The 72,089-nt window shown below is 43.9% G+C and overlaps 3 protein-coding genes across 7 annotated transcripts; all 3 read right to left on the bottom strand.

Annotated features, from left to right (window-relative positions):
- Positions 1-24,241: 24,241 nt before the first annotated feature.
- On the bottom strand, positions 24,242-27,997 carry LOC109943503 (zinc finger BED domain-containing protein RICESLEEPER 2). 5 transcript variants are annotated; one of them, XR_002266395.2, is made up of 5 exons: positions 27,635-27,997; positions 25,055-26,967; positions 24,886-24,951; positions 24,579-24,693; positions 24,242-24,499 (listed from the first exon to the last, which is right to left on the bottom strand). XR_002266395.2 is itself a non-coding variant. In XM_020546711.2 (4 exons), the coding sequence occupies exons 2-3, from the start codon at positions 26,958-26,960 to the stop codon at positions 24,887-24,889; spliced, it is 1,971 nt and encodes a 656-aa protein (XP_020402300.1). In that variant the 5' UTR covers positions 26,961-26,967; positions 27,635-27,997; the 3' UTR covers positions 24,242-24,693; positions 24,882-24,886. The 5 variants fall into 5 exon arrangements, 4 of the variants coding, with proteins under 4 accessions (XP_020402300.1, XP_020402299.1, XP_020402302.1 ...); XM_020546711.2 differs by having other exon boundaries at positions 24,242-24,693; positions 24,882-24,951; XM_020546710.2 differs by having other exon boundaries at positions 24,242-24,693.
- Positions 27,998-38,154: 10,157 nt separating this feature from the next.
- Positions 38,155-39,848, bottom strand: LOC100193031 (DNAJ heat shock family protein). The gene is made up of 3 exons (NM_001138199.1): positions 39,390-39,848; positions 38,926-39,293; positions 38,155-38,846 (listed from the first exon to the last, which is right to left on the bottom strand). Exons 1-3 carry the CDS (start codon positions 39,555-39,557, stop codon positions 38,357-38,359), a joined length of 1,026 nt encoding a protein of 341 aa, NP_001131671.1. The 5' UTR covers positions 39,558-39,848; the 3' UTR covers positions 38,155-38,356.
- A 16,221-nt stretch (positions 39,849-56,069) lies between these two features.
- LOC100284107 (uncharacterized) lies at positions 56,070-63,217 on the bottom strand. The gene is made up of 9 exons (NM_001157004.2): positions 62,797-63,217; positions 60,327-60,376; positions 59,904-60,039; positions 58,822-58,923; positions 58,511-58,738; positions 57,667-57,748; positions 57,058-57,140; positions 56,826-56,917; positions 56,070-56,741 (listed from the first exon to the last, which is right to left on the bottom strand). Exons 1-9 carry the CDS (start codon positions 63,010-63,012, stop codon positions 56,459-56,461), a joined length of 1,272 nt encoding a protein of 423 aa, NP_001150476.2. The 5' UTR covers positions 63,013-63,217; the 3' UTR covers positions 56,070-56,458.
- Positions 63,218-72,089: the final 8,872 nt, after the last annotated feature.

Here is a 72,089-nt window from a genome sequence, read left to right as displayed (position 1 = left end):
CCTCCCACTAATCCTCTCATCCCTCCCCCTAATCCCCCCACCATGGCTATAAATAGAGGGGCAAGCGCCTCCTCTCATCCCACCCCAAGCCATTTCATGGCAACTCCCTCCCCCCCCCCACACGCCCACTCCCACTCCACCTCCCACACAAGCACCCACTAGCACAAGGATCGTTCGGTCGTTCTTCGATCGTTCGTCCCCCTGTTCTTAGTTTGTTTGTTCGTTCGTTCGTCCGATCGTTCGTTCGTTCGTCCGATCGTTCGATCGTTCGTCCGATCGTTCATGGTTCGTTCGTTCGATCGTTCGTCCGTTCGTTCGTCCAAATAATCTTTTTCCTGCCGTCATGCTGCCGAAATTCCGATCGTTCGTTCGTTCGATCATTCGATCGGACATCGTTCGTTCATAGTTCCTATTCATCGTTCATCGTTCGTTCATAGTCCCTATTCATCGTTCTTCCAGATAATCTTTGTCCTGCCGTTATGCTGCCGAAATTCCGATCGTTTGTTCGTTCGATCATTCGATCGTTCATCGTTCGTTCATAGTTCCTATTCATCGTTCATCGTTCGTTCGTACGAACTATTCACCATTACTATTCACCGTTACTATTCACCATTACTATTCATCGATCATCCGATCACCCCAAATTTCAACTACTCCTCCATCATGCTGTCCAGTCCACCCAAGACCAGCCAGACCCACATTCCAGTCATACGAACTCCGGTGTATGTGATTTTCATTCCAGTAGGGAACTTCCCATCTGGTCACCCATCCTAGATTTCTCCAAGTTGAGCACGCTTAACTTTGGAATTCTTTCAAGCCAGACTTCCAAAAAGAAAGGCAAACCAAGTTTGTATGGATACGTCTTCAATCCTATAAAACCTGGCCCAAGATACCACAACCCACTCGGACCAGAATACCACAGCATTCCAGCTATTTGGGTCCCACCTCACTGCTGTATGATGTGACAAGTAGGTAGGAACAGTTTCCACCAACATAAACCTCTGCCCAAGAAAAGCCCAAAAATAATTCCTCGCACCCCGCTCAAAAATACATTTGTATTTTTGATTTTCCAAATATCTCTAAATATTCAAATTCTAGAATATTCCAAGAATATTCCTTTCCTTTTTCTCCCTGTGATTATAAAATCCAAAACTCCTCCATCCAAACTCAGATTTCAGTCATTCTTGTTTATAAATTCTTATCAAACTATTCCCTATCCAACCATGTCATCCCTTAAGCATGGTTCATATTCCAGAAAACTCCCAAAATACTCTTGTCCCATATTCTGCCTATAACTCTCCTGTTCATATTAAGCCAGACGATTCATTCGTCACTATTCTCACCAACAGTGAACTTCATTGTGCTACACCACATACACCCAGCTATAAATACACCCAGCTACCCTCTCCCACTCCACACACTCAACACCCTCAGCCAAGGCAAACACCCCACCCACTCAATTACTCCGCTCTGCTGGCTACACGCATAGTGTCGCTTCGTCTCCAGTCCACCCTCCTGGTAAGCACCTTCGCTCCACCACCAACAGTATCTCAACACCACATGACACAGATTCTACTCACGACTCTACCCATCCATATATCGCTATTCTGACCACTGTACTAAATATTTGTTGATATACTTGTTGGTTTGTATGTTTGCTTGTTCATGTTGCATAGTTATCGGAGCGTTCGTGCCGTCTCGTGGAGGCCAGATCTGCAAGTCTACGCCAGGCAGTGGAGCTAGAAGCCAGTTCCGCGAGCTCCCCTCCCCCCTTCGCCGGATAAGCACGGCAAGCTCACTGGATCCCTTTGATGCATAAATTACCTATGTTTTTCAACCACAACCCTCAGCCTGTTATTTTATGCATGATATGATTTTGAGACAAGTTATTATGACCACCCAGTCGCTTGCCGCAATCAATCTCTGATATATTTGTTACAAATGATTTGAGGAAAGGTTTGAGTTTTCAAAAGAAAATGCTTTTCAAAATGTGTATGATGAAGGGTTTTCACCCTTATCACCTTTGAGTAGGGATGATCAGGGACTCCCTGGTTTAGGGGAGGGCCTAAGGTGATGGCTCAGCTGGTTTAGGTGTGAGCAGAAGGATTGTCCCCTCACATAAGGACCGGTTTGTCATCCTTCACTACATGTACTCATGATAAGTACAACCACTCGAGATTGTGTGGGCAGTCACTCAATCTGAACTCGTACGGTCCAACCCAAGGGTTATGAAGGCTGGGGAGCACCGGGAGGATAAGGAGGGGAATGTTTTGTCCGGTTTGGACATGGCGCTGGCCTGACTCCTTCCGGTATAACCGTTAAGGTTAGGACGTGCGAGGAAAGAAAGAGATTCGGCATTCGGGTCTCACGACGGTGAGATCGCAGAAACCGGACTAGTGGGTAAAGTGTAGACCTCTGCGCAGAGTTTGAAAACCTATTCGAATAGTCCGTGTCCACAGGAATGGACGAGTCTGTTATGGTATGGCAATTAATGTTTTGTTTTCAAAAAAGGGTGCGTTTGAGAAAAATGGTTTTTAAAAGGTCCGACGGTTGAGCCGTGAGCTATGGTGGACGAGAAGTCCAGTAGCTGTTTTTGAAAATGAAAACCAGTGGGAAACTGCTGAGATACCTGGATGGTTTAGTCCAGGGGATTTTGTTCTATATTGAAAAACTTTCTGCTCCTTTGGGAGAGGATGCGCTTTGCAAAATACAAAATGTTTTACAAAACAACCCTGCATAAAATATTGTTGTTTCTGCAAAATATCCTGAGCTCCAGATATTCCATGCATTATATCTGATTTCCCCATTCCGCGGGTGAAGGTGGGCTGCTGAGTACGTTTGTACTCAACCTTGCTTATTTGTTGTTTTTCAGAAAAAGGAGATCGGGTAAGAGTTACGACTGTTCCCAACCTTGTGTGTGGCTGTTGGACCGCTGAATTGCTTCGCTGCGTATATTGGGCTGCTTCAGCCCCACTCTGATGATATGTCCCGAGTTGTGGATCAACTCTTAAAGTTGTTCGCCACCTTTATAGGTTTGTATCGTTTAAGTAGATCTATAATCATCTGATGTATAAATGTGTTTACTAGCCTCCTAGGACTAGTAATTGTATCACATTTGAGTCCTAGAGGATTGGGGCACTTCAGGTTGTATCAGAGCTGTTAGGTTGGCCGCAGGACGTAACCCTTAGCCTGATCAAAAGTTTTTGAGTCAAAACTATTTTCTTAAAAAAATCTTGCTCTCGTCCCTTCATTTCAAAAATGTTTTCCCCCTTTCCTTCTCTCAGAAGTCAGATGGAGGTCCGCTGCCAAACCAGCTTTTGCCAGAATGAAGATGGTTTCCCCAAGTTGCTGAAAGCATGCACAGTTCGCCTCGGAATCAGGAGCCTGCCAGAGTATGATGGTCGTGAATTCGTCGAGCATGGCACAGAGAAGTGTGTCGTGACTGTATACATTAGATCCAGTCCGCACCATGTGGAATGGAGTGTCACTGCTGTTGGGCACAGATTCAAAGACACCTGCCAAGTCGTCGCCCGTAAGGCATTGAGGGCCCTGTGTCAGATCTATGAAGAAGAAGTGGTCGACACACCGCTCAGATTCTTTCCGCCCTTTCAGAGAGACCGTCCAGTTTGGATGGCCAGGATGCGTGCATTGGAAGGTCAGCAGCTGCTTGAGGATGACCCCTCAGTCATGTACCTCACTGCATACCTGCTCACCCTGGATGCATAGTATGATTTCTTGGCTCGGCACCACCGTCAGATGATTGCCCAAGCAGAAGATGCAGAGAAGCGCAACCGTAAGCTCCATGTGGATCTCACCTCAGCTCAAGCCCGTGTAGCTGCCTTGGAAAGTCGTGAAGCCATTGCTGTTGAAGCCCTAAAGAAAGCCAAGGATGAGCACGTCCATAAGTTGATGGAGGCCTACTTGGTAACCCATAACCAATGTAGAGCCCTGCGGATCCAAGACCCCGCTTCATCCAACCCTGTTCAACCCATCAGAGCTAAAGACCCCCAGATTCTCGAAGGTCACCTGGTCTCTATCAGAGGAGAGAAAAAGGCTTGGGAACTACCGGAAGGAGCCATAGTCTTGGAAGGAATTCCAGTCTTCCCTCCGGCTATGAATAAGAAAGAGCACCCTAGGTTCGCCCAAGATCCCCCGCCAGAGTTGTTTGAGCCCCTCACCATGAAGAAGATTACAGCACCGTCCCGTGAGGTCAAAGAAGAAGCCGCAAGCACCCCACCAGCACCGCCGCCCTCTGAGGAGCTACAAGAGCCAGTCCAGCTTGAAGAAGAGTTTGACCCCGTCTTGCCATCTCAGTCTCCGCCAGAAGAAGTCATCAACATCAGCTCCCTCTTGGCCCATCCAGGAGATGTCTCAGATTGAAGTTGTGCGCCAGCCTTGCCAGAAGAGAAGCTGCCTGGTCTGAAGTTAGTTATGCCCAGTCCTCTACATGCATTGGGTAGTGAAGTTTTTCTTCACTTTGGCTAGAGCCCTGCATGTATGAGAGGTAATCGTGTAGACTCGTGTTTTGCAAAACTCTATTTGTGTGGCCCCCTAGGGCATTTCAAAATGAATTTCGCTTGATGTTTTCCTCCCTTTTGAGTGCATATGTGATGATTTAACGTTAGTGCTCATAAGTTGCATTTAGCATAGTTCTCAATTGAGGAGCCAAGCAATAGTAGTTATGCTTAGCCCCCGAATCTGAGTAGTCTGTGCTTTCGAAAAACTCTATTCTTTCCTTATTCAAAACATTTGATTGTGCTTATCATTGCTGAGCTTGTATGTTTTCTTTCTTTTTAAGAAAGGTTTTCTCTAAAAACATAGATCACAAATTAGAGCTAATCCTCACCTTATGCTTCCATTCTCATCTTAACCCATCTCAAGAGAAAAGCACCTTACCCAGGAAGATACCGAGAAGCTTACCCTTGAAGCCTGGAATAAGCTACAGAAGAAACATGTCCAGCTGCTCAGTCAAAAGGACCGACCGTGAGAATCAAAGCACTGCCCCTGAGTCAAAGTAAACAGGAAAAGAGGACAAAAGGAGTTATTACCATATAGAGAGGCAAAGGTTCTTGGAAACAGAGACCACAAACATCAGGGTCATTGACCCCACCACTCACCCGTGCCCCCCCGCATGCGTGCCTGCCTCCATGCGCACTACCACCGCCCCATGCCTCCTTTGCAGCGCACCCACCATTGCCATCACTGCCAGCAACACCGCCCCCTCCCCTTGTCGTGTTTGCTGCCGCGTAGCACCTGCTCCATCATCGCCACTCCGCACCCGAGCACCACCTAGCATACTGCTCTCCTATAAATCCCCCCACCAGCTCCCTCAACTCCCATCTCACTCAAAGCAAAGCACACTCCAGATAAAACCCCCTCTGCCAAATCGCAAGCAACCCCATTTCCCACTCCCTCGCCCCTAAGATCACAATGCTTGGTGATTCTTGGGTTGAAGACTGTTGTACATGGTTCAACATCTTCGGTTTCCTCCTCTGTATGATGGTAATACTCTTTGATAGAATCCTCCAGTGGGAAGAGCAAAGAGAAAGAAAGGGTCAGTGAAAAGAAGATAGTGAAGAGAAGATAAGAAGAAGGTTCTCCCAGAATCAACCCTGTGTCAGTCATATCTACGCAGCCTGCTCAAGCAGCAATAGCAGAAGAAGGCCCGTAACACCCTTGTTATGAGGTACTTCAAGGAGTTCAAATCCCCAAGATTCAAGAGTTCTACCCTCATTCTTTTTAAGTGGGGTAGTGTTCCAGTAAGGTTCCTGCTATGGAGAAAAAGAAGAAGGCTTGTAACAAGCTTTTGGAGGACCAGATCATCAAAGCATATAAGTTTCTAGATGAGAAGTGGTCACCCAAGTTCCGTTGATGAAGCACCAGAAGACCAATCAAGAAAGTGATCCATGTGGGAGTTCGCAAGAGAAAGGTTTGCGTGTTGGCATCAATGCTTCCTCAAAAAGCTAGCTGCCAAGCAAAACCTAAAAGCCTAAAGATGATCTTGAGTAGCCAGAATCAGCGTTTGCAATCAGCAGCCGGATGCTCCTCAAGGCCAGATCTTGTTGAAGCTCTATCTCCTCGAAGAGTTTGCAAAGTGAAGATATGTAGCTGAAGTAAAGCTATACCCATAACCCTTCTAAGCCGAATCTCGAGGACGAGATTCCTTTTAAGTGGGGTAGATTTGTAGCATCCCAAAAATTCAAATCCTGAAATTTCCTCAAACTTGCTCTAAATTCAAAATGAATTTCAAATTTCATTTCAAAATGTTTGTTTGCGAGTTGATATCAACAAATAAATTATAGTGGTCTATATTTTCTCCAAAATCCTCCTCAAAATATCCTACAAATATTTCCTCAGTGACCCCCCTCAAATTCTTTTCAGAAATACTGCCCAGATATTTTCCCAGTAATCCCCCTCAAGTTCTTTCCAGAAATATTGCCCAGATATTCCACCGATATATCTCCAAGTATTTTCCTCTTGAGAAATACCTTCAGAATCATTTTTCAAGTCCCTATAAATATTTTCTTCATAACTTTCTTCATGCTCATACGTATACGTATGCCTCCTGTGTCATACGGTGAGCTCTACAAGCTAATTACACTCATATAAGACAAATCCATGCTAATCTCCCACTAATCCTCTCATCCTCCCACTAATCCTCTCATCCCTCCCCCTAATCCCCCCCACCATCGCTATAAATAGAGGGGCAAGGGCCTCCTCTCATCCCACCCCAAGCCATTTCATGGCAACTCCCTCCCCCCCCCCCCACACGCCCACTCCCACTCCACCTCCCACACAAGCACCCACTAGCACAAGGATCGTTCGGTCGTTCTTCGATCGTTTGTCCCCCAGTTCTTAGTTTGTTCGTTCGTTCGTCCGATCGTTCAATCGTTCGTCCGATCGTTCATGGTTCGTTCGTCCGTTCGTCCGATCGTTCGATCGTTCGTCCGTTCGTTCGTCCAAATAATCTTTTTCCTGCCATTATGCTGCAGAAATTCCGATCGTTCGTTCGTTCGATCATTCGATCGGACATCGTTCGTTCATAGTTCCTATTCATCGTCCATCGTTCGTTCATAGTCCCTATTCATCGTTCTTCCAGATAATCTTTGTCCTGTCGTTATGCTGCCGAAATTCCGATCGTTCGTTCGTTCGATCATTCGATCGTTCATCGTTCGTTCATAGTTCCTATTCATCGTTCGTTCATATTCCTATTCATTGTTCATCGTTCGTTCATCGTCACTATTCATCGTTCGTCGTTCGTTCATACGGACTATTCACCATCACTATTCACCGTTACTATTCACCGTTACTATTCATCGATCATCCGATCACCCCAAATTTCAACTACTCATCCATCATGTTGTCCAGTCCACCCAAGACCAGCCAGACCCATATTCCAGTCATACGAACTCCGGTGTATGTGATTTTCATTCCAGTAGGGAACTTCCCATCTGGTCACCCATCCTAGATTTCTCCAAGTTGAGCACGCTTAACTTTGGAATTCTTTCAAGCCAGACTTTCAAAAAGAAAGGCAAACCAAGTTTGTATGGATACGTCTTCAATCCTATAAAACCTGGCCCAAGATACCACAGCCCACTCGGACCAGAATACCACAGCATTCTAGCTATTTGGGTCCCACCTCACTGCTGTATGATGTGACACAGTAGGTAGGAACAGTTTCCACCAACATAAACCTCTGCCCAAGAAAAGCCCAAAAATAATTCCTCGCACCCCGCTCAAAAATACATTTGTATTTTTGATTTTCCAAATATCTCTAAATATTCAAATTCTAGAATATTCCAAGAATATTCCTTTCCTTTCCTTTTTCTCCCTATGATTATAAAATCCAAAACTTCTCCATCCAAACTCAGATTTCAGTCATTCTTGTTTATAAATTCTTATCAAACTATTCCCTATCCAACCATGTCATCCCTTAAGCATGGTTCATATTCTAGGAAACTCCCAAAATACTCTTGTCCCATATTCTGCCTATAACTCTCCTGTTCATATTAAGCCAGACGATTCATTCGTCACTATTCTCACCAACAGTGAACTTCACTGTGCTACACCACATACACCCAGCTATAAATACAACCAGCTACCCTCTCCCACTCCACACACTCAACACCCTCAGCCAAGGCAAACACCCCACCCACTCAGTTACTCCGCTCTGCCGGCTACACGCATAGTGTCGCTTCGTCTCCAGTCCACCCTCCTGGTAAGCACCTTCGCTCCACCACCAGCAGTATCTCAACACCACATGACATAGATTCTACTCACGACTCTACCCATCCATATATCGCTATTCTGACCACTATACTAAATATTTGTTGATATACTTGTTGGTTTGTATGTTTGCTTGTTCATGTTGCATAGTTATCGGAGCGTTCGTGCCGTCTCGTGGAGGCCAGATCTGCAAGTCTACGCAAGGTAGTGGAGCTAGAAGCCAGTTCCGCGAGCTCCCCTCCCCCTTCGCCGGATAAGCATGGCAAGCTCACTGGATCCCTTTGATGCATAAATTACCTATGTTTTTCAACCACAACCCTCAGCCTGTTATTTTATGCATGATATGATTTTGAGACAAGTTATTATGACCACCCAGTCGCTTGCCGCAATCAATCCCTGATATATTTGTTACAAATGATTTGAGGAAAGGTGTGAGTTTTCAAAAGAAAATGCTTTTCAAAATGTGTATGATGAAGGGTTTTCACCCTTATCACCTTTGAGTAAGGATGATCAAGGACTCCCTGGTTTAGGGGAGGGCCTAAGGTGATGGCTCAGCTGGTTTAGGTGTGAGCAGAAGGATTGTCCCCTCACATAAGGACCGGTTTGTCATCCTTCACTACCTGTACTCATGATAAGTACAACCACTCGAGGCTGTGTGGGCAGTCACTCAATCTGAACTCGTACGGTCCAACCCCAGGGTTATGAAGGCCGGGGAGCACCTGGAGGATAAGGAGGGGGAATGTTTTGTCCGGTTTGGACATGGCGGTGGCCTGACTCCTTCCGGTATAACCGTTAAGGTTAGGACGTGCAAGGAAAGAAAGAGATTCGGCATTCGGGTCTCACGACGGTGAGATCGCAGAAACCAGACTAGTGGGTAAAGTGTAGACCTCTGCGCAGAGTTTGAAAACCTATTCGAATAGTCTGTGTCCACAGGAATGGACGAGTCTGGTATGGTATGGCAATTAATGTTTTGTTTTCAAAAAAGGGTGCGTTTGAGAAAAATGGTTTTTAAAAGGTCCGGCGGTTGAGCCGTGAGCTATGGTGGACGGGAAGTCCAGTAGCTGTTTTTGAAAATGAAAACCAGTGGGAAACTGATGAGATACCTGGATGGTTTAGTCCAGGGGATTTTGTTCTATATTGAAAAACTTTCTGCTCCTTTGGGAGAGGATGCGCTTTTCATAATACAAAATGTTTTACAAAACAACCCTGCATAAAATATTGTTGTTTCTGCAAAATATCCTGAGCTCCAGATATTCCATGCATTATATCTGATTTCCCCATTCCGCGGGTGAAGGTGGGCTGCTGAGTACGTTTGTACTCACCCTTGCTTATTTGTTGTTTTTCAGAAAAAGGAGATCGGGTAAGAGTTACGACTGTTCCCAACCTTGCCTGTGGCTGTTGGACCGCTGAATTGCTTCGCTGCGTATATTGGGCTGCTTCAGCCCCACTCTGATGATATGTCCCGGGTTGTGGACCAACTCTTAAAGTTGTTCGCCACCTTTATAGGTTTGTATCGTTTAAGCAGATCTATAATCATCTGATGTATAAATGTGTTTACTAGCCTCCTGGGACTAGTAATTGTATCACATTTGAGTCCTAGAGGATTGGGGCGCTTCAGAAGCTCCTGCGAAGTTGTACCTTCGAAAACCGCACCGATAGCACTGGAGAAAGAAAGTGTTCCTGAGAAATTTAAATCTCCTGCTCCTAAAGTACCCCTTAAAGAGCTGGAATTCATTGTTCGTCATGCTTCGAGAAAGCAGCTATCAAAAGAGCAGGTTGCCGAAGTGCAACACTATGCCAAGGATCTGAAAGACCCCTGAGGGTCCTTGATATATGGTGCCAATGACGAAGAATACATGTCTGCCAGGAAATAATGGACAATATAGGATATCTGAAGCTTGAACTTGGCATATCTGCAATGTCGAAAGATCAACTTGCAGAAAGTCTTGCTTACAATAGCCTGAAGGTGTGTGCACTTTGACTTGTTTACTTTTATGATTTTTCTTGTCGCTGTTACGTGATCACTCTTCATTTTTCAGGGCTTAATTATAAGCAAGGCTCTGAAGGCCCAGAAAGATGCGGAGGATGAGAGCTGCCGAATAGGTCTTGGGAATCTTCGCTCAGAAGTTATCACACTAAGGAACGAAGCTTTTGAAAAGGATAAAATATTACTCTCCTTAGTGGATAGACTGAAATCTAACAAAGCTAAGCTTGCTGCCCAAGCCGAAGCTCATAAAGCTGAAGTAGAAGAATTAAAGAGGAAGGTTACTGAAGCAACCGAAAAATTCGAAGTTGAAGTGGTGAAGCATGAGATATGCAAGATCGAAAAATTAAGAGCGCAAAAGAATGCCGATGAGCTTCACGCTGCCAAAGAAACATGTTACGAAGTATCCTTGGAATGTGCTAAGAGTTTAAAGAATAGCTTCGCCAAGGTTGGAGCCTATTCCTCTGGGCAAAGATTTATCCGCGGTGACCCCGATGGAGTTATCCAGTGGATCAGCGGGGAAAAGAAGCTTTCGAAGAAATTCTTGGTGATCGAAGAGATTTCTGTGCCTTTCCTGGTGCCCGGGGGCCATGTCCATCTTGGGGAAGGCTGGTTGCGATCATACTAAGGTTGTAGCTCAGTAAAACTTTGCCTTCTCAGTTGATGATATCAAAAATACTTCAACCGAAGCTACTACCCTTGGTGGAAAAATTTACTTCGAGATATGGCTGAATGGCGAATGAGAAGTAGCTGATGAAGCCATCAAAAGAAACGAAAAGGAAACACATGATGCTTCAGAAGCGGCAAAAAGGGCTGAAGAAGCTGTCGAACGGGCTAGGCTTATAGGTACATCTATTGTGTTTTAGCTTCGTATTCCGTTTTAGCTTCGGAACTAACAAACATACTTCGGTGCAGCTGAACTATCTCCCCCTTCGGAGCCATATGATCTAGTGGCCGACCTGTTCCTGAAGGAGGCACTCGAGACTATCAAAATTGCCAATGAAGCTGTTGACGAAGCTGTTAATAAGCTGTTAAACGAAGCTGCCGAGAAGGTCCTAAAGGAAGACTAGAACTTTTATTTTTGCTAGTTTGATATCGTTGAACATGATCTCTAGTCTTGCAAGAAACACTTGTAAACAATTTGTGTGTATATTGATGTAATATATTTCTTTGTGATGCATGAAACTTCCGTACATACCGTTTTTGAGCCGCTGGCGAAAAAACACCTTCCCTTCTTTTCTTGCTTCACGAAGAAAAATATTCCCCTTCTGTCGATTCAATAATGCGTATTTTGCCACGTTTGCTACATAATAATACTGCTGACGAAGATTCCTCTCCGGTGTAAAAATATATCTACCGAAGGCATATTTTGTGTTACAGCACATTCTTTCATGATCTGACAAGTATTTTCGAAGGAGCAATTTTCCTTCTTCTCCATGGCTTTTTGCTGATGCAAAATGATGTATGATATGATGCTATGCGATGTGATATGATGGTATGATGCAAAATTATGTTTATGCCGAAGATAAAAATCCACACAAGTACACACCCAGATTCTGCATCCCCTTAGGGACGACTTTGGAGTCTCTTCACCTTTTACTTAGGTGGTTTTTCAGCTCTGCATTCCATTAGGAACGACTTTGGAGCTAAGCTCTGCATCCCCTTAGTAACGACTTTGGAGCTTCTTCACCTTTGATTTAGGTGGCATTTAAGCTCTACATCCCCTTAGAAACGACTTTGGAGCTTATTCACCTTTTACTTAGGTGGTATCTTTGCTTTGCATTACCTTAGGAACGACTTTGGAGCTTCGTAACTTACTCTGCATTCCTTTAGGAATGACTTTGGAGCTTCTTGATCCATTTTTTGTTACACTCGATGGTGTAACCAAAGGCTTATTACATCACACTGAAGGTTAGACCTTCTTGTATTGTCTTTTAAAAGAAAATGTAAAGGCAAAAAAGAGTAAAAATACATTGGATCAAGGCACTCTTGGCCGAAATGTTGTGCCACCTTCAGTAGATATGCCTCGACTCAGACACAATGTTGTTGACTGTGCGAGCTTCAGACTCCTCCCAAAGGTCACGCTGTTGCTGAGCCTCACGATGCCCTTCTGGCTGTTGATTATGAATCAGGGCAGGCGCCAGCTGTGGCGGTGGTGGCAATTGAGCCCAGGAAGCTTGGGAATGACTTGCCGAAGCAACGAAAACCGTAGGCTGTTGATTGCCCACATACTCCGGGATATACGGAGAGTAGCACGAAGCAGTATGCAAAACTTGCTTCGGCGGGTTCTGCTGTGCTTTGGCTTCAGCGATTTCCTTCTGCTTCTAGATCGTGACTTGGCACGTCCTTGTGGTATGTCCCTTATCTTCACCGTAGAATAGGCAGAACAGTTTCCTGGACTGATTACCATATCTTCTTCCAAAACTTCTCCCCCTCTGCCTCTTGGAGTTGGTGGTCTGAAAGAACTTTGTTGTGCCCCTGATGATTGAGAGCTGTGTTGTTGCCTTTGGGTATGATTTCCCCTGTCGTCGCTTGAGCTGGGATTATGGATCGACCTGACATGCCTAGGGTGGAGTCTTCCTCCGAAGCCCCTGGTCATCTTGGAGTATCTGTAGGCTTCTTCACTCCTTTGCCGAAAGTCATTGTCGGCTCTAATGTACTCATCCATTTTCTGGAGAAGTTTCTCCAAGGTTTGCGGTGGCTTCCTTGCAAAATATTGCGTTGTTGGTCCTGGTCTAAGCCTCTTGATCATGGCTTCAATGACAATCTCATTGGGCACTGTAGGCACCTGAGCTCTCAGTCGCAAGAACCTTTGGGCATACGCCTACAGGTACTCCTAATGGTCCTGCGTGCATTGGAATAGAGCTTGGGCAGTGGCTGGCTTCGTCTGGAAACCCTAGAAGCTAGTGACTAGCATATCCTTTAGCTTCTACCACAATGTAATTGTCCCCGACCGAAGAGAAGAAAACCATGTTTGAGCCACACTTCTGACTGCCACGTCGAAGGACTTTGCCATGACGGCAGTGTTGCCCCCATATGAGAATATGGTTGCTTCATAGCTCATCAGGAACTGCTTTGGATCTGAGTGTCCATCATACATGGGGAGCTGAGGGGGCTTGTAAGATGGTGGCCACAGGATAGCCTGCAACTCTGCTGCTAGAGGAGAAGCATCATCAAAAGCAAAGTTACCATGATGAAAGTCATCGTACCATTCATCATCATTGATAGGGCTTTCTTGACGAAGCTCCCTGTGTTGGGGCCTTCGGTCTTGGTCATCCTGAGTAGGTGACGCATTTCTTCGGTAGCTTCATCGATCTTTCTCTGAAGGTCAGCGAGCCGAAGCATCTTTTCCCTCTTCTTTTGCACTTGTTGGTTAATAGCCTCCAAGTCCCTGATCTCCTGGTCCAGCTCCTCCTCCTGAGGTGTTGGGCTAGTAGCCTTTCTCTTTTGGCTCCTGGCTTCTCGCAGGGAGAGTGTTTCCTGATTTGTGTCCAGTGGCTGCAGGGTAGCCCCTGGCGCAGTTGCCTTCTTCAGTGAAATTACGAAGGTGGATGCTTGTCGAAGGTGGTCGTTCGAGTTCACTGAAGGTAAGCGCCAATGTTGGTCACTTGTTCTCAAATGTTGTAGATCAAGAACAAGGCAACACAAACGTCAATTATTACAGACCTTCATTTTCCGAAGCATTATCTCCACATGGGTATAATACTCATCATATGAAGGTCAATAAGGACATGCCTTCATCATTTAATATATGAACTGGAATGCGAAAGGATAAAAAACAGTAACTGCATCTCATTAACTCATTCATATTTGCATTCCATAAAACATATATGAATATTAATAGTATTAATATTACATTGATACCTTCGGCTTGCTTGAAGGTGAAGATGCGAGAGAGTGATTACAATTCAGCGTGAACAGTACGGTGCTACTGTTCATCTATTTATAGGCACGGGACACAGCCCAAGTGAAAGTACATTTATGCCCTTGACATTCATCTATAACCATAACACGAATCATTAAGGACTGAATAGTCTTTGTCCTTTTTCGGTCATCATCGTACTTGATCTTCGTCATCACATCAAGTCGGAGCTCTTCGGCTATAGCTTCGTCGTCCATTCTTATCACCTTCGGGTTACATCTTCACCCTGTTACGAGAGAAGACATTCATCCTGAAGCCGAAACCCCCTGTAATAATCCATGTCATACTGAAAACATATGGTCAGTCACATTTTTGAGGACCTTCGGAAGAGGAAGGCCCCCAACAGAATTAGATTTAATCTGTTATAGAGTTAGAATAGAAGTTGATTAAAATAGTTTACTTGAATTAGATTTCTTGTCATGTTATAGATTTGATGACAATATTTTGCTCAATGTTTAGGTCCTTTAACTTAATAGAACTGGTGTCGTGTTTTCATACATGTTATTTTTATATTATAATTAGATCCAACTCATTTACCCACCTCTAGAACTAGTCGACGACAATAACAATTTCTATAGCTTCTACCTCAAGCTTTGCTATACCAACATCCCTTTTAGAGGAATATATTGTGGTTATCCTTATGATTGCACAGCTGTAGGACTCCCTCGATGGCTCGGCTGTTGTACTAGAAGACAAGATCAACACCAAAAAGGTGATAATCCATTAGATAAACCAAATTCATTTCACACCTAGTGCACGGTGTTTGAGCAACAAGTCCCCGTTTTCCCATGACCTTCATTACTCAAGAAGTGCAACACCCTAGTTTTACCAATATCAAATTTTCTCTTTGAATCCCAAACCCTAATATATTTTTCTATAGAGGAGATAAATCTATCTCAGATATTTTCTAGATAACATTAATCAAGGAAAAATTAAATCATTAAAATAAATATAAGGTTAAGTGTTTTGTTGCATTTCATGTTGCTGCATAAGTTTTTGCCTATTCATATGGTTTTAAATGTATACATATATGTTTTCGAAACCCCTTATGTTTTGAAATTCAAATCAAATAACCCCCTAAATCCCTAAAAGATAAAGAAAAGTAAAAACCCCTCTCGGCCCCCTTTCAGCCTAACCCACCAGCAGCCTGCGACCCACGCACGTGTGCATCCCTGCTCTACCACGTGACGGTCCATGAGCAGCCCAACAACACAGCCAACACCTCGCCACCAGCACACTAGATCGCCTAGAGCCACACCCAATCCCATCCCTCACTTACACTTAAGACCCACATGTTAGTTTCACCCTCAACCTCCAACCATTGTCCCCGCGCGGAATGGTGCACACCGGGACCCCTTCCCCTTTCTCGCCTCGCGCAGGCGCGCGCGCCTGCCCATGCCGTGCCACAGCCGCCCTGGCGCCCGGCCCCATGCCTCCCACGCCCGGCCCCTCACCTCCCCACATCGGAAACCGCCGCCCTCTCCCCCCACTCCACCATGGCCGACGCCATTATGGCATTGAAGACGCCGCCGTCGGCCTCTCCCTCTTCTCTCTCCCCCTATAAAACTTAGCGATGAGCCCATGGAGCTGGTTCCCCTCGCCCTCGAGCTCACCCTTCCCCACTCCTCTCCTCCTTGCTCGTGCGAGACCACCCGTCATCGATCCCATCAGTCGCCGCTGACCTGAGATCGCCCGCCGTCGTGCCCGTCGCCGTTGACCACAGCCGAGGTCCGCCGCCAGAGCCCCTGCGCCTCCCATGCTGACGTGGTCACGCCCCTGCTCCCTAGCCGACCTCTACCTTTCGATTTCGTCCCTGCGTAAGAACTAGTGAACAAGGTTGAAGATGACACAAATTGTGTTATGTTTTCAAAACTATGTTTAATTTAGTTTAAGATTAACTGCAGCGACTTGTTGTTTAAATTTGTATATACTGTGAAATTGAGATCATGAGGATGTTGAGCGATTGGTATCAAGTGTATGTGATGGACTGTTGTTCCTATTATCTGTCACATTGTGTATGTTAATTTGTTTATGATTGTTTTGGAATTAGTATTTAGAATAAAGAATAAAATGATATGGTAGACCACATATTTGTAACAAAAACACTAGATGAGTAATTTCACGGTTAACTTTGCTTATGATGAACTTTAGAGTTTTAGTCGAGATGTATGTGCTCATAGGTTCATATGCCTAATTCATATTTACTAACAAATAACAGAGTTTCTACTAATATTGAGATAATATAAGTAGTACCCATGTCCACCATAATCTAAATAGTATAGTTAAATTAGTAGTTTAATTTAGTTCCCTTAATACTAAAGTTATTTGGCCTCTAATTAACATTGTAACAACCAGTATCATTTTCTTTCAGAAAGAAAGAATAAAACTAAAATGAGACCCCATGTTTATGGTAAAATTAATTAATTAATAATTAATTCAATTCCGTAGAGTTTGGTTTAATCGCTACATGTAAGTTATTTTATATGAATTTGTATAAAGTACTTTCATAGTCAATTTGTTATATAGTTTTCACTAGTGAATTCTCGAAACAAAATTAGTATTTTATGTCATAGCAAATGAGATGGACGTTGATGTGAGTAGAATTATATATTGTTACAAATAAAGTTCTATTTACGTTTTCCTTTTATAGGTATGATTTGTATGGTGTATGTTTATTTGTGTAATGGTGCATGTTTATTTGTGTAATGGTGTATGTTTATTTATGTAATGATGTATATTTATTTATTGGTGTATGTTTTCTTTTTGTATGTACGATGTACGAATCTATATTAGAAGCCGATTTCGTGGTAGAGGACCCAAATACGTTTGAAGATGACCCACTGGACACTTTTGTTCAAGGCAAGTGGATTCTCCCTCTGCATTTCTTATTGTACCCAAATAATGCATACAATAATATTTACTTTTGGATATGTGCATAAATTTGATGGGTTTTTGCCTAAATAGGATTACCTAGAAATACCAACCTTATTTCTTGATTAACCTGGGTTGAATACTATGCTTAGTAATTATGCTATTGCTCAACTTTATCATTATGATGCCATTCTTTTAAAGATATTATTGTTCCGGAGATGAAATTTATACTATTGATGTTAATCTAATGATTAAACAAGATCATTTTATATGAAATGGAACATGGAGTGACCACCAAGGAAAATAGCGCAACCACGAGTGCTATCATGGCTCTAGCTTTGGTAAATAGCTTTATAGACTTAGTGCTTAGCAACCCTACCTGAAAGATGGGCAAGAGGGGGCAACAATGGTTTGGTGGCAGCTCAAGTTAACATGGGGTGGTAGTCTTGGCTAAGGTACCTCGCCCAGAGGGTCACCAATACTGGTGTGGAAACCTTAGCGGGTGACTTTGTACTAAGGATATTTTGTGAAAGCCTCATAGTGAATCCCTAGCCATTCGCCTTGGCAGTGTTTGAGGGTCTGTACAACCCAGGCTAGAGGGGATACATGGCTTGTGGGTAAAGTTGTACTACCTCTGGAGAGTGTAAAACTCATATGTCAGTCGTGCTCACGATTAAGAGGAGCCTGGACCATCACATGATAAATTAACTTAAAGATGGAGAATAAATCGTGATCCCTTGGTTTCAAAATGGTTTGCTTAAGTGGATTCACTTAAGTGCTTTTGGGATTATATGCTCATGATTAATTGGGATTTTGGGATACACTTACAATTAGTAAGTTGGGTGTTGTTAATAAATTATTGACCAACTAAAATGCTTACCGCTTAACCTTAGCCTACCTAGTTAACCTTGCATAATTCCTCCCATTTGCTGAGCCCCCACCGTAAGTGAGCTCACCCGTTGCTAAATTTTTTATCAGAAGCTGATGAGGAAGACGTTGACGAAGATGTTGACGAGTACTGAGTTTAGCAACGCTCCGGTCATCATCCTGTGGGAGATTGCCCATGATATTTCTGATGTACTTTGATGATATACTGTTCAAGACTCTTAAGTCTGGATGATATAATAAAGTTATTATACTCTCTTTTACACCTTTATTGCATTCTCTTTTAATATATTACACTTGTGATGTCAACATATGTGTGGAAAATGGATCCTGGCACACATATGCTATGCATTCGGTGTTGACCTAAAACCGGGTGTGACAGGATCCCTAGCCATTCACCTTGGAAGTGAATACGGGACTCGTGAACCCAGGCTAGAAGGGATACATGGCTTGTGGGTAAAGTTGTACCACCTATGCAGAGTGTAAAAACTGATATATCAACCATGCTCACGGTTATGAGCAGCCTGGACCCTCACATGATAATCGAACCAGAAGATGGAGATTAAATCATGATTCATTTTGCTTAAGTGGTTTCGCGATGATGATTAATGATACTTATTAGTTGAATTTTGGGAATTGCTCACCCTTAGCAAAATAGGTGTTGCTAATAAAGTTTGACCAACTAAAATTCTGACTACATAACCTCTCAGCCATCCTTGCTAAGCTTTGCATCTTTCCTCCTCTTGCTGAGCTCCCACTGTAAGTGTGATCACCCATGTTAAATTTTGATCAAAAGGATGTGACAAAGAAGGCTTTGAGGAAGACGTTGATGAATTCTAGATCTAGCAATGTGCCGGTCATCTTCCTATGGGAAATCACCCATGAGAACTATTGTGCTGTGATGGAATAATGTTTAAAGACAATTATGTCATTGTAAACCCTAAATATGGCATTATGGAATTTAGTTAGTCCTTTTATTATTTGATAAATAATATTAGAATTTATTTTAGTATGTGTTTTATTATTGAGGCATGTTCCTTTTAAATAAATAAGATGGTGAATTATTTTACAGGAATTATTCCTATACTGTCTGAGCAAAGTAAATAATGGAGTAAATAAACATAAAATATATTTGCATCTCATGTTGTGTTTTTGATGTGTGCATTTGAACTTAAATTTGAAAATTTAAACAGATTTAAAATTGTGAATTGGATTTGAAATAGAAATTCAAAATGAAGATAGGGAAAAACAAAATAATAAAGAAGTTTTGAGACAATTCCCTCCTCTCCCGGCCCACTTACCCCCCGCCCCACACATCGTAAGCCCGACTGGACATCGTGCGCCGACAGGCGGGCCCCGCTTGTCAGCTAGATGCCACATGCATCATGTGTGGGCCCTGCCTGTCAGACCTTCTCCATATCACGCGTAATCCTGGCGTCCCTCTGGTCCACGAGACCTAGCCACCAGACCCTCATCCCATCAATTTGCGTGCATTAATCATCGACGAGTGGGGACCACCTCGTCACCCTTATCCATGTCACACCCGGTTTTGGAAGGCAAACCGAATGCGAACCATTTATGTGTTAGGATCAGAAATTCACGTACACAATTGTTACATAACTGAGAAAAGTAAATAAATGAGTAAATAAACATAAAATATATTTACATCTCATGTTGGGTTTTTGATGTGTGCATTTGAACTTAAATTTGAAAATTTAAATAGATATGAAATTGTGAATTGGATTTGACATAGAAATTCAAAATGGAAATAGGAAAAAGAAAACAATAAAGCAGTTTTGGGCCAATTCCCTCCTCTCCCAGCCCACTTACCCCCCCCCCCCCCCCCCCCCCCCCCACACACACACACACACCGTCAGTCTGGTTGGACATCATGCATTGACATGCAGGCCCCACCTATCAGCCGGATTCCACATGCATCGCGCGCGGGCCCGCCCATCAGCCCTTCTCCATATCACGCGTAATTGTGGCGTCTCTATGATCCACGGGACCCAGCCGCTAGGCCCTCATCCCATCAGTTCGCACGCATGAATCATCGACGAGTGGGGACCACCTCGTCAACCATATCCCCCACTCGCGCGTAACAAAAACCACCATCCTCGATGAAGGTTGTTACTCCAGGTTAGGCCTGGGAATGGGCCATAAAAACTCATGGGTATAAAGGGCCTCCAAATTCATGGGCTAATAATTTTGGATCTTTTTTGGTTCACTGTTGATTAGGATAGGGTTGGATCAAGCCATTTCATTAAAGGGCCAGCACGGATCGATCATCAAACCTGGCCCAATCGTGTGCGTGGACCATGTGAAGGGCACAACCCATGGATCATGTGAGAAGGCACAACCCGTGGTTCCTGTAGGCTGTAGTGTCTTCCTCCACGGTTTGGTCGTCCGAAGAGCGGCGGTGAGCGCTGAGGGGCCCCCGCCGGCGCCTGCAGCACGCCCTGTCGCTTCAGCCTGCAAGCGACGCACGCCACCGACACCTCCCCTGCGGCGATCGGAGCCGCGCGCTAGATCCAACACTCTCACCGGAATCGCGGCGGATTCCGGCGCCGGCGGCCCCGCTCCAGATCTGCCGCCTTCGGGTGGCGTTGGCCTGCCGCCTGCCTGCCTGAGTGGAGTGCTTCGCAGACTCGTAGTGGCTGGCGGCCTTTCGTTGTCTCCAGGTTACCGCCTCCACTGCATTTGGTTCAGAGGCTACCTTTCTGTTGCCTTGCCAGTAACAAGTCTAGCATTGCCCGACACTGTGATGCACTGATGCCTTGTCGAGCGAGGATAGCGAGCAAGGATGTGTGCCTGCTATTTGCTTAACCTTGCACAACCTTTGTTATCATGTGTAGGAGTATAATTATAATCAGCTTCTTATATTATGTTTAAATTATAACTCAGGCATCACTGCATGTGCAGATGTTGTAGGTCCAGCGATTCACAGTTGCGATCAAAGCCAAACCATGCAGTAGCAGTGTAGATTGATCTGCTCTGTGCCCTGTCATTTCTTGCAGTTGTAGTAGCAGTTTATATCTTCAAATAAAATGCATATTCTACAACCAATCCAGTTATATTCGCTTTGAACCTTTTATTTAAATTTAAGAAAAAAAAATCAATTATTTGATCTCTTGGAAAGAAAAGTAAGAATTGTACGTATGTTAAATGAACGTAGCACCTTGGCTGGGTCCGCGCAGGGGCTGGACGACAGTAATAAGTCATATGGTGATTTAAATTGTTAAGTACGCTAGGAATAAGTCATAAATTGGTTGTGATTTTTTAGACCATATTCCTAGGCGTGTGCCTCACTTATAACTTGTGTAACGATTTTCATTTGGTGATCTTGCAGTCTAGCCATGGAGAGGGTTTCATCAGCTCCAGAAATGGATGATGTTATCTCAACTGATCAGTCAAGCAGATCAACAAAAAGAAGGGCTTAAGTTTGGGATTATGTTGATTCAGAGCTAGTAGATGGGAAAGAGAAGGCGATCTGCAAATACTGTAAGGCCCACTTATCTTCTGTTGCGGGTAAAGGTACAACTCATCTGAATAGGCACATTTCTACGTATTGCCATGCAATTTCACAAGAAGAGAGACAAAGGTTCTTAGCGACCCAAAAAACAAAACCTGATGAGGCTCATGTTTTCGACCCTGTAGTCTTTCGAGGTCTAATAGCCAAGTACTTCCTTAGCGCAGAGATTTCATTTCAAAAGTGTGAAGATCCATCCTGGAAAGAAATGATAAATTACTGCCAACCATCTTTTCGATTAGTCGGTCGACAGACTGTCCGTTCAGATTGCATTTTGTTGTATGAAGAGGAGAAGTTGCAATTGATGGACCAGTTTACGAAGTTGAAATCCCATGTTAGTTTGACTGCCGATCTTTGGTCCTCTAACCAAAACCTTGGCTATCTTGGTGTAACAACACATTTCATTAGTGAAGACTTTGATTTGCACAAAAAGATCATTGCATTCAAGAAAATTTCCTTCCCTCATACATCTTATGTTGTGCAAGATGGTATTACCTCTTGTTTGCTAGAGTGGGGATTGGTTGGGGATTTGTTTACTCTAACATTGGATAATGCTAGTGTAAACAATAGAGCAATGAAAGATATGCGAGATGCATTGGGTAGTCAGATGTTTTTTAGTGGTGAACACCTCCATGTGAGATGTTCTTCTCATGTGCTCAATATCATGGTTCAAGCTGGACTGAAAGTCGTTCCAAATGCAATCGGGAGCGTGAGGGATATTATCAAGGTCGTGACATCTACACCATCTCGTTTGCAAATCTTCAATTCTATTGTTCAAGCATTGGGTCTTAAAAGTAAATCAGGGCTGATTCTTGATGTTCCACATCGTTGGAATGCAACCTATGATATGTTAAATGAAGCACTAAAATATAAGGCTGCTCTTAATAGGTATGCAACAGAGCAACATCATGAATGTCCCACTGAAGAAGATTGGTCAAAGGCAGAAGCTCTTCATGGTTTTCTACAAGAGTTTAGTGATGCAACCAAAGCATTCTCAGCGGATAGACATCCCACATCTCATCTTTTTCTCAAGTTGTTGCTCGTTATCCGAGGTGTGCTGCTTGATGTGACTTGGAACTCAAATGAACTCATTAATGAGATGGCAAATGTTATGTATGCTAAGTTCCAAAAATATTGGGAAAATCCTAATATTGTGTTGCTCATAGCTGCTGTTCTAGATCCATCAATGAAGACCGAATTTGTCAAGTTCTATTTCTACACAATTGGTGATAATGTTGATGTGAAGATGAGGGAGCTAAAAAGGTACTTGAAGAAATATTACCTAGAGTATGAGAAAATCATAAGGAGTCCTAGTTTGCATGTCTTTATTCCTCATGAGGATCAGATGAGAAGTGAGACTTTTACTTCTTCACCTCTCTGTGGTAAAAGAAGAGTGGAACATGCATTTGCTCAATTTGCATCTCAAAATATGGATGCCCGTCCAGAGCGAACAGAAATGGATACTTACTTGGAGGACCCTAGGATCCTTGTCAAGCCGGATGAAAACTTCAATGTTTTAGGATGGTGGAAGAAAAACATAGATGCCTATCCAATATTGTCTTTGATGGCTAGAGATTTTTTGGCTATTCCTGTGAGTACGGTATCCTCAGAATCTGCCTTTAGTGCAGCTGGTAGAATTCTTGGAAAAAATAGGACATCACTATCTCCTGAAACACTTGAAGCTTTAGTCTGTGCCAAAGACTGGTTGATTGGATTCAATGATGAAGAAGAAGGTAAATTATCATATAAAAGTATACTTTGCTTCTATCTTATCTTTACATCGGCAACAATGAACTACATGACAATGACTTGAATTATCTACATTAATTCATGTAGGTGAACCAATGACAGGAAAGCGAATGTTTGATTCAGATGATGAAGAAGATGATTGGGAAATTTGATGTAGGTAAAACAATAATTTTTCATTTTCTTAATCACTAAAGTTTCATCTCTTTAGAAACATTTTCACTGTTGGAGCAGCAAGACTGCAACAATGCAGTAATTCAGATTTTATAAATAATTGGATTAGTAATTGCAGGTAGCTCACCACCATTTCTTTAATACAAACTCAATTTCATGATTCACCATTTTCAGATTTAGGTCCAATGAGCAGATGTTTAGTAGAATAGCCTGTTGTTGAGTGTAGCAAGATCGATGATTCAGTGATAACAAAGTGACTTACCTTCTCCTTCATCTATGCACATTCAAGGTAACTACTGAACCGTTGTTTGGGAACTACGTACTGAACCATTGCCTGCTATCCAGCTGAACCGTTGCCTGCTATCCAGCTGAACCGTTCGACCACCGTCCATGAGAAGGTGATGGAAATGTGGAAAAGCAATTTCATTGTGAACCGTTGCCTGCTATCCAGCTAAGATGTTTGCTGTCAGTTCCGGGACTGATATATATATGCTTATGATGTGTATTTTGAGACAGATGGATGTAAATAGTTTTTTGGTAGACTTGCGTTCTGCAATGGGTGGCCATGTATGTGTGAGCCCATGGATTATACTAATTCAATAAGCTAGTGGTGGTGCTTGCATGTTTGTGGGGGCCCTTGGATTGCTAATGTAACATTGCCATGGATTTTTAAAGGATCGGGGCAGGGTTGGGTGGCAAAGGCTTTAAAATCAGTTTTGGATTGAGCTGCACCAAATTAGTTTGGATTCAAATAGGGCTGGATCTACTCTTAGTATTCTAGGATTGAAGTGGGGTTAGGATCGGATTATGACCCATTCCCAGGCTTACCTGGACTCCACAAACCCTGCCCCGATCCTTTAAAAATCCATGGCAATGTTACATTAGCAATCCAAGGGCCCCCACAAACATGCAAGCACCACCACTAGCTTATTGAATTAGTATAATTCATGGGCTCACACATACATGGCCACCCATTGCAGAACGCAAGTCTACCAAAAAACTATTTACATCCATCTGTCTCAAAATACACATCATAAGCATATATATATCAGTCCCGGAACTGACAGCAAACATCTTAGCTAGATAGCAGGCAACAGTTCACAATGAAATTGCTTTTCCACATTTCCATCATCTTCTCATGGATGGTGGCCGAACGGTTCAGCTGGATAGCAGGCAACGGTTCAGCTGGATAGCAGGCAATGGTTCAGTACGTAGTTCCCAAACAACGGTTCAGTAGTTACCTTGAATGTGCATAGATGAAGGAGAAGGTAAGTCACTTTGTTATCACTGAATCATCGATCTTGCTACACTCAACAACAGGCTATTCTACTAAACATCTGCTCATTGGACCTAAATCTGAAAATGGTGAATCATGAAATTGAGTTTGTATTAAAGAAATGGTGGTGAGCTACCTGCAATTACTAATCCAATTATTTATAAAATCTGAATTACTGCATTGTTGCAGTCTTGCTGCTCCAACAGTGAAAATGTTTCTAAAGAGATGAAACTTTAGTGATTAAGAAAATGAAAAATTATTGTTTTACCTACATCAAATTTCCCAATCATCTTCTTCATCATCTGAATCAAACATTCGCTTTCCTGTCATTGGTTCACCTACATGAATTAATGTAGATAATTCAAGTCATTGTCATGTAGTTCATTGTTGCCGATGTAAAGATAAGATAGAAGCAAAGTATACTTTTATATGATAATTTACCTTCTTCTTCATCATTGAATCCAATCAACCAGTCTTTGGCACAGACTAAAGCTTCAAGTGTTTCAGGAGATAGTGATGTCCTATTTTTTCCAAGAATTCTACCAGCTGCACTAAAGGCAGATTCTGAGGATACCGTACTCACAGGAATAGCCAAAAAATCTCTAGCCATCAAAGACAATATTGGATAGGCATCTATGTTTTTCTTCCACCATCCTAAAACATTGAAGTTTTCATCCGGCTTGACAAGGATCCTAGGGTCCTCCAAGTAAGTATCCATTTCTGTTCGCTCTGGACGGGCATCCATATTTTGAGATGCAAATTGAGCAAATGCATGTTCCACCCTTCTTTTACCACAGAGAGGTGAAGAAGTAAAAGTCTCACTTCTCATCTGATCCTCATGAGGAATAAAGACAGGCAAACTAGGACTCCTTATGATTTTCTCATACTCTAGGTAATATTTCTTCAAGTACCTTTTTAGCTCCCTCATCTTCACATCAACATTATCACCAATTGTGTAGAAATAGAACTTGACAAATTCGGTCTTCATTGATGGATCTAGAACAGCAGCTATGAGCAACACAATATTAGGATTTTCCCAATATTTTTGGAACTTAGCATACATAACATTTGCCATCTCATTAATGAGTTCATTTGAGTTCCAAGTCACATCAAGCAGCACACCTCGGATAACGAGCAACAACTTGAGAAAAAGATGAGATGTGGGATGTCTATCCGCTGAGAATGCTTTGGTTGCATCACTAAACTCTTGTAGAAAACCATGAAGAGCTTCTGCCTTTGACCAATCTTCTTCAGTGGGACATTCATGATGTTGCTCTGTTGCATACCTATTAAGAGCAGCCTTATATTTTAGTGCTTCATTTAACATATCATACGTTGCATTCCAACGATGTGGAACATCAAGAATCAGCCCTGATTTACTTTTAAGACCCAATGCTTGAACAATAGAATTGAAGATTTGCAAACGAGATGGTGTAGATGTCACGACCTTGATAATATCCCTCACGCTCCCGATTGCATTTGGAACGACTTTCAGTCCAGCTTGAACCATGATATTGAGCACATGAGAAGAACATCTCACATGGAGGTGTTCACCACTAAAAAACATCTGACTACCCAATGCATCTCGCATATCTTTCATTGCTCTATTGTTTACACTAGCATTATCCAATGTTAGAGTAAACAAATCCCCAACCAATCCCCACTCTAGCAAACAAGAGGTAATACCATCTTGCACAACATAAGATGTATGAGGTAAGGAAATTTTCTTGAATGCAATGATCTTTTTGTGCAAATCAAAGTCTTCACTAATGAAATGTGCTGTTACACCAAGATAGCCAAGGTTTTGGTTAGAGGACCAAAGATCGGCAGTCAAACTAACATGGGATTTCAACTTCGTAAACTGGTCCATCAATTGCAACTTCTCCTCTTCATACAACAAAATGCAATCTGAACGGACAGTCTGTCGACCGACTAATCGAAAAGATGGTTGGCAGTAATTTATCATTTCTTTCCAGGATGGATCTTCACACTTTCGAAATGAAATCTCTGCGCTAAGGAAGTACTTGGCTATTAGACCTCGAAAGACTACAGGGTCGAAAACATGAGCCTCATCAGGTTTTGTTTTTTGGGTCGCTAAGAACCTTTGTCTCTCTTCTTGTGAAATTGCATGGCAATACGTAGAAATGTGCCTATTCAGATGAGTTGTACCTTTACCCGCAACAGAAGATAAGTGGGCCTTACAGTATTTGCAGATCGCCTTCTCTTTCCCATCTACTAGCTCTGAATCAACATAATCCCAAACTTTAGCCCTTCTTTTTGTTGATCTGCTTGACTGATCAGTTGAGATAACATCATCCATTTCTGGAGCTGATGAAACCCTCTCCATGGCTAGACTGCAAGATCACCAAATGAAAATCGTTACACAAGTTATAAGTGAGGCACACGCCTAGGAATATGGCCTAAAAAATCACAACCAATTTATGACTTATTCCTAGCGTACTTAACAATTTAAATCACCATATGACTTATTACTGTCGTCCAGCCCCTGCGCGGACCCAGCCAAGGTGCTACGTTCATTTAACATACGTACAATTCTTACTTTTCTTTCCAAGAGATCAAATAATTGATTTTTTTTCTTAAATTTAAATAAAAGGTTCAAAGCGAATATAACTGGATTGGTTGTAGAATATGCATTTTATTTGAAGATATAAATTGCTACTGCAACTGCAAGAAATGACAGGGCACAGAGCAGATCAATCTACACTGCTACTGTATGGTTTGGCTTTGATCGCAACTGTGAATCGCTGGACCTACAACATCTGCACATGCAGTGATGCCTGAGTTATAATTTAAACATAATATAAGAAGCTGATTATAATTATACTCCTACACATGATAACAAAGGTTGTGCAAGGTTAAGCAAATAGCAGGCACACATCCTTGCTCGCTATCCTCGCTCGACAAGGCATCAGTGCATCACAGTGTCGGGCAATGCTAGACTTGTTACTGGCAAGGCAACAGAAAGGTAGCCTCTGAACCAAATGCAGTGGAGGCGGTAACCTGGAGACAACGAAAGGCCGCCAGCCACTGCGAGTCTGCGAAGCACTCCACCCAGGCAGGCAGGCGGCAGGCCAACGCCACCCGAAGGCGGCAGATCTGGAGCGGGGCCGCCGGCGCCGGAATCCGCCACGATTCCGGTGAGAGTGTTGGATCTAGCGCGCGGCTCCGATCGCCGCAGTGGAGGTGTCAGTGGCGTGCGTCGCTTGCAGGCTGAAGCGACAGGGCGTGCTGCAGGCGCCGGCGGGGGCCCCTCAGCGCTCACCGCCGCTCTTCGGACGACCAAACCGTGGAGGAAGACACTACAGCCTACAGGAACCACGGGTTGTGCCTTCTCACATGATCCATGGGCTGTGCCCTTCACATGGTCCACGCACACGATTGGGCCAGGTTTGATGATTGTTCCGTGCTGGCCCTTTAATAAAATGGCTTGATCCAACCCTATCCTAATCAACAGTGAACCAAAAAAGATCAAAAATTATTAGCCCATGAATTTAGAGGCCCTTTATACCCATGAGTTTCTATGGCCCATTCCCAGGCCTACGCGCCCCTGTCCCAAAAGGTCAATGACATCGCAAACAGCCAAGCACCACCACCAACACAATGACAAAGCGGGAAGAGCTCGTCGTCGTTGCCAGCCGAACCGGGCTTGACCACGATACATGCCTCGCTTTGGGATCAGGAGCGGTCCATGGTGCTCGACACTTGTGCTTTCAACTTTGGGGGCGGGATTCAACGGCTGGTGACGGACGAATTGTTCACCGAAATCCAGGGAGTACCGCCGGCCACGCCACGCTGTTGCCAGACTCCGCTACATATTCACCACTGGTGAGAATACCCTCAAACAATTCGCCTCAGTACTTAGGACGTGTACTTAGTTCGGTTTGCCTTTTGGGGCTTAGGGGCATCTGGTCACACGATTCCGGCAAGCCCTCCGCCGTGGGCATGATGCGGCACCACCGGGTGCCCATCCAGTGTAGAAGAAGGTGTCTGGGTCATCGATCCTATTACTGATGGTTGAGATTAGTTCGGAGCGCGTACTGATTCGGGTAGCATCCTCGATCGTGGGTTGACTGATGTGCGGTGGTGATCCAATCACGATATCTTAAAACATGGACCGTTGATGTATAATCCTATGGTCGCGTGTGTATACTGGTTCGGCCTTTAATTTAGGTTGCTAGACTAGATTATTGTTGAGAACTACGTTACCACGGATCACCAGATCCGCTCCCTTCCCTCCCGTCAGCAGTAGAGGCGCAAGAAGTTGTAGAGTACTCGTCTCCCTTCCCATAAGCATGACAGAGGAAACACACGAGACACTGGATATAGGGTTGGGCCTCTGGCCTCTTTCTGTTGTCTCTTCCATATGCGGGGTACAGGCTCTATATATAGAGACGCGATAGCCCTCAGGGCTATATTCGGTATTTGCCCACATAACCCTTCATTAGGGTTTCTCAACACTCCCCCTTGGGCGAATACCGCGACCAACACATGCCTCGTTAAAACTCCGAAAAACCCAGTGGGAAAATGTGGAGAAAGAGTGCATGGTGTTACAAATTACATTTGCACTTTGTTGCCTCGTTAAAAACCTCATGTGAGAAACTTCATGAAAACTCACCAAGGGAAAAAGAGTACAACAGCTGTCATCGGGACAGATTTCCATCCTCTCGGATCTAGATTCTATCGAATCTTTAAGGGCTAACTTTAGAAATGTGCTCCCCCTGATCCTTGCAAAAACGTATCAATAAGACAAAACATCTTTTTCTGGAAGTATATGCACATAAAGATTTAGCAAACAGATTGCATATCCTTGCAAGGACTATTTGAGGAACTTTACCTCTACTCACTTCTAGGATATACGAGGTAAGTGCACGTATCAATATAAATAAGCCACTTTGACTGATGATGTTCAATCGACGGGATATATATATTTGATAGAAAGTTCCATAAAGGTTCACATATTGATCATCAAGCTCACGCCTTCAGGGCATAGAATATGACATTTATTATCTCACGATTGTGATCAATATAAGCATTCGCTCCCCCTGACGATGACATCTGTCAAAGTCGTTATCCCTCATAACTCAAGCATATTCTTCAAGATATATGTCTCATTGTTCATCTGGAATAATGAGAATGGATGAGGTTGGGTGCTATCATTTTCTATCTTACACCACAATTTATACATAGTTGTGCAAAGCAAATAGCATGTCCTTCAATAGGACTTAGGGGATAATATAGTTGCAATAGTACATATTCTAAATATGACACATCGCTCCAAGCGTTCATCCATTGCAACATCTATGATGGTGTAACAAAAGTCCATCAAAGATCGTAATCCATCAGGGATTTTTTTTTATCGATCAGATACATCGTTATAGTCTGTCATTCTGGCACAATGGGGATATTTTGCCAGTAACACCTAAACCTTATAGGTTTCTGCCATCATGGCTTTAGAGGATACCGTAATTCCACATCAAGTGGAAAATACCATGAGTAAAACTCGTGGAATGCACATGTGCTTATTCAGTGAACTTCAAGTCCGTTGGTACCTCGTCTCATTCCTTTTCGGGTCTGTATGGGTCTTTATCCCTTTATAGGGATTATCAAACTTTGGTGTTTAACATAGACTTTATTTCTTCTTGAAAGGTTCCATTAAGGAACTATAATCTCATCTAGGACATATTCTCTCTACATAAGAGAGTGTTCATTCGCTAGGAATGTATTATTCGGTACGAGATTTATATGTTGCATATTTATAATTCAAAGATATGGGTCCTCCTAGGATCTCATGATGGATCTTCAGAATCCTATTAACTGCATATTTTAATTCATGCCATTTGCCAGATATATTACATAGCGGAACAGTGTTTATTCAACACATATGTGGGATGGGTCTCTCACAAGACCACTTGAACCATCGCATTCACCACACATTATTTCAATAGTGCCCATAAATGTCCGAACTTCAAGCTCGTGACTTTCATTTTGCGATTATTGGTTCAGCCTCGATTGCATTTATCAATGACCCGATAAGAGAGCTTCAAGCACTCATGCCTAGGACTTTGTTTTGGATCCCTTTGCAATCTATAGAGGCAATATAGGTGTCGACACATTTGTCTCCCACATTTAATAATGATCTTCGTCATTTCCCAAAACGAAAGATTCATTGTTCCGTATTCCCAGCACAATGATATTGCGCGCATTGCTAGGAATTTCATCATCAAGATGAACCTCTTCGTGAGGCAAATCACCAGCAGGGCGAGTCCATTGGAGGAGAGTTATTACAGACCACGTGAATCTGCAATTAGAATATATGCTTTGACTAAGACCAACGGATCATATTCGCAGGCGTCCCCGAGAATAGATCAAATGCCAATAAGTCAAATGTGGATATTATATTAATCCCGGGTATATCCACATCTACATCAGGTAGAAGCATTCAGACCAATATGGTTACTCCTCAACAATTTCTGGCAAACTCCATATACACAGGAGTACACACTGAACGATAGATTCAGTTTGGCTTTTGTGCGTTTAATAGAATATTGAGGCATTATACTATATGGGCATTCCTCCCCCTAATGCCGAGATGTTCTAAAAAACATATAGATAAAATCCCCAACCACAATCATCCAGTTGTGGCTAATGTATGCTATTGTGGTGATTTATTTGGGAAATCTTACGCACATTACAGATAGGGGTTTTATGCAGTGAGCTTTGGACTTAGATTAATGTAGTGGCATGAATACTACATATTTGTCCTTCATCGTGAAGGATTAGTCTCAACTTCCAGCAAGACACGCAACAACAAGTTGCTTCATGGTTACAATTCTGCAAACTTATTGTTTTTATTACCAAATACAAGTCAATCATTAAGATTTAGACTGATATATGCAACACTATGTTATCGAGAAGAGTCCTTCAGGGGCTCATGCATACCATTCATCGTTTGGAGCTAGTAGTTGACTTCAAATCAACAAATAAAATGACCATCAGGGTCTAGCGCTCACAAGGACATTCATTGGTTACATTGTGCTTTCAAGCACATAGGAGAATATGTGCGTATATAATGGTGGTAAAGTGCACGGCATCAGGCCAATGCTGCCAAGCAGAGATTTTTATATGCAGAGATGTATAGTCCAACTCATTTTATTATTGCCCATGGTTTACCCAATTACTCATACCGTTCTGAAATTGGGTATCGGTTAATGCAACATTTTTAGGTATAATAATTTTGAGAGAGAATTTATAACAATAGTTAATAATTTGTGATGCTGTCAGCAGGGCAAACATTTCTCCTCATATTATATACCAATTTGTTCTATAAAGCATTATTTCGATCTCTTCGTTGTTCGGCAAAAAGAGAAGCTTTGGAATAGAACAGACAAGGCCAAGAATTCATTTTTATCTGGGAAAAATCACCATATAACTAGCTTTTCATGAAACAAATGATGATAACTGCTTGGCAAGAACGAAACAAGACTGGTATCCGCCTAGGATCCGTCTTCAACAATAGATAGTATTGCTCTCATACGAAGAAAACGTCTGGAGTAGAGAGGATACAACAGGTCTCCACAAGATCTTTATATTTCTATCACAAATTATCATCACTAGTAGTCTACTGGTCAAGACATATGACTCTTCTGGCTCCGAGGACCAAGGACATGTTAATGTCTAATTTAGCTTCAAGCTCTGTTGTGATGTGGAATTTTATAGTTATTTGTCTACTCTTCTCACTTCTGGTAGATCGGAGGTAGATAATGGTAAGCATGCCAAAGGGTGGAATTCAGTGTAATTCGGCTACATAAACCCTAGGTATGTGTACATTCAGGACCGACCTTTACCATTCAGCTTACAGTGTATAACAAACTTGTCAAAGGACTATCCCCAGTCAATTCAGTGACTATAAGTATTTACAATTCCGAGAGATGTATGCGACACAAGCATAGAGGTCCTAGATAGAACGAGTAAAGTGGTTCGACGGGAACACACTATGGTTTTCACACCAACATAGTGAAAAATTTCTCAAAATAACCTCTCGGTATACTCGCAACTTCTTGTTGCTAGCGGTTACATGTCCTTTTATCTCATAGTTTGCTTCATGTCATCCAGCGACAAAGAGAGCAATGTGCTAACATCTGGTTGAGCAATGTATGACTGAGATTTCTGATCTTAAATCATTTGGTAAGGTCTTTTTGCTTACTAATATAATCCCAATTTGTGATATCTTCTATGCCAAAAAGGCTTTCATGCATTATATTATATATCTTCGGGTTACTTCGGGTAAAACTTTATGCATGAGGAGAGAGGAGAGAATTAACTTATCCATGTTCTGTTGTATTTCAATTTAATTTCCCAGATTATTCAAGCACTATAGAGCTTGATGTAGTTGTTATGGCCACTTGGCAATATAAATAAATATATGATGCCACACAACACAAGCAAATAAAATATAGAGCTAAACAAAATTGTTTACGAAGGTTGCGCATAATGTGACTTTAGGGCTTGAACGACCCACCACAATCCACGCGAGTAAAAGCTCTATCGTATCTGGCGTCAACGCGTGTGTGGCCATCTGGGCTACGACAACGCAACAAGCCTCCACAACAAGCGTAACAGGCGCAGTTGTGGCTCGGTAATTGGGGTACGCGACAAGTCCACACAACGTGCGCAACAGACGCAATTGTGGCTCGGTGATAACGACAGACGAACAGTGCTTACAGGCATGCGAAAAAATACATGACTCGGCGATGCCGGTCCAACTCAACAGGAGTGGTCGAATTAAGCGAGAGTACAACATAGCAATCACATGACGCAACCAAGTTCTAATGACACAAATAATGCGTCGTATTGCCACGGCGCAGCCAATGCTCAGCTAATGCCATAACTCAACCGATTAACAACACAGCCTGATCGGCATGTTCGGGTACCCACTATACAATTTAATCGCTCGGTGTGAGTCTGAAAGCTCAACGCGACACAAATATGTCTAGCGATTTAAGTATGTGCATTATAAACTTTACATGCATTTTAATATTTTTCTGCTAAATATCTGTTATGAGAAATATAAAAGCAGAAAAATAAACACCATAATTAATACATTAATATAACACATCAGGTGTAAAAGACATTTTTCCATATTTAATCATGTATTTTTCTACTTATTATTTGCAACAGGAAATAATTAATTAAGATACATAAAACATGTTTTATTCTATTTATTATTTACAACATAAAATGAATAGAATAAATAACATGCAACATGTATTCAAATTTAAGCTTGTGTAGATTCAGCATAAATATCTTCATACATGGGAAAAACAACATAAAAAGAGTTTCTTAATTTTTTTCAGCCACTAACGTGGCCTTGTGCGCCCATTCAAACAGCCCCTTTTCTCGGCTATAGGCTAGGCCTACAGCCTCTAGGTGTGGTCATGCAAGGGCAGAGGCTAGAGCAGCCCTATTTCACGGCAGGAACGCGTCAGCGCTGGCCACTTTAACCTCAATTGCTTTGACCGATGTGAATGGGAGCGGGTTCTTTTAAATACTACACGTATATACCACTCCTTTATTTCACTACGGCAACCGCTTTGACCGGGAACCATTAACGCTACTCTGTTCCGTCCACCAGTAGACCTGTGGGCTCGCCAGCAGGGCGGTACGCGGCATGGCCTGCAGAGCCGTCGGCGATGTGCTGCACCGCGTATATGGCGTGGACACGCCTGGCTTCGTGCCGGGGCGAGCGTGGGCTGAGGCGTGACTGACGCGAGCACTTGTAACTAGGGCAGCAGGCCCTCGACGACGGCTACATGCGTCACCATTTTTTCGATGAACAGATCAAGAACAGTGAATCTATTCTACTTAGAAGACATACCGCTCGATTACGTGGAGGAATCAAAAGCTGTCGCGTAGGACAGTTCGGCTAGGCCAGGGACCTGCCGACTTGACGGAGAGTTGATGCAGATCTGATCTCGCAGCAACGTCGAGGTAGAGCGTGCTGATAACGTGTTGAGAACTACGTTACCACGGATCACCAGATCCGCTCCCTTCCCTCCCGTCAGCAGTAGAGGCGCAAGAAGTTGTAGAGTACTCGTCTCCCTTCCCATAAGCATGACAGAGGAAACACACGAGACACTGGATATAGGGTTGGGCCTCTGGCCTCTTTCTGTTGTCTCTTCCATATGCGGGGTACAGGTTCTATATATAGAGACGCGATAGCCCTCAGGGCTATATTCGGTATTTGCCCACATAACCCTTCATTAGGGTTTCTCAACAATTATGATCCCACGGTTCACAGGTGTACATACCCTTTCGCCAAGACAATTTGCATAAGCGTCCCTGCAGATTTTTTAAATAAACCTGTCGTCCATCCCTGCATATAGATCCTTACGTATAAGTCCAAACGTTTATAAAACCGACCCTAGACTTCTAGAAAACTATGCCCTCCGTCCATAAGCCATCCAGAAAACTATAAAATAAATATAGAAATTATTTTTTAGTATAAAAATAATTCCAAAAAGCTTAGATAACTCATAACTTCTCTGTTTTAGCTCCGATTTAACTTGTTCTAGTCGTGTTAGCTTCGTAATAAAATTGCCTATGCCATAACAACATTTTTTGTAATATATCACATGCTTTTGTAATTAGATTTTATTTACCTATGTTTAGTAGATTAATTTTACCAAACCAAGTTAACTTGTCTATAGTTATAATCCGACTAAAATATAACCTCAAATCAAGTTATAACTTGGATTTAAGTTGAGTTAGTTATTTATTCATAATATTTTTCTCACATGAATTATATTAATTAACATAGAATATAGTTTTATAGTTTAATCACCTAAAACTTCAGAAATCCCCATCTTCTCAACCATAACCCCGATTTTAGTGGTTCTTGAACCTTCGATCTCATAGCGACACGTAGAACATTATTATGTAGTTGTTATCATGTTTGGTTTGATGTTATATTTGCCTATACAATGTTTGTTTGTATTGTTGCGAGTAGACAAGCAAGCAACTTAGGAACCCGAAGCACAACAGGTTGAAGATTCTGAGCAGGAGCTCGCTGAAAGCTAGTTGTGCCCTTGATCACTCTTCTTTACCTAATAATGTTCTTGTTAATCACGATGACATGATCAGGTTAACTTGATGGGACCTAATAGGTTACCCTAGTCTTATCTACTCTATACCATGCTTACCACTGAACTACTGGGTAGTATCTGCTATTGCTCTATGTGGTTTTGGGTGTTACGATACATATTATTCATGGTCATGCTTATTACTGGCAATGGATTATTTATTGTTCATGATAAGATTATTTTGGTTAATTGTAACACGGAGCAACCAACCGAGAAAACTGTGCTACCACAAGGGTGGAATAGGACGCCTTTGGCTAATTAATTAGGAAAGCTAGTGTGAGTTAATCCTTTCCCGAAAGGGCAAGCAGGGTGGAGGAGTGCAGGTGTAGGGAGGTCCTTGGGTCGGACTGTCTTTTTAGCTTTTCGGACGAGGGATTCATATATCGCCTTTGGCCCAGAATCCATAGCGGGTTCTCTCCTCTAGTGGAACTTTGGAAAGGCCTCGTAGTGCTACACTGCCTCGTCTCCCCGATAGAGATGTATGAGATTCATGACCCTGTGGTAGATGGGTATCACGACTTGTGGGTAAAGATATGTAACCTCTGCAGAGTGTAAAATTGGTATATCAGTCATGCTCAAGGTCATGAGCGGCTCGGACCCTCACATTAGTAACTTATGGAATTAAACTTAATCTGTCATTTGCATTGCACTGTGGGATTTATTATTAATTGTGATATATTTTTTAATTGGGTTGGTATACACTTATACTTAGTAACTGCTAATAAATTTTTGACTAACTTATTAAAAGCAATGCTCAGTCTTAACCATTATTTGCTGATAAGCCTTACACTACACATGAGCCCCCACCTTAAGTGAGCTCATGCACATTATTCCCCACATTTGCTGAGCGATGAACATTTATGAGCTCACTCTTGCTATAACCCCCTAGGTGAAGAGCAGGTATCGCCGGAGGAGGACTACTACGATGAGTTTGATGAGATACTAGGTGTATACAACTACATTAGTAGTAGTCTCGAAATGCTTTAAACGAGAAATAGCTAGTGTAGAATTTATCTGATATAGAACACTCATATCGATAAAATAGTTTGAACTATTTACTAGAAGGGCACGCAGCCCTTTTTCCAATGCCAAATTGACGACCTATGTATAAAAAAAGAGAAATTTTTTGGATTTGAAGAAAAAATAAAAGGAATTCTATCACTTTTTATTTTCCATTTATTTAGTTTGTTTTTCTTACTGAAATTGAAATTATTAACTAACAGAGCAAACACAAATAAAGAAACAACTTTGCTGACCATGATAGATTTTTATCTAGTTGGAAGAGTCCTCTTAATATTCATCTAGTCTTATATAAGTTTGGATATATAGAAATACAAACAGAAAAGAGAGGATAGAGGATAGGCTCATTACATAAAAAAAATATGGAAATAGCCATAATACATAACAAAAAAGAAAAAAAAGAGCGGGAGAGCCAAATGAATCGAAAGATTCATGTTTGGTTTGGGAAGAGATCATAAAAATTGTAAACTTAATAGCAAGATAATCTACTTTCATTAAAAGATTTATTAGATAATCGAAAACAGAGGATTTTAAGTACTATTCGAAATTCGGAAGAATTGCGTAAAGGGACCCTTGAACAACTCGAAAAAGCTCATATTCGATTACAGAAAGTCGAACTGGAAGCAGATGAGTATCGAATGAATGGATACTCTGAAATAGAATGAGAAAAAGAAAATTTGATTAATGCTACTTCTATTAGTTTGGAACAATTAGAAAAGTCTAAAAACGAAACCCTTTATTTTGAAAAACAAAGGGCGATGAATCAGGTCCGATAACGGGTTTTCCAACAAGCTGTACAAGGAGCTCTAGGAACTCTGAATAGTTGTTTGAATACCGAGTTACATTTCCGTACGATTCGTGCTAATATTGGCATTCTCGGGGCCATAGAATGGAAGAGATAATTCAATTTATTAGGTTTTGAACTTCTACTTTTGTTTAGAATTTAGGCATTATTTTTCCCTTGCTTCCAAAAAAATTAAAGAATTCACCTAGTCAGTTGTTGGCGCCGAGGAAATAAATATCTTAGTCTAATTTATTTGTTATCAGTTATTTTATAAGACATTTTTGTTATGTAATAAAGATTATGACATTCATCTCTATACATTGAGTCATCGTATGTGTGGATCTTTACTTGATTAGCCTAGAATCAATAAATATCTTGCTTGGCGTTGTCTAGAGATATTTTGATTAGCCTGATCATGCATAAGGCAACCCTTGAATCTCTCCTGCCCAATGGATCCCTTCCACGAGGTGAGATTCAGTTTTCTAAGAAAAAGAAAACTCTATGTCATCGCGAACCGTTCGAGTCTAAACGTGGACTGTCCAAAAACACGCAGAGAGGACCAGCTCCTGCAGCAAGGTCACAAACCATCCGCACCTTGTAGAGAGCACCACCAAATAGTTCATTCCAGTGTAGTGTTTATAAAATGGACGTCAACACCCACGAGGCCACGAATCTGTTTCCCATATTCAAGGGTTCGAGGCGCACGCAGCAGCAGGAGCACAACGCCACACTGTCATCGCCAAGCGGACAGCGGACACATCACACCTGTATTGCTACTTGCTAGCAGACACCGGTACTGTCCTCGAGCGCGCGCTTGATCTCTGCCCGCTGCCGGCGCGTGAGCCGCTCCGGGAACGCGACGTCGAACCGGATCCTTAAGTTGCCTCGGCGCCCGGGCTCGCGCGCGATGGGCATGCCTTCGCCAGGCAGCACCAGCTCGTAGCCGGGGCACACCACGGGCGCGTCGTCCTCATCGTCCTCGTCCTCGCCGCCGCCGCCCACGTCGACGGCGAGCTCGCGGCCGTCGAGCGCGGTGAGGACGACGACCGTGCCGCCCAGCGCCTGGGCGAGCGTCACACGGACCTCGGCCAACAGGTCGTTGCCGTCACGCCGGTACACGGGGTGGGGCTTCTCGTCGACCACGAAGACCAGATCGGCGGGGAGCTGGTTCCACTGCTGGTTGCCCTTACCGGCGAACGTGATTTTGGTGCCCTTCTTCCAACCGGGCTTCACCTCGATCCACAAAATCTCGGACTCTGTCTTCGTCTTCCTGCGCTCAATGGCTCAAGATGACACACGTACATATTTGCCTACCTCCTATTGGTGCTACGCATTTTCAGTTTGGTTACCCGCTGGCATCGACCAAGTTCCGGGAGATCCTCATCTTCTTGGTGCCGCCCATGCAGAGCTCTTCCAGGGTGCACGCCAGCCTGCTCTCCACGGGCGGCGGCGGCGGCGCCATTCTCGACGACGCGGCACCACCACCACCACCCTGGGCGCGCCGGAACGCCCTGCCAAACCCGCTGTCCCACTTCGGGGGCGGTGGGGGCTGCCTCCCGCTGCTGGCCGTGCTGCAGTACGTGAACGGCGTGCTCCCGAAGAACTCCGCGAAGATGTCGTCGGTGCCTCCGCCGCCGCCGGGCTGCGGCACATCTCCCCGGAGGCCCTCCTCCCCGTACTGGTCGTACACCGCCCTCTTGTCTGCGTCGCTGAGCACCTAAGATCATCAAATCCAGCCATGCATGTTAAAAAAAAAAGCAAACTCGCATCGGTGAATTTTTGTTCGAAGGGCGGCAGCGGCAGGGGCACGTACGTTGTACGCCTCGGTGATCTCCTTGAACCGGGTCTCGGCCTCTGCCTTGCCGGCGGGGTTCTTATCGGGGTGCCACCGCATGGCCAGCCGCCGGTAGGCCCTGCGGAGGTCGTCATCGATGGCGCTCCGGTCGACGTTGAGGATCTCATAGTAATCCCTTGATCCCATCGTCGTCGGCCCTCCACCGGCGATGGTGATGCATCACAAGAGGCAGACTGCGAACCCAGAACCAAATCCAAGCCGTCGCAGCGATGGTTCACCAGAGGAATTGGGAGATAAAGGAGACCAACGCCAGCGTTAGAGCTCGCCAAAGGAAGAGGAGGCTCCTTAGCTTGAAACTGCAGAACATCAGATCGATGGATCGAATTGAAGGGGGGTCGATTGATGCAAGAGGGATGGAATAGCGTCGTAGTGATGCAATTCTTCTCTTCTAGGCTGTAAAAAAGGATCGTGTTCTCTTCTACGTTCCTATCTGCCTGTTTTCCATTTACCTGCTCTTTATTTGGCCCTGCACGAGGAAGAGGAACGGTACTAGCGGAGAACACGTACAAATATGTGCACGTTTTCCTTAGCTTTCTGGCTTTAATAAAGCAAACAAGAAATTAAACTGAAATGAAAAACCGGATTTCTAACCATCAGCCCGGCTAAATTCTGTGATCTTATTAATCGAAGTAAGTCTTAGGCAATCAGGATGTTGTTTACTTCTTTGTGATTCATGTTAACTCTATTGGTACTTAAAACTAGCTAATTCTAAACCTTATCGATCGTCCTCATTTAAAAATCGACCATTAATGTTGAGAAATTAGGCATTTTCATATTAAACTTCGAATATAAATCATGATCAACAATAAATAGTTTAGGTGTCTGTTTCATAACAAATAACCTAAAACATAATTATATAAATGCAACAGATCTCTACAATAATATATAAACTGAAGTATGAGGTCAAATCAGATGATATGTACCGATTAGACATACTGATAAACGATGCTAGTGGAAGCAGCAGGGTCGATGACAAGATCGTGAGCAGTTACGTGAGGATGCTTCCCAAAAACCTTATTCGCCCTCACCGGTGCAGGATCTCAAAAGCGACGGGTTCTGGGGACCTGCACTCCCAATCACAGATGCACATCAGCGGTCGGGATGAAGAGAACTACGATGACGGCGCAGCTATGAGCGGAGTCAAAATTCTAACTTGTGTTGGGATGGATTTGACGCTCGTTGTAAGGCGACTTATATAGGGTCGTGACCGCAAACCGATAAGCACCTGTGATCCAATCTGCACGTTATCTACAAAACGGTAGACTCGAGCTCTGATAACAACTTAGATCCTTATCGCGGTCGAAGAGGGCTCTAGACTTAACAGCCAAGCAACCATAAAATAAAACGTCAAAAGGAAGTTGCACCACCCGTAAGGTGATGGGCTAGATTTTGGCGGACCATTCACACGTAATATCATGCGCCCGTGCCCTTCACCCCACCCCGCCCAGGCCAAGCCAAGCGAGATGAGAGAGCGCTCGCACGTGTGGTTCTCCACACTCTCTCCCATCATCTATGACTTGGTGAGTGAGTGTAGCCTCCATATTTAAACTAGTTCCACTCCACTTGGACTAGCAGTATGGGACTATTTGTTCCACCATTCCTTAGTCATACCCATACATGGGCTTTTGAGATTTTTCTAGGATTTAATTGAATTTCACAATTGGTCCCAGCCCATAAATCCATCAACCCCCACCATATCTCAAATGTCCATCTGTAGTTTTGCCACTATTCACTATTATTTAATATACTATTGTTTCAGTAGATACTGTTAAGTTGAACTTCCGCCTAGAACTCTAAGCTACACCAACCAACAACTTAGACAATGGACTATACCTTGAATTGCAAGTTTTGTGTTAATGTGTTTTACTCAAAACCATAACCAATACCTGGCTACTAGTAGTCCCCTTCTCGGGTGAAGCATATACGTTGTACTTCAAGGTCTCTTCATGAGTTTACTAGAGATCACCCAGATCTCATAGACTGCGACGTTAAACAGTGTAACTCATGTAGGTGTGTTCTTTCAAAAAATGTTCTGCAGGACAACATCTTTACTAGTAAAAGCCAATAGAAACACGTTAAGGCACAAAGCTAACCTTCCTTACAGCATTTGAGGGTATTGCATCTTTACTTAGAGAAGGTCAAAAGTTACTCTCCTTAGTTCACTAATGGCTTGTTTTTCCCAAGACCTAATTCACGGGATCTCCGATCACATAGACTGGGTTTCCACCACGGCAACTTATATGGGTCTCATACACATCTCCCTCGATGTGATTTCTATCACATTACGTGGTAGTCCCTTTATAAAAGGATCTGCGAGATTTTTATCTATTGAAATATAAGTCACACATATAACTCTGGAATTTCTCAACTTTCTAACAGACTTCAATCGTCTTTTAACATTCTTGATGACTTCCATTATCCTTAGAACTTGTCACTTTACCAATCACAGTCTGATTGTCATAGTTCATAAGGATAGCTGGTATTGGTTTCTCAACCACCAACAAGTCCATCAAGAGTTCGCGCAACTATTCTGCCTCAACGGTTGTTGTGTCAAGTGCAGCGAGCTCGACTTCCATAGTTGACCTTGTCAAGATGGTCTACTTGCTTTATGTTGGAACCGACTGACACGTGGTCAAGTGGGCCCAAGCACTAGGATGTGGGAGAATTCAGGTGCTCAACAAAACAGTAGGCAGAGAACTATAGTGTCTTGTTAAGCATGCCCCACCAATGTACAATGTGGGTGTATTTATAGGTAACCGGGCGGGTGACATGCCCTTCTGAGGACAATTATGCCCCCGGTTACCTGCTACAACCCCAGAATATTCCCCCCCCCACGGGTTCAGTACAGGTCATTACGCTGATGTTAAATACAACTCGATTAAATACACAGAAAACCCTACCCCAGAGAGGGGCTTAAAAGTGGGCTTGAATGGTCAGCAGGACATAGCGTGGGCTCTGCCATCGGACAGTGCGGTCCTCGCCAATGCGTGGCCTCTTCGCTCTGGGCGGGTCTTCGATCCTCGCCAAGGCTGTGCTCGGAAACGTCCTAGCTGGCGGCGTCACCGAGCGAAGTTATGAGGATCCCCCGCTTTAAGTGGTAGGTCCCTTCGCTTCAAAGCCTTCGACGGTTCTTGGACAGAGGCCTCGACTTTGGTAGCGGTCAAAGCACCCTTCGCCTCCTGTGTTTGTGATAGAACTTGTCCAATTTATGTTAAAGAAACTGATCAAGGGGGCGGACGGCCTTCGCTCCAACACTAGCCCCCCGAGGGGTCGGTTCAACTTGGTGAGCTGGTCCCGAAGTCTTTTCTAGGAGATGGCCAAAAATGTTGCCCTCGTCAGATTGAAGTGGTCCCTGTGGGGGTTTGAAATGTGACCGTTGAAAGATGACGTTTTACTGTGGGACTGTTGGTTTCTCAAGACGCTTTTTTGAGTATATAAAAGCCATTCACGGCCACGACGGAAAGACTTTTACCTGCTTGCTTACAGAAACTTTGGCTTCTCCGTCTAAGCAACATGTTGCACGCTTTCTACTTTCTCGCTACTGGTGAACTATCCCGTGTGAAGCAAACCACCCGTCAGGGTGAATTGTCTGTTTGAGTTGAATGGCCTTCGCTATGCCCCATATCCGAAGGAGGGCTCTGTTGAAGCCAGGGATGAATGAGGAAAGAAAAAGGCAGTGACCCGAGTAGATGAAGGCTGCTCGAAGGGGAAAGTTGTGGTTACGACAACGAAGAAGAGAAAAGTTGTTGAGGTGAAAGGTACGATGAAGACATTTGGGGTTTCGAGGGCCTCAAAGGGTTTTGTTGAGGAGTTGGCAGAGACACTGGGGGTGACATCAATTTAAACCTCAGTTGATTGAAACTCTCTTGGCATTCATGAGTCCACTTAAACTCTTTCCCCTTCTCCAATAGTGAGGTCATAGGCTTCGCTATCTTGGAGAATCCTTCAATAAAACGCTAGTAATAACCTACGAGTCCCAGGAAACTCCGGACCTCCGTGGCTGAACTTGGTATCTTCCAACCTACTATCTCCCTTACTTTAACCGAATCCATTGAGATTCCACCATTGGAGATGATATGCCCAAGGAATGGTACTTCATCAAGCCAGAACTCACACTTGCTAAACTTGGCATAGAGTTGATTATCCCTCAGCTTTTGTAATACCAATCGCAGATGTTCCTCATGATCACTATCATTCTTGGAATAAATCAGAATGTCGTCGATGAATACCACGACGAACCTATCAAGATACTCCATGAACACCTTGTTCATCAGATTCATGAAGTAGGCTGGTGCATTAGCTAAGCCAAGTGACATGATCGTGAACTCATATAGACCATATCGGGTAGAGAAAGTCGTCTTGGGAATACCAGATGGCCTAATCTTCATTTGATGATATTCTGATCTGAGATAAATTTTAGAGAATACCCTGGCACCTCTCATCTGATCAAACAAATCTTCAATACGAGGTAAGGGATACTTATTTTTAATTGTGACATCATTAAGTGATCTGTAATCGACACACAGAACCAGTGCTCCCCAAGGTGAGGAACTCGGATGAATGTACCCCGCCTCCTGTAACTCTGTTAGTTGTTTCTTAAGTTCTTTTAATTCTTCCACTGACATCCTCTATGGCCTTTTAGAAATAGGAGTGGTTCCAAGTAAGAGATCAATAACAAACTCAACTTCCCTATCGGTGGCATTCCGGGTAACTCCTCTAGAAAGACATCTAGGAACTCTCTAACAATTTTGATGTGATCTCCCACAAATTTACCATTGATCATGTATACAGCAGGCGTGTTAGATGTGGGTGGTGCAGCTGTGACTTCAAATCTATCCCCGTCGGGACTAGAAAGTTCTATTGTTCCTCTAGCACAATGTATTACTACATTCCACTGTTTCAACCAGTTCATGCCAAGGATTAAGTCTATTGTACTCTGTTCTAGCACTATAGGCATAGCCCAAAACTTTCTTCCCAGAATTGTTATTTCTATTCTATGACTCATATATGTTGCCTCATAAGCCCCTTTAGGTGTAATGACTATCATAGGTCTACGCAGAGCAAGTTAAGGTAAACTATTTGCATGAACATAATGAGCAGATATGAATGAATGTGAAGCTCCAGAATCAAAAAGTATAGTAGCTGGCACGGAATTAATGAAGAACGTACCAATGACGATGTTAGGACCATCCTTAGTAGCTTCAACATTGATCTGATTAACCCTGGCGATGCTATAACCACGGTTGCTGCCTAGAGTCTATGTCTACTTGCCCTGAGAATTACCACAAGCCGGTGTGTTGGGGTTCCTCTTTGGACAAACATTAGCATAGTGACCAACCTCACCACACTTGAAGCATGTGGTGCATGTAGCAGTGCCCTGGCTTGTAGGTCTCGTCGGGGTGCCAGTGGGGGCAGCCTAACGAGTATGTGGAGTCTGCGGTGTCGCATGTGGTGTCTGCTGAGCAGGTCGCTAGTAGGACTGTTACCCTCCTCTAGGACGAGCTGGTGTACCCTAGGGTGGAGCATAGCGAGGGCGGATGCTACTACTCCCCTGACCCTGGGTAATAGCCTTCCTCTTCATCTCGCCCAGCTTAACACATTTGTGTTCAACAGCTATAGCCTTGTCCAGAAGCCTCTGGAAAGATGGGAAGGTGTGAGATACCAGCTGGTTCTAGAGCGGCCCAATGAGTCCCTCCATGGACTGCTCCTGCTTCCTTTCGTCGTCTGCAACCACCTATGGAGCATACCTTGATAGTTGAATGAATTTATCACACTAACTGTCATGTTGCCTTGCTTAAGTGACAAGAATTCCTTCTTTTTAATTTTCATCAAGCCTGCAGGAATATGATAGTTCCTGAATTGTGTAGACAATTCTGCCCAAGTGATAGTATTAGCAGCAGCATGGGCAGCACAGTAGGAGTCCCACCAGTCGGCAGTGGGGCTAGTGAGACGACCCGACGCATAGAGCACCTTCTCTCGATCAGTACATTGAGCAATGTTGAGCATTTTATCCACTGTCTTCAGCCAGTAATCTGCCTGACGAGGATTTGGAGAGCTGGAGAATGTAGGTGGCTTGTGACTCATGAATTCCCGGTGCTTGTCCCGTGGTGGAGCTGCTGGTGGTGGTGGTGCCAGTGGTGGTTGTTGATGTTGTTCTTGTCTCATCTCCTGTTGCATCTCCTGTCGCTCCTGGCGCATCTCCTGATGTTCTTGTCGCATCTGAGCTTGCATATCTGTCATGGTGTTTGCCATTTGCTGCAGCAACTGCATCTGAGCGGTGGGAACTGGATCTGTCCCATCCAGTGGAGGGTTCGGTGGAGGATTCATCTCTGGTTGTGGTTGGTTAATAATCCTCCTACGACGGTTGTTGGCAGGTAGATTGATACCGCCTCCCTTCCTAGTATTGACCATCTAGGTTAGAAACACATGGTAAGATAGAATTGCAGATAAGACGAGTAATTACGAGACATGATCTTTTGGGGGTTTTATTAGCTTAGTAGATTAGTATGTCACCTACTAATACTAATACATTACCTTATGGTGGTACATGCTAGAATGCCCTGCTATACTATTTCAATCAATCAAAGAAGCAAATCAAGCATTTATCATCAGAACAAACATCCAAACACTTTAGATAGACAAAATATATAATTTTTTGTCTTAGGTCTCCTATCTCTTTAGGGAGTCTTAGATGTAGGATTCCAAGGTGTGAAATCCTTCTTGTCTTTCTAGAGTAGAAAATATAAGAATAGTCAGAGTAGAACAGCCAAAGGTGAGACAGGATCAAGAAAAGTATAGAAAGAATCAGAGTAAAGGTAAGTAGGTAAGGGTCTTGTCCAGTTCTATCTAGGTTTCGTCCTACAATCAACATTTCCTCTGATATCACTTCTGTCACACCCGAATTTAAGGGATAAAGCCGGGTGCATCTCATATGTACGCCAAAGAAGAACAACACATATAATGACCAAGTGTATAGAGATAAATTTCACAAATATTATTACATAGTGGAAGTGTCTTATAAAAATAAATGATAATAATAAAGCGAACTAATACTTATTTCTTGGCACCATCAAGCTGACTGGGAGACGCCACCTAGATAAGCTTGTCCTCCTCGTTGTAGACCTCCTCTTGAACTACCTGCACTTCACCTATGGGGGGACTTTATATATTGCAAGAGTGAGCTCACAAAAGGTCATAGCTCAACAAGTTGTGGGGAATAATGTGCATGAACTCACCAAAGGTGGGAGTTCAAGTGTAGTGTAAGGCTAATCAGCAAGTAATAGTTAAAGCTGAGCATTGCTTTTAATAAGTTGGTAAAATTTTATTAGTAGTTACTACATGTAAGTGTATACCAACCCAAAGTAATAGTAGATCAAAAATTAATAATAAACCACAATGCGATGCAAATAAGAAATTAAATTTACTTTCATAAATTAATCATGTGAGTGTCTGAGCTGCTCATGATAGTGAGCACAACTGATATACCAGTTTTACACTCTGCATAGGTTGCACATCTTTACCCACAAGCCATGCTACCCATTTGCCAAGGGGTCTAGAAGTCATATCTACCGAGGAGACAGGGCAGGGTAGCACAAAGAGGCCTTTCCAAAGTTCCTCTAGTTCGAGAAAACCCGCTACGAATTCAGGAAGGAAGCATAGGAATCCCCTGTCCAGAAAGCTAGGCAGTCCGACCCTTTAACCTCCCTATACTCTACAGCGACGCCTTCCCGCTTGCCCCTTTCAGGTAAGGTAATCTCTCCCTAGTTTTCCTAATTACTTGGCCAAGGGTGTCCCATTCCACCCTTGTGGTAGCATTGTTTTCTCGGGTGGTTTTCCATGTTCTAATTAACACAGTAATCCTATCATGAACAATAAATAATCAACAGTAATAATAAAGAATGATCCTGTGTCAAATTTATCTTAACACCCAAAACCACATATAGCAATAGCAGGACTACCCAAAAGTTCAGTGGTGATCAAGGCACAAGATAAAGCAGACTAGGGTGACCTATTGGGTCCCATCAAAATTAAGCCTAAACATGCCAAAGTGATTATAGAGAACATTATTGGGTAAATAAAAGTGGTCAAGGGTATAACTTGCCTTCAACGAGCTCCTACTCAGAATTTTCCACCTGCTGAGTACCCGGGTCCTCGGTTGCTTGCTCGTCTACTCGCAACAATACAAACAAAAATGTTACATGAGAAATTAACATCACACCAAACATTAGAACAGAATGCATGATAGTGTTCTATGCATCGTAATGAGATCATAGGTTTGAGAACTACTAAATTCGGAGTTACGGTTAAAAGTTATGATTTTCCGAAGTTTTAAGTGGTTGATATAGAAATAACTAAGTGCATAAATTCTAATCTATGTTTTATGACAAAACAGGGCTACTAGATGATAAACAATATTATTATTAATTTAATTCAACTGGAATGGGTCAAAAAGGAATTAAGATGAATTAGTTATGCATTTTCTAAGGTTTTAGAATTATTTTGGCAATAAAATCAATTTTCAAACAAGTTTTATTAATACACAATGATTCCTGATCTAAGGACATTATTTCAGAGTTTTCTATGGGGTCTGGTGTAAATTTTGGGACCTATACGTATTATTCTATGTCTCTAGGTGGATGGCGGGTTGATTTACCGAAAACAGAGGGGCTCATATGTAAAAGCGGTCAACCGATGAGGTATGAATGTATATCAGCCGACCGATCCAACGTGGACAACCCAGATTAAATCGGACCCCGCCCGAACTGGTACGCACTGCTAGCCCTTGGTTCACACATCAATGGTCATGATTCAAAATGACCGAGGCCTATGTGTACGCGTCCGATCTCCATCTAATGGCGCGGATCAAACTGCCCCCAACCGGTACGCCTGACCTAATCACCGCCGCGCACACCGATATCTACGGTCTACACGACTTTGCTCCACAGTCTAATCCTGACCATCCTAAACAGATCCAACGGCCCCAACGTCGTCTTCCTTCCCCAGCACAGCCGCGGTGGCGTGATGAAGTCCACGGCGGCGCTCACTCCTGTGTACTCCGAACGGACTCCAGCCCCGCAGTTCGCAGCAAAAGATAGACAAAAACAATACGGATAACTTTGGCGAATAGGATAAGCCTAACCTCAATGATGAAGCGGTAGCGGCGAGGTCGTCCACGGTGCATCGCGATTCCTGCTCTCGCGTGGCTCTCCGACGAGAATTTCCCCCTATCCGGACGACTCCCAGCCCAACCTGAGGTCACGAGCTCCGAGTAGTGCTGGTGAGAACACCCCGACAGCGGCGCCCTGAATCCCTTCACTCTACTCGCACGGCGTTGATGGGGAAAGGGAGAGGAAAGGAGGGGGCTGGCCTTAATATATAGAAGGTGAGGCGTAGCCGGATAGCGACGAGTAGATCTTGGCTAGGCCTTTGGGTCAGCTCGGATTGCGGAAGGTGTGGTTATGGCGGCGCGGTTTCGATTTGGGCGGAAGTGGGGGATGACGCGTGGGTCCCGCGTGGCATTGAACGGGCGCGAGACTGACACAGCTGACATGTGGGGTCAGTAGTGCAGTGGGCGCTCGGTGACTAGCGCGCGGGCCTGGCATGCCAGACAACCATTGACCAAACGCGCACAGACAGTGACTGACCGCGGGGTCCCGCAGGCCAGTGCCGCGGTGCGCGAAATCCGACTGGGACGGGGTGGGCCACAATCGTGCAACAGGAAAAAGGGCCGAAATCAAGGGTTTGGCCCACCCGCATCCCATTTCTCCTTTTCTTTATTCTTTTGAATTTTCTATTTCATTTTGCTTCTCGAATTCACATTTTAAATTCAAATCCAAACCATGGTCCCTCTTTTAGATTACATGCTTCACCCAAAAATATCAACATGAGATGTATCTTCCATTATTTGTTTATTTGTTACAGGAATAACTTAATTCCTCCAATTTAGTATGCAGCAACAAACAAAAAAGAATAAATCACCAAATAATTTGCCAAGGTTCCATAATCCCCAAAACACTTTCATATGCATATATCTATTCATTTATTTTATTATTTTCCACTTATACAAATTTTGGGCTTTACAGGACGCACTGTGGAGGTCGACATCTTTTGCATTGAAGGTGAGTGGCACGTGGGACCACTTTGTTTAGACGACGGGCCCGGTGAGGGCTACATGGTTTACCCTTCGATAGTGGTCTTTCTTTTGTCGTTTGGTTTCGAACTCGGAGCTGGACCCTCCAAAGATCATATGGATTACTCCCCTGAAGGGTTGATCGGTGAAGTCTTCTTACTTAGGTAGTGGTGGGGGTGGTAGGGGTTAGTTTGGATGCTGAGGTGGTGGAGGTGGCAGCACTATAATTTCTTGGTGTTGAAGGCGCCATTGATGTGGAAAGAGGTTGGGGTTTTGATGTTGGGGGTAATAGTGGTGTTCGTTTTGAAATTGATGTTGGTTGTATTGTTGGGGTTGATAGGTGTGAGCGACGACTCTTTGGTTGTCAGCTGGCACGACCCTAGCCATTCGGTCTTTTGTTGCTTTAGTCTCTAGGCAGTCTCTGGTTGGGTATGTTGAGTCTTCGTCGTGGAAAAGACAATAGAATCTTCTCTGTTGTTGTGGTCCCTGACCCCTGTCTCTGACCCTGGCCGCGTTGCCACCGCGACCTTGTTGTGGGGGTAATCTTGACGATGAGGGGGTTATCTCCTAGTTGCTACTGATTTGCAATATTGTGTACCTAGGGCTCAACACGGTCTTGGCGTGCTAAGTCTTGATCCATGTTCTACTAGATTGCGGGGTCTCCTTATGTTTTCACTAAGACTCAACTTTCCTCTAGTGGAGCTCTTCTGACCGGGCATACTTTTCAAAGAGCTGGTACAACTCCTGCAAGTTATTTGGTGGATCCCTTATGCATTGGCTGTATAAAATGCCTACTCGAAGGCCGCTGATTGCATAGTGGATGGCTATATGGTCATCGGCCGAAAGCAACTGTGATTTCAATAAGAGAATCTTTTTTGTAATATTCTCGAAGGGTTTCTTTCTCTTGCTGCCTACAGAGCGAGAGTTCTGCCAGGGCGTCTGTCTCGAGTCTGTAACCTTGAAAATTCAGCAAGAATTTTTCGTGGAGTATCTTACACGAATCAATTGACAATGGTGGCAGTCTTGAGTACCATGTGAGAGCTAGGCTCTCGAGGGATATGATGAATGACTTGGCCATGGTGGTGTCGTCCCCCAGATGATGCGATGACAACTAGGTTGGGTCTGCACTGCCATTGTACTTTGGGTAGGTGCCTGTACTGAAGTTTTGCGTGCAAGGGGAAGCCTGTAGCTGTGGTGCAAGAGGACTTCGTTCATCAAGGCAGCTGGTGCAATTACTGGCATGTGGGGGTGACGAGGGTTTATGTAAAGCGCAGGGTCCCACTGCTAGTGGAGTCCTTGCCCTGCATTTCTGCGATTTGCTATTCCAGCTCTCTAGCTTTCTCCTCTTCTTCTAGGATCATCTGCCTGACTTTGGCTCGCATGTTGATGCATTAGCGCTTGGCCACGAGTATTTCCTTCTGTTTCTACAGGTGATTGTTTTTTATGCGAAGTGCTCATAATTTTAGCTGGTCTTCGGCTGAGATGCCTAGGACCACGCCATCCTCGATGATATCGTGAGCCTTCCGGGGGGTAAAACCTGGCAGAGGGTTTCGAGGGAGGCCTTCAGAGCTGGACTTGCGAACAATACCTTCGAGGATGGGTGGGTTCTCTGTGTGAGGTCGCTTGTTGTTGACTGCTCCATCGTTTTCGGGTGCCTCTTGGGGAACTTCGCCGACAGGGGCTGCCTTGCCTTTCTTCTCGGTGAGGGTTGCCTTCGCCGTGTCATCCAGAGAGGTGGTGGCCTTGAAAGTCGCTTTCTTGGGAGCCATCGCAGGATTGATATGTCGAAGCACGAACAATGGGCACCAAATGTTGGAACCGACTAACACGTGGTCAAGTGGGCCCAAACACTAGGATGTGGGAGAATTCAGGTGCTCAACAAAATAGTAGGCAGGGAACTGTAGCGTCTTGTTAAGCATGTCCCATCAATGTCACACTGGGATCATAAGGTGTTGGAGAAGGTTTGCAGTCAGAGAAGCCAAATCACTTCAAAACCTTTTCAACATAGTGAGATTGTAAGAGAGTAAGCCCACCATCTGCCTTAATCAACTTGATGTTTGGAATCACATCAGCTTCTCTCAGATATTTCATATCAAAACTCTTCGATAGAAAAGACTTGACTTCATTGATCACATCAATGTTTGTGCCAAATATCAATATATCATCAACATATAGGCACAATATAACTCCACCCCCACTATATATATAGCGATAATATACACACATGTCTGCCTCATTAATGGCAAAGCCTACAGACTTTAGAGTCGTATCAAACTTCTAATGCCACTGCTTTGGTGCTTGCTTCAGACCATACAAAGATTTCAATAATTTGCACACCTTGATTTCTTGACCCTTTACTACAAATCCATCAGGTTATTCCATATAGATTTTCTCATCCAGCTCTCCATTAAGGAAAGTTGTCTTCACATCCATCTGATAGACAAGAAGACCATATGAGGCAGCCAAGGATAGTAGTATTCAAATAGTAGTCATTCTAGCAACAGGTGAGTAAGTATCAAAGAAGTATTCTCCTTCTTTCTGAGTATAGCCTTTAGCCACAAGCCTAGCCTTGTACTTCTCTATTGTACCATCAGGCTTGAGCTTCTTTTTAAACACCCACTTACAACCAACGGGTTTACAACCATAGGGTTGATCAGTGACCTCCCACATACCATTTGAAAGAATTGAGTCCATCTCATTCTAAATTGCTCCTTTCCAATCATCTGCATCTGGAGATGCAAATGCTTCCATAATGATAGTAGGAGTGTTGTCCACAAGGTACACAATGAAATCATCACCAAAGGATTTTTCAACCCTTTGTCTCTTGCTCCTTTTAGGAGCATCATTGTCATCCTCCTCTAGGACACTCTCATGTGATTGTTCAAAGATCTCAACAGGTGTATTATGTTATGGAGTTATCTCAAAAGAATATCTAGAATTGATATTAATTTCTTTCATTGGAAATATGTGTTCAAAGAAAGTAGCATCACAAGATTCCATAATAGTATCTGCATACACATCAGGAACTTCAGATTTAACTACTAAAAATCTATAAGTTATGCTACAGGAAGCATAACCTAGAAAGACACAATCCACTATCGTTGGTCCAAGCTTGCGCTTTTTATTAATTGGTACATTGATTTTTGCCATGCACCCCATGTGCGCAAGTAAGAAAGTGATGGTTTTCTTCCAATCCACTTCTCATAAGGGGTTTTCTCTTCTTTTCCCATAGGAATTCTATTTAGAACATGACATGAAGTCAGGACTACCTCCCCCCACCATGCCTTAGATAAACTGCATGTGTCTAACATGACATTCACCAAGTCAGACGATGTATGATTTTTCCTCTCAGCAATCTCGTTTGATTTGGGTAGGGAGGTGTCCTCTCATGAATAATGTCATGTTCTGCACAGAAATCATCAAAGACTTTGGGAAGTATTCATCACCACGATATGACCTAAGACATCTGATCTTTCTCTCTAGTTGATTTTCAACTTTAGCCTTATAGATTTTGAAGTAGTCTAAAACCTCATCTCTAGTTTTTAGCAAGTATAAATAGCAAAATCTAGACGCATCATCAATCAATGTCATGAAGTATATCTTGCCACCTTTTGTCAACACACCATTCATCTCATAGAGATCAGAATTTATGAGCTCTAAAGGTGCCAAGTGTCTCTCCACAGCAGCCTTATGAGGCTTTCGAGGTCGCTTCGACTGCACACAACTATGGCACTTGAACATTTAACTATGGTGATATTCGGTATTAAATTCATGGTAGAAAGCCGAGACATAGAACCAAAACTAATATGACACAAACGAGAATGTCAAATACTCGCAAGGTCATCCACATTAGCGCAAATATGGTTCACAAACTTATTATTGAAATCTAACAAAGAAAAGTGAAACAAGCCTCTGCAGTCATAGCCTCTACCAATAAATTGTTCAGACTTAGATACAACTATTTTATTGGACTCCAGAACTACCTTAAACCCATCTCTACATAGAAGGGTTTCGCTAACGAGATTCTTGTGCATAGAAGGGACATGTTGCACGTTCTTTAGTTGCACGATATTTTCTGAAGTAAACTTCAGATCCAACGTGCCAATGCCATGAATAGAAGCATGTGACCCATTCCTCATTAGGACGGAGGAATCCTAGACACCCTGATAAGAAGAGAACAAATTAATGCCAGAACACACATGAACATTAGCACCAGTATTGAGCCACCAACTAGGTGATTGAAATGCTGAGAAGATGAAAGGTAGATTACAATACCCTTTGTCTCCCTCATTGCTAGCGACCACTGTGTTGATATTGCCCTTTTTGCCACAGTGATCCGCTCGATCAGGACAGTCCTGGGCAAAATGACTCGTCTCACCACATGTGAAACATGTCATTTCAACCTTGTTCTTCTTCTTCTTGAAGTTGGTAGTTTTGTTGGGCTTGCTTGATTTTATCTTTCATTTGCCCTTATTGTGGTTCTTCTGAACCATGTTGGCACTAGAGTGGCCCTTGCCTCCTTTAGAACTCGTGGCCTTATCCCGAGATTTATCCTCAACATCTAGAGGCTATCTCATGTCTCTTATATTTCAGAGATGTGGCGAAGTTCCTCCATGTAGAAGGCAACTTTGCAATAATGCACCCAGCCACAAATCGGTCAGGTAGGACAATCTTAAGGTGGTCGAGCTCCTTGGCAATACACTGTATTTCATGAGCTTGCTCAAAAATAGAGCGATTATCATCCATCTGATAATCATGAAAGCTCTCCATGACATACAGGTCACTGCCAGCATCAGATGCACCATACTTAGTAGTAAGTGCATCCCACAACTCCTTCCCGTCTGTGTGTTGTATATTCGCATCAACCAGACAGTCAACAAGTACGTTAAGAACTGCTCCCATAAAGACAGCATTGGCCTCATCGACTTTTTCTCCTCTTTAGGAGTCAGTCCGCCCTTAGTTTTGCCTTTACTTGCATGAAACACATTCATAGCAGTAAGCCAGAGCATGACTTTGACTTGCCATCTCTTAAATTGCATACCATTGAATTTTTATGGCTTAAGTGCGTCGGCAAAACCAGCCATAGATAAACCAGGAAATTGTCCACAATAAGGTTTTTGGATTGTTGAGAAATTAGATATTTTCTAGATTAAATTCTAAATATAAATTATGACCTAGATGTCTGTTGCACAATAAGTAACCTAACAAGTTACCTAACATCATAATTATATAAATGCAGCACATCTCTACCATAACAGATAAACTGAATTATGAGGTCAAATCAGATGATGCGTACTGATCAGACATAATGGTAGATTACGCTAGTGGAAACATCAGGATCAGCGATGTCGAAGTAGCAGGGTTGACGATGTCGATGTAGAAGGGTCGGCGGCAAGATCGCGAGCAATCATGTGAGGACGCTTACCAAAAACCTTATTCGCCCTCTCTCGATCGCAGATGCACGTCGGCGGTCGAGATGAAGAGAACTACGATGACAACGCAGCTGTGAGTAGAGGTGAAAACCTAACTTGTGTTGAGATGAATTTGGCGCTGGCTGTAAGGTGCCTTATATAGGGTCGTGACCCACGCTTCGATACCGGTTCAGATCCTTATCGCGATCGAATAGGGCTCTAGACTTAACAGCCAAGCAACCAAAAAATAAAACAACAAAAGGAAATTGTGCCCTCGCAAGGCAAGGGGCCGGATTTTGGCAGACCATTCATGTGCATGTCGTGTGCCCAGCACAGCCCAAGTAAACGAGCGCGCGAGTGTGGTTCTCCACTCTCTCCCCTCATCCATGGTTTAGTGAGTATAGCCTCCTTATTTAAACTAGTTCCACTCCACTTGGACTAGCAATATAGGACTATTTATTTTACCATTCCCTAGTCATACACATACATGGGTTTTTCATACTTTTGTAGGATTTAATTGAATTTCACAATTGGGCTTGGCCCATAAATCCAACATAATATTCATCAATAAAAACATGAATATGTAAGTTCAATCATTAGCATTATGGTCCTATTTCTGTAAAATCGCTGAAACCAAACTGAAGTTAATCATAATAGTCTTATATTATTATTAATGACCAAAATCAACCAAACTACAGGTTATTCATAATAATCTTGTATTATTAACGGTCACCAAAATCAGACTAAGGACCTAGATTTTTTACTAGCCTAACATGAAAATTTGCACAAAAAATTGTTTCACGTCGCACCGTTACAGAATGCCATGTTAGCATGCAAGGCCCGATGGTTTCCAACGTGATCCTTCTGTCAACAAAATATTCAGAGCAAGATCAACGCATTCGTCCAAGACAAGGCGTAAAAAGCGATGCATGAGTTCGCACTACGTTCGGGTAAAAGCAGAGAGGAGGTGATCATTTGACAATTGTTCCCAAGAAGGCGAGTTTTATCTGCTCAATGTTTGCAGAGGCATCATATTTACATTCACATTAAACAACAGTCCAATCTGGGAATAAACTGCAGCTGAATTCATCAGGGCTATTTGCGGCGAGGCTAGTTCTCCATAAATATTACAGGTACAAATAAATAATCGTACACAGGTGCAACTTTTCCCCGTTAAACAGTAATCAGCCAAACTTAATGAAGCGTAATAAAGTCCAATTAGCAGGGAAAGGATAATCAGCTAATACATTATGACCACATTCCTACACCATAATCGAAAGAAGCAAGAAAAAACACGAAAGCAGAAGATAAGCTTTACCCACAGCAAACAGGAATTCCTCTGCCACCGGCTCTATACTGTATGACCTGTCAACCCAATGATCCACATCAATCTCGGATAGTGGGTTCACGATAGACCTCGACCGAACGTGCAGGGAGCTCACATCGCAACCGAATGTACAGGGAGCTCACAGGCCAAACAGTTCTGCTCAGCGCAGGTGGCCATTACCATTCGGCTTGAGGTCTGATGATCCAAAAACGCAGTGCCCGTTGCGCTTGGGTGAGTCAGCAGACCCATACGCATGGTGGCCGTTCCGCTTGGGTGAGTCAGTTGAACCGTTTGTGCGGTGGCCATTCTGCTTGGAGGAGTCAGCGGATCCGTTTGTTTGGTGACCATTCTGCTTGATAGAGTCAGGTGATCCATAGCCATAAGGGTTCTTGCTGGCCCAGTTCCATTGGTCGCGGCACATCTCTTCAATACCGTATTTTGCTCTAGAGGAAGACGAAGTTGATCATATAATATACAATAAAGCCATTTTGTCATGATAACATATTATACCTCGATATATGACTTACTTCCAGTTAAGCTCCCTCTCTGCTTTAGTAGTCTCTGAAAACAGAATCTCTGCATCACCTGGGCGTCTTTCACCAAAAATCAGAGGTATTTTCTACAAGGTAGCAAAATTGTCCTTGTAAATCACAACTTAGGAGCATAAACGAAAGCTTATCAAGGCAGTAAACCTAGGTAAGCTGCATTGCAAAATGCTAATAATCATGCAAGGCCTAAATTTTCTTTTATCTTGTATACCTTCCCAGAAGCCTTCTCAAATGCTTTAACAATCTCCAGCACAGATGTACCTCTTCCGGTTCCAAGGTTGTACGCTTCACACCCTGCAAATAGTATCAAATTTTAAAATAAGATTCCAAAGTACAAACACAAATGAATCAAACACCTCGCACATGAGGGAAATAGAAAATATGGACAGATACCCATGTATCCAAAAAGTTTCATTGTAGTGAACATATGCAAATTGCATAAAATAAGCATATCTGTTACGCAAGCTGCAAAAAGTATATTTATCCAAACAGTATTGTGCCTTGTACAAGCCTACCTTTTGTGTTAAACAAACCTAGGGAAACAAAATAAAAATTTGTGGATCTAAAGGGAATACAACACACAGAAGTGTTACCACAATGAAATAAGCATACAAGAAATAGGAAGCTGAGCTAACTCGATTGAGGGTGATGATGTATGTCCAAACCACCCAGATTCAAATCCTCGTCAAAGTGAATTTGGGAGCCTATTATCTTCTTAATTAATGCCACCTAGTTCATCCTAGGTTGGTCTAGTTTTTAAAAAAAGTACACGTGAAATGATGGAAAGAAATTCAAGGATCGGTTGATGTCAAGTGTTAACCTATGCTAGAGTTCTCAAAAAGCTTCTGCAATGCAGCAATATGTCCGTCAGCAAGGTCAACCACATGGATGTAATCTCGGACCTGTAAAAACAATAGCCTGATTAAAGATGGGATGATTCCATGACGCATGTGAATCACAGATGTCACAATGATATCGCTAAATATTTGATTCAAAATCATTAACCCTAAGCAATGTAAAAAATAATTGACTCAAGTAAGAAGCACATGGGTATCATATGTTCTATTGTGCGAGTATCTTCCAAACTTTCAGTCAGATGAATTAAAATGAGAAGATTTTGTAGGTTATAAATCGTTCCAGAATTCAAGTTAAGCTTGTGGCTTACATAGAGAAGGAAATGACAAAGCAATGAATCAATCTTCTTTTTATAAGGGAAATTCAGTACACCCCTAATGTGGTATATTATAAATAATTAAATATAGAATCGGATAGCAACCATACAAAGTGCAGAGGAAAAACTATAGAGATATAAACAGCAGGGTGCCAAAGAAGAGAAAGAAAAAGGTGAAAACTATGCAACATAGCCAATATATGAAATAAAAGTAAATTATAGGAAGTCCTGTGTAGTTAAAGATCAACTTCAACAAGCCGGGTCAATACACTAGGCAGCAAGTCATATAAACAGACCTAGTCAAGTTTTTTAAGGAAGAGATGACAGTTCTCATAACTCTTGTTAGTACTATACCTACCACAGATTATTAAATTTTGACAGAAAATTGACAACAGTTTTATTTGGAATACCCAGCTTCAAATGCATCAGATTAATCAATTTGAATGGTATACCAAAAAAACACAATTAAGCACATCATATGCAACAGAATTACCCCAGTCCCATCTCTTGTTGCATAGTCATTTCCTAAAACTGTTAGAGCTGGCCTCCTACCAACCGCAACTTGCTGAACATAGGGCATAAGATTGTTGGGAATTCCTCGTGGGTCCTCGCCAAGATATCCACTAGGATGAGCACCAACTGGATTGAAGTACCTAAGTAAAATGATCTTCCATTCAGGATCTGAACGGTAGATATCCCGGCAAATATCTTCAACAACGAGCTGCAACCATTTGAAACTTTTCAGTCAACTTAGAGAGCTAACAATCTTCAGCAGGTTTTCACATTGAAAAAGAGGCAGCAGACCTTTGTTTTGCCATATGGATTGTTTGGAGTAAGAGGAAAATTTTCTGTGCAGGGTGAGTTTTTGGGTGATCCATAAACTGCAGCTGATGATGAGAACACCAACTAAAACATTTTAAAACAAAAGGAGATACAACATGTCAGTGCCAGAGTCTCGTATGACAAATCGATTTACCAATCAAAAGCATTACTAATCAAACATATCTTAAAGCAAAAATGAAAAAAATTATACAGTCAATACAATTAATCGGTAGTATCAAAACAGAAAGCAGATACTCATTGTCCAGAGTCCTGGAGATCTTTACCATCCAACTAGCTTCAAACCCCGGTCTCCCGTATACTCAACTTCTCCTCCCCACTCCTGTGGCACCAGCAACACCAGAGCCACCACCCTTCACCATGGTTAGCGCTAACCACTCCCAACATGACATTTCCACCTCCATCCCTGCCGAACTGACATCTATCACCACCTCAGCGGTGAGTACCCTTGCCATACCGCCCACCATCTGCCACCACCATGGTTGTTAGTGCACAACCCCAACCATCCCTATACAACTGCAGGCCACAAAAATCCCCAAACCCTAAACTGTCATCCATCACCACCATGGTTGCCAGTGGCCTTGCACCCCCCCCCCCCCCCCAACACACACACACACACACCATCCACCACCACCGCCGGATACACAACCTCCCCAACCATACCTCTACAACCAGTAGCCACCAAAATCCCTGAATCCCAACCCCAAACAACACAGGGGACATGAAGGTGGCTGTCAGGATGGATGCAGATGCTAGGCCAAGAGGAAGGTGAGGTGAGGAAGGACGGCATCTGAAGATCACTAACCATTAAAACAATGATAGCGCAACTATAGCATGTGAAGATCACTTATACAAGCTCAAGTAGTAATTCTCCGATGTACCGGATGCACAAGAACTAAAACATTAGTCAAAAAATAACCTATAAGCAATCCTATAGTTAAATCAATGTAACAACCTAGCATACAACTGCAGACAAATTCAGAAAAGATGCAGTAGCAACTTGAAGTGCTGAGTCCAGTGAAGTATAGTGGGAAAAAGATAGATACCTTCTTGCAACCGTGAACAGACATAACTTCTAGAAGATTTATCGTGCCAATGACGTTGTTGTCATAATAAAGTAATGGCTTCTGTACGCTTTCACCCACAGCTTTCAATCCAGCGAAGTGAATGACAGCTTCAAATCTGAAGGGGAAATTGCCTAACAATAAAGAAGATGCTATATGCAAAATTGCAAAAGGGCAGACCCAGTGCAAGAGGCTCCCACATGAGTGGGGTTTGAGGAAGGGATAAAAGGCAAGCCTTCCCCCGTAAATGCGGAGAGGCTGCTTTAAACCCACGACCTGGTGAATCAATGAGACAGCTCTCACCACTGCATCTGGCCAGCCCACAGATTTGCAACAACGAAAAGGAATTCATAATGTCGTGAAAGTTGAACAGGGCTAGTACAGCGGAACAGCTGGTGATTCTACCTTGTAGAAGCAAAAACCATTTCCAGTGCTCCCTTGTCACGGAGATCAATCTGCAGAATCAAATAAGGTACTAATGTTAGAGTTTGATTAATGATGTAGTAAAATGGTAGAACACCAAATGCCATCTTGTAACAAGTGAACAACATCAGAGGAGGGTATTTTCTGCCTGCATGAAAAATCAATCAAAGCAGGTAAATACTTGAGCAGTAAATACACTGCATTAGAGCTGAAACAAAGTGGCAAATGTGTTAAGAAGCAACGTATTCTTGACCACTGTTATTAGGTTAATAGTTAACATCAGGGGTGCTCATGTGAGTTTCTCAAGTAAGCAAGCGTACTTTACTATGGACAGGCATAGACACCTACCAAACAAAACATTGAAGTAGGTTGCTCGGCATGCAAATAAAAGTATGATGCTCATCCTCTAAACAAGCCGGGTCCTATTTCAAATGAAAAAATTGCAGGGCTGACAAAAAATAATTTTACTAAATCACAATGCACCATAAAATACTCACTTTGCAAACTGCTGTAGTAGAAACATATTAAAGACTGGGAATATCAAAACAAAATAGAAAGCTCCAAGCATAAACTGGTGAACAGATGCAGTTTTACAGGGCAACTAATGCACACATCACATCCAATAGTAACTGTGTGAATACAGAGAATAGCACAATGAAGTTCTAGTTATGGAAACTGTTTCTGTACATCAAAAAGGAACTTCTAGATCATAAAGCAAAAGTACCTCAATGTAATAAGGAACAAATCTCTACTAGTGACAAATTTGAATTTACACTACTCGTTCCTTGTTTACAAGTTAGAATCACTGATGTTGCACCAGTATTCACAAAGTTTACAATAGTTTGGTTGTTAAAGCACAGTTTCTTCTATTATACCAGATCCTCAGCAAGCATGAAACAATTTAATGTGTGTTTAACATGAAGAAATCCTCCAAATAAGTTGTCACATATTTAAATAACTAAAATCACACTTGTGTCCATCTTTGTAGTTGGTTAGGTCTGAATTGTTGTGTGACCAACACGGCACACAGCCTCCTTCCAAATTTTACTTCTCTAGATTTCTAATTCTAATAAAAGGTAGGCAAACCCTTGTCCATAACCCGCAGTACACAAATAGCCAAGAAACATAACCACATACTATCACTTAATGCATACATAAGTCATTTTTTCTTGAAAAAGAATTTGTAAAACTGTGTTACACAGATGTTCCTCAAAAAAAGTATTACTGGATTTTAAAAATAACAATCTTATTGAATCAATAATATTATAGGAGACAACTGTAAAGAGTAACTTTTAAGGAAACAGCATATTTTCAGCATTTAAGAAAAGAGAAACCAGCAGTAAAGACTAGCTGTCCTCTTGTCTAAATTAGCCAACAACTCTCAGTCCCATAGTGGGCTGATCAACCACAACCCACCCCGAACTAATGCCAATTGTACAAACCTAACAATGCAGGCAAGGATGAACTGAATGAGCTGGCCAAATAATTCAAAGCTACTAACACGCAATGCTGCCAACTGGACATGTGCAGAGCTGAATAATTAGTCTTGAACCACCCTCTGCACTTAACTGCAAACTATGACAGATGGAGCTAAAACTACTTGAATAGAATGCTAACAAGATAGATCTGGGCATCCTATGGCTTACAAGGAACAGACCACAGGCGCTCACATTAGTGATGGATTCATGGATTACAGAAAAAATGCCTTTGAATAGAAACCTCACCATTAAGGTCGACAAAATCAAGCAAATCAAGCAAGTTTGACAACACCACCTTATGAAAATCCTTTCTATCAATAATCAACCAAGTTTTTCGTTTCCATTAAATTCCCATTAACCATCATCAACACTTGGGAATCTTTACGACAAGGTAAATTGGAAGCATTGCTTCCTACTTGTAGTAAAGAAGTTGGAAACAACGTTACCATATATCAATAAATGTGCACCATCGTTTAAAAAAAAGCTTAGTATGCGGACTCAAAATTGTGAAATCTCCTAACAAAACAACGAAAACATAGTTTGGGAAACAATACTACAATGCAGCGTAAAAAAATTCCAATCGCATGTAATCCATGTGAACCAAATTTTGTTAGTTACGCGAAATGTGACGCGGTTGCGAATGATTCCCCAAATAATCACAGCAGTGAGTATAGCTAACTCGAAACACCAAAAGGCAAAGGGAATCAGATTGTGGCATGCCCACACGACACAAAAGGCAGCACAAGAGACGCCTGCCAAATTAGGACCTCAGCATTGTTACAGCTAATCTGGCAATGAAATTATATAGTCCCGAAAATGAAGAATACGGGGGGCAGCATCCCCTGTGGCGCAGCCAATTTAGGCCCGCGACGACACCGCGGAGATCTAGGGGGGCGTCACATTGCGCGGGAGGGAACGGGGGAGAGATCCACGGTGAAGGAGGAGGAGGAGGAGGCGAGGAGTGGCCTCGTCACCTTGTGGAAAGAGAGGTTGCGGGAGTGGTCCCCCGCGAGCGCGGCGACGCGGCGGACGGCCAGCTCGGAGGAGTTGTTGAGGTTGTCGATGACGACGGCGCGGAAGCCCGCGAGGAGGAGCTGCAGCACGGCGTGGCTACCGATGTAGCCCGCCCCGCCCGTGACCAGCACGGTCCTCCCCGCACTCGCGCCGGGCAGCGTCTTCTCCACCGCCATGGCAGCCTAGCGCGCGCAGCTTCCCTCCCGCAACCGCAAGCTGCTACCTACCTCCCCGCCCGCCCGCCGGCACCGGCCTCCGCCTCCTCGACCAGAGCGCGAGCCAAGGGAGGAGGGAGGAGAGGAGGCCCTCTTCCCCGCGGGCGCGCGGATCTGGCCGGGGCCTGGAGGAAGCAGGCGGGGAACGTGGGGAGTGGAAGCGAAGACGATGGAATGGAGGGAGGGGTGGCGACGCGTGCGGGGGCGACCGAGTTTATGCGCGGCTGGAGTTGCGTTGCGTGCAGCTGGGGCGGCGCCGCGGCGGGCCCCGCGCAGCAGCGTGTCCGGCCGGAGGACAGGTTGTCGGTGGTGCCGTGCGGCCTGGTGGCCGGGCACCACTCGCGGGTCGCGCTCAGCGTCGCTGGAAATGGAATGCCCGCTTCGCGCTCGCACCGGATCTTTTGCTTTGGGTTGGAGCTCCGAACCGCATTCTGCCGTGTGCACCTACAACGGCATGGGCGCCAAGCTGGAGGACAAACGCAACGTATGGTGTCATTATTATATGTATAGGGATTGGTGTGACTTCCCAGCCAGCCATGGAGTTGATTGATTTTAATTTAGGAAGATGCTAAAGCACGTTCCACCAGTGCTGCAAGACGCGGCTTAACTTCGACTTCAAACTCAAGAGATGGCTACGCGCGGAACGTCGGTGTGAGTCAAAAGATTTGATCATAGACAGCGCCACCTACATACAAGCCCCCACATGCAGACTTTTTACTTCAACCACTCTGTCCCAGACCCATAGTGTCACCCTTCTGTGCTATACCGCTATGCCAACCAAAAACAAGAGCTATGCTGCCACCTGCCATGCATCTCCCCAATCGGTGTCACCTGCGTGCTGCCTGCAGACACGATAGACGTTCGTTGCTTTTGCTTCTTACTCACATGGTGGGGGGGAGCAATGGACCCAAGAACATGAATGATTGAATCTCCCCTATAGTCCCCCCATTGAACAGCGGTGACAATGTCTCCTTTTTCGCAGTTGACATGCACGCACGCACGCACACGGCCTACACGTTGCAAAGGATATCCCAAAAGAATATTTTCTACTAGCATAGATAGTCCTTTTCCCTTCTACTATGAATAATAAGTGGTCAAGAGCCAAGAGGCCTCAAGACAAGAAGCACCAAACCAAAACCGGTCACATGTGGGGTGAGACTTCAGCTGGATTCGAGAGTGGGCAGCCTGTCACACCTCACCATCCTTGTCTGGAAGTGGAACTGGAAGGATCCCTCTCCTGACCGTTTCCACTGCCCGCGCTGCCTTCCCCCAATCCCCATGCTTCTGTCGCCGTTGCCAATTGCCAAATTACAAGCCGGCCACGTCCAAAGTCCAACCAACATGGCGCCTGGAAATTGCTATTAAAATAAGTTTAGGTAGTCTCTGTAGTACTTGTTTAGCATTTGGGTTAAGGTTTCATATATATTTAATCATGGGAATCAAATGCGGCCTCTGGCATTTCACACAAACCGAGGATCAGTATCATGTGGCCTTGAATTCCAACGCTGCATCTTGGCAGAAGAATCCAACGAGCGAAGCTTCCAAGTCGACTGGTACCTCCCGTTTCAGTGCTACCGTGGTTAGGTTATGAGGGATAAACGCAAAACCGACAGATTCTCAATTGTTCACGCACTCTGGCCTACGGACGTACGCTCTTAAGCGCGGAGCGCGGACAGTTCATTTCATGATTAGATCAGATCAGATCAGGTGGATCAACTTCTATCTTCACGCGTGTTTATCGCTTTAAACTTATAAGGATTGTTGGAGGACGCCTATAAACAGGTCCAGATCTCCATCGCTTATATATTTGAAGAGGTATGGTCGATTGAACAATGAACATCAGAACCAAATCAATCTATATTTCATTCATTTACTTTTTATCCTGGGAGTAAACAGTAACTTAGCCGTCTTCAACTCAATCTTCACATCTCTTCGACTCTACGTCATCTAGAGGAGTCTTTGATGGTCTGCCGATACCAATCTCTCCCCCTGACGAGGTCCCTCCCGGGGGTCAGATCTAGGTGCTCTTGGCGAACGTCGTCGCCTCTGCGCGCACGCGGACCATCCGGCTCAGCGCAGAGAATACTCGGCTCCTGCCGCAGGACACGGACAGTCTGTTCTGCCGTAGAGAGCGTCACCGCCAGTACACATTGCAGTAATTGGCGTCCAGATCGGCGCCAACACACTTTTTGGCGACTCCGCTGGGAACAAGGCGATATATCAGATTGACCCGCAATGGCCGGTTCAAAGAATAATTCTGACGTCTCTCCCAACAACATCATCGAGCCGACTATGGAGGCTTCTATCGGCTGAAGATCAGCAGGAGTTCGAGAAATATAAGGAGCAGCTGATCAAGGAAGCGCAGGAATCACAAGGTCGTCCCGTAGCGGGCGACTGATCTGGTTTCGCTCCAACCTGCTGCAGCTAACCCCAAAGTAAGTGAAACCAATAAAATCCAACCTCCTAGATCTTACATAGATGAGCAACGAGAACAAATGCAACAAATCATAAGGGGTATGCAAGATGGTTACAAATGGCTAGCGTATGGATTTGATAAATCTGATGTTGCTAATTTTTTCCCACGCACGAGGTTGAAACCAAGAAAAACATGCATGATTCATTAGATGCAAATTGGCACGACCAATCTCAACCACTTTACGGGATGTCGATGAACATATATCCCGAGCAACCATAGCCTTCTACGCAGAATAGAGGTAAGTCCACCGATCTACGCACAACCGGACCGTTCACACATGAGCGCGGACCGTCCGGCCCTGCAACGGTCGGCCCCGTTTTCCGAATCGAACCACCGAAATTCATACCAGGGCCATCGTATTCTACGCAAACCCTAGCAGACACACACGAATCGTCCGCCTACATGGCCGGACCATCTGCGTACATGCCAGGACAGTCCGCGTGCGTAACGCCGGACAATCCGACGTAGAGTATACAGAACATGATGTTAATTTTCATCACTCATCTTTACATCCTTCTTAGCCAAACTTCCCCTTGCTCCCTACAGCTCCTCAACATCATAACTTCGCCCCACAAATGCGTGGAGGCAAACACTTTTCGCCCCCCTAGGAGGCCGGAAATGGATGACCAGCCATATGAGTTGCCTAGGGAAAGCATTAATACTCTAGAAAACCCAAACCCTTAGGCAAGAAGGCAACATAATACACAAACTCCCACACCATTAATGGACCAGAGAGCCGATGGTCTACCACCGACCACATTGACATAATAAGGGAAGTGATAGCTAGGGTGTTCTGAGAGAAGCTCAGAGTTAGTATAACCCCTAGGGGACATTCATATCGGAAACCTTATGATAACCAATTTGATTATCACTCATACCCCCAGAGAACAAGGATACCCGAATTTGCAAAATTTTCGGGTAACTAGAGTAAGAGCACACACGAGCATATAGGCCAGTTCCTAGCATAGTTAGGAAAAATGGCCGATACAGAGGCGTTCCGCGTTCTTTTATTTTCATAATCTCTAACTAGGACTGCATTCGTCTGGTACGCCAAGCTACCTCCTAACTCTATTTTTCATGGGGAGATTTAGAGCAAAACTTTTATGACCATTTTTTCTCCGGTGATTATGAGTTAGACTCTCCAGTGATTATGAGTTAGACTCTCCAGTGATTATGAGTTAGACTTGGTAGACATAGTAGCTCTCTGGCAAGGGAAAGATGAATCGATTAATGACTACATCCGAAGTTTCGGAACATAAGAAAATGATGTTTTCAAATTCACCTTGTACAAAAACAGCTAGCAAGATTAGCTTTTAATGGAATGTCATACTATTTAAAAGAAACATTAGAAGGCATTCAATTTTTTACGCTAGCTCAATTACACCAGAGAGCTTTGGCTTGCGAAAGCCGAAGCGAAGACACGTCTAAAGCGGTTCGTCATAATTTCCATGTAGTAGAATGTGACCAGAGTAGCTCAGACAACGAACCACAAGAAGTGTACGCTGCTGAAATGGTGTGCCCAAAGCAGACCAAATTTTTAGTTTGTTCCTCTCTGTAGTCGGTTCAAAAGAAACAACAAGAAGAGGTTAAATTTACAATTAATGTTGGCAAATATGACAAAATATTTGATGAGTTACTCAAGAGCGGTAACATTAAAATAAATCATACTATTCCATCTGCTGGCGAGCTTAAACGTCATGTTTATTGTAAGTGGCATGATTCATTCTCTCATGCCACTAATGATTGTAATATATTTCGTTGATAGGTCCAATCAACCATCATCGAGGGCCAATTGAAGTTTCAAGAAATGTAGGTGGACACATAACCCTTTCGGATGAAGTTGATCAGTTTTGATAATAAAAAGGTCCTAGTTCGGCCTAGTGTGGCCGATAAGGGAAAAGACAAAGAGATCATCATTAGTGATCCTTGAGAGGCTGATGAAATCACCAAAATTTCTTGCAGGACAGTGGTTGCAGAGAAGACCCCAGACAAGGGGAGACATTGAAAATCACCATCACAGCCTCCGACGCTGGCGGGCAGCCAAGAGTAGCACCCTATTCTGCGCACTGCAAACAGTCTGGCGCGCATGTGCGAATGATCCGGGACACCACCAGACAGTCCAGATAGATCTAGCGGATGGTTTAGCAATACCCAGGAGTAGCGACGACCACGTACCTTCAAGCCACGACGACTAAAAATAAGTACGACTAAAAATAGGTACATGGAAGACCAATACATCTAAATGATCATGTCGTCTAGTCAAAGTCGGCTCAACCTCTGATCAATTATTATCCAAATATGTGAAAAACAAGGTTGGTCCCAGCAATCGGCCAGCAAAATGACCCCATTCACCTCCACATGAAAGACAAGTAGGATCTATTGAGCACCTAGGAACAATGTCCAATTAATACCCAATGCACCTACATGGACACCTCCATCCCCATATCCACCTGTGTTATATCAATATGCGTGTCTACCGCTACCTTACGTCCCAAATTAGATGTAGGGTATGCTACCATATTCATATGGGATGCCGCAGTACCCCACTTGGGGCACCCCAAACTTTCATATTTGATAGGTTGGTTGTGGTCCCAACCTGAGATGGACCGGCCCTCGGCCTTTAGGAGGAGCGCCCGAACGACGAGGACGAGGATCCCTCCTATCTCCATTTTCATGATCATCGAAATCCATGGGCTGATGATCGTCCGCCGGAGGCGAGGGAGGCAACCCCCCAAGTTCGCATCTTCAGTATTGACCAAGGTTGCACTAACACTGACATTGTATGATAGACAACCCCTTTCATGGCTTTGCAGCCCTTTCTCAATAATATGTAGCGTCATCTGCCGTTGTAACCTTTTAAAATCAAAACACCATGCTCGCCAGCAAAGGATGAGAGTTCTTTCTTTAGTAGGGTATATGAATGGACTTCTACAATATGACATGAGTCCTCAAGGATAGCTTCCACGATGGAACGAAACCATGCATGTTCAGGGATCCCACGGATCTACACATCCACTAAGTGGGTCATTCGAGACAGAGAAGCATGCGAGAATCTAGACCATCTTTTGACCAATATGCAGAAATGAGGTCCAGTGAACAATCTGCCATCATTGAAAACCCTGGATGTTGTTTCCTCACCCGGCAGGAAAAGTAAGAAATCCTCCGGCGAGGAATGGTGGATGGACATTTTGTCAATGCTTACACCAAAGCTACGAGCCACTGAAAGAGAAATGTGCTTAATCATTTCCTATAATCGATTTTGGTGGTTGACATCCATCACAAACCACGTGGACTAATTAATTTGCCAAGATGTCTTTTATCTCAGGTGCATAAGGTTCAACATAAACCAAGAAAGAAATTAAGTTGGGGACTCAACAAAGTTTGGAGCAATGACTTGAGAGTGTGCTGCCAGTGGCGCACCGGATAGTGTCCGGTGTGCACCGGACACTGTCCGGTGCCCCAGGCCGAGCACCATCCCAACTAGCCACTCTCGGGTTTTCCCAGGGCGCGCTCCGCTATAATTCACTGGACTGTCTAGTGTGCACCGAACATATCCGATGAGCCAATGGAGCAACGGTAACATGTGCCAACGGTCAACTGCAAAAGGTGTACAGTGCATGGTCAGAATGCACCGGACATGTCCGGTATGCCATCGGATTGTCCGGTGCCGCTAGAGGACAGAAGACTTCAACGGTCAAGCCGCTCCAAACCCCAACGGCGTGCTGACATGGCACGCACCGGACAGTGAACAGTACCTGTCCGGTGTGCCCATCGACATCAAACTCAGCCAACGGCTAGGAAGTGGTTAAAGGCTATAAATACCCCCAACCACCTCCATTCAAGCCATCCAAGTTTTCTGAAGTTCACATTCAATACAAGAGCAATAGCATTCACTCCAAGACACATTCCAAAGATCAAATCCTCTCCAAGTCTCAAAATCAACTCAATTGCTTAGTAACTTGAGAGAGAGAGAGTTTTGTGTTCTTTTGTTGCTCTTGTTGCTTGGATTAGTTTCTCCTTTCTATTCTCATTTCTCTAAGTGCTTTGTAAATCTAGGAAGAGAAACCTAAGTGTGTGGTGATCCTTGCAGGGTCTTAGTGACCCAAGTGATTAAGGAGAAGCCTTGACTGGTCTATGTGACCGATTGAGAGAGGGAAAGGGTTGGAATAGACTCGGCCTTTGTGGCCTCCTCAATGGGGGCTAGGCTCTTTGGAACCGAACCTCGGTAAACAAACCACCGTGTTCACTTGTGTTGATTACCACTTGATTTGTTTCTCCTCTTTCCTCTCTCTAAAGTTCTTGTTGGTACCCTGAAACTAGGGTACCCCTTACTACTGTATAAAGACGCAGTATCCACGCGGCTATCCTTAGTCGCGTGGTAAAGGAGTTGTATGTGGGACCAGGCCATGACTCGCACCAGCCTCGGGCGACTACTCTGGGCCAACAATAGCGCCTGACCCCACCACATGGGCAGGTCCGAGGCCGCCACGTGTCCATAGAAAGTGATATACTCCAAGGCATCAACAGTGAGTCTGGACCCCCATGGGAGAGTGTCGGACCCGTGCCGGACCCCTGTATATACGGACCAGGCCTCCAAGTTTGGCCCAGGACCTCCACGTGTGCGAACCGGACCCCTAGAATGGGATCCGGACCCCCGTATGGGGTCTAGGCCGCCTACAGTGGGGCCCCAGGGTTCCAGGACAGAACATACCCAGGCCTTAATCAGGACCCAGGCGAGGGTCCGGAGCCGACACGTGTCCAGACCTGGTCTGGTGGGATCCGGACCTATCCGCATACACTCAGGCTCCCCGCTCAAGCGGAGACCCGATGCTGTCAGGTGGCATACTGCGCGCGGCATAAGCCAACGGGCGGAACCTGGCATAACACCTCTAGGCTACGCGCGCCTTCGCATTCATTACGATTAAGACGTGCGCTTGTGCATTCCACTGACAGGCGGCATGCTCAGTCCACGATACATGGGCCATGCAGTTACTCACACGTTACCATATCGAGGGCAATGACTCACCATTACTCCCGCGTTATCGGGAAAAGGATTACTACCTATCAAAGTTGCATGGACTGCAGCCATCATGACTCCCGCTGATTACTCATGCGTTACTCTGTCAGCATTAGTTATTCACATAATGTATTTCTTCCATTACGCTCCTAGGCCCGCATGTCGGGGCTCAGCATCCTTGTATGTGCCTCCCTTAAACTATAAAAGGAAAGGCACACAATGTTACAAGCGACGCTGAATCACACACTCAATACAACATACACACAGTGGAGGTAGGGTATTACGCTCCGGCGACCTGAACCACTATAATCTCTCGAGTCCTCTTGTGTTCATCTGAGATTCACCATCCACCAGACAGGTAAAACGCTTAGGCCCCCTCCTCATCTTAGGATTAGGGCGGGTGCATTCTGCCACCCGGCCGGAGGATTTTCCCTCCGACATTTGGCGCGCCATGTAGGGGCCCCACGAGTCCAGTCTTTCGATGAGTCTATGCAGAAACAGCTACGGCGTGAGGATATGGACTTCATCGACGAACGCAGATGGCAAGCGGCAATCCAAAATGCATGGTACAACCAAGCGCTCAGGCGCTACCACCAACAGTTTGTGCATAGTAGGGAGCTTAGGGTCGGGGACCTAGTCCTAAGGCGAGTACTGAACCGAGAAGGGCTCCACAAACTCTCCCTTAGTTGGGAAGGACCCTTCAAGGTGACGGAAATATGCCGGCCCGGGTGTGTCCGCCTTGCCACAACAGAAGGAGTACCTCTTCCTAATCCCTGGAATATAGAGCATCTCCGTAAGTTCTACCCATAAAAGCAAAACTGGGAGGGTTGAGTTTTCTTCCTTTGTAACTAGGTTGCACATATGTGTACGTCAATCCGGTGAGGTCCGCCCTCGTTAGCCCGGTCTGTTGGTCTACACCCATGTATATCAAGTTATAAGGAAATGATTTACCCCCCAGATGTGCTTTTGTGATGGTTTTATTCTACTTCGGTTTACATGCGCTATTTTTTATCTAACCCACCCATACAGTTTCCCACCCTTGCTGGTATAATGACATCTGAATTGAGTAGCCAGGCTTGCAGTTCAAGACCCCTTTACTGCTACAAAGGGTCCGACAACCTATGGACCAGTTCTAGAGAATGGGCGCTCGCCTCCAGGAGGGGTCCAGAGTTGTGTAGCCGCTTAGCATGGTTCCGTACCCTAAGCCTGCACGCTCCACCACTCTGCAACGAGCACCCTAGTATTTGGAACTGTGATCCTGTGGGTCCGGGCATACGGCTTGGCTTCCCAAGCTAAAACCTGCCGGTCCTCTTGCATGAATCAAAGGATGACAGGTACCAGACGATGGGTCCTATGGGTGTGCTCCTAACACTTTAAAGCCGAAGATGTGTGCAGGTCTAGGTCCCAGTCCAGTAGTAGGTAGTCTCAAACTGTAGAGACTACCTCCTAGGGGTCGGACCACCAATTTTATCTTTGGTATACTGGTATCCAGCCTCGACACGTCGAGACTACCTCCCAGGGGGCCAAGTACCAAGGGGAAGTTGA

This window comes from Zea mays, chromosome 1, assembly GCF_902167145.1.
Source record: "Zea mays cultivar B73 chromosome 1, Zm-B73-REFERENCE-NAM-5.0, whole genome shotgun sequence".
NCBI classification, from domain to species: domain Eukaryota; kingdom Viridiplantae; phylum Streptophyta; class Magnoliopsida; order Poales; family Poaceae; genus Zea; species Zea mays.
This window is presented reverse-complemented; position numbering and strand designations above follow the sequence as displayed.

Bases quoted from the DNA above. Each gene is read 5' to 3' on its own strand.
- LOC100284107 (NM_001157004.2), bottom strand. From the start codon at position 63,012: ATGGCGGTGGAGAAGACGCTGCCCGGCGCGAGTGCGGGGAGGACCGTG. The intron at 57,749-58,510 runs GTAATTCTGTTG...TTGTTTTTACAG, and splicing joins CAACAAGAGATGGGACTGGG to GTCCGAGATTACATCCATGT. The intron at 56,742-56,825 runs GTAAGTCATATA...GTCTTCCTCTAG, and splicing joins GAGAGGGAGCTTAACTGGAA to AGCAAAATACGGTATTGAAG.
- LOC100193031 (NM_001138199.1), bottom strand. From the start codon at position 39,557: ATGGGATCAAGGGATTACTATGAGATCCTCAACGTCGACCGGAGCGCC. The intron at 39,294-39,389 runs GTACGTGCCCCT...TGATGATCTTAG, and splicing joins AGATCACCGAGGCGTACAAC to GTGCTCAGCGACGCAGACAA. The intron at 38,847-38,925 runs GTAACCAAACTG...CATTGAGCGCAG, and splicing joins AACTTGGTCGATGCCAGCGG to GAAGACGAAGACAGAGTCCG.
- LOC109943503 (XM_020546712.2), bottom strand. From the start codon at position 26,960: ATGGAGAGGGTTTCATCAGCTCCAGAAATGGATGATGTTATCTCAACT. The intron at 24,952-25,054 runs GTAAATTATCAT...TAATTCATGTAG, and splicing joins ATTCAATGATGAAGAAGAAG to GTGAACCAATGACAGGAAAG.